General features: G+C 36.5%; 3 protein-coding genes and 1 long non-coding RNA gene across 4 annotated transcripts in view; 2 read left to right on the forward strand and 2 right to left on the reverse strand.

Moving 5' to 3' along the window:
* The first annotated feature begins 2231 nt into the window (after window positions 1-2231).
* LOC123314008 lies at window positions 2232-3425 on the forward strand. The gene has a single exon (XM_044899120.1). The coding sequence runs from the start codon at window positions 2232-2234 to the stop codon at window positions 3423-3425; it is 1194 nt and encodes a 397-aa protein (XP_044755055.1).
* A 3783-nt stretch (window positions 3426-7208) lies between these two features.
* Window positions 7209-58705, reverse strand: LOC123313870 (cAMP-specific 3',5'-cyclic phosphodiesterase-like). The gene is made up of 5 exons (XM_044898951.1): window positions 58520-58705; window positions 47683-48059; window positions 47378-47596; window positions 8616-8798; window positions 7209-8520 (listed from the first exon to the last, which is right to left on the reverse strand). The coding sequence occupies exons 1-5, from the start codon at window positions 58593-58595 to the stop codon at window positions 8452-8454; spliced, it is 924 nt and encodes a 307-aa protein (XP_044754886.1). The 5' UTR covers window positions 58596-58705; the 3' UTR covers window positions 7209-8451.
* Window positions 58706-69872: 11167 nt separating this feature from the next.
* Window positions 69873-70101, reverse strand: LOC123314456. The gene is made up of 2 exons (XR_006537819.1): window positions 70006-70101; window positions 69873-69943 (listed from the first exon to the last, which is right to left on the reverse strand). It is a non-coding gene; the product is annotated as an uncharacterized LOC123314456 (long non-coding RNA).
* Window positions 70102-70178: 77 nt separating this feature from the next.
* The window catches only part of LOC123314455, a 5651-nt gene continuing 3740 nt past the window's right edge, over window positions 70179-72089 (forward strand). The window contains exons 1-6 of the mRNA XM_044899760.1: window positions 70179-70302; window positions 70552-70712; window positions 70773-71009; window positions 71125-71273; window positions 71333-71732; window positions 71884-72025. Of these exons, the coding sequence (XP_044755695.1) occupies window positions 70236-70302; window positions 70552-70712; window positions 70773-71009; window positions 71125-71273; window positions 71333-71732; window positions 71884-72025 (1156 nt within the window). The 5' untranslated portion in view covers window positions 70179-70235. The remainder of the gene's footprint in view (window positions 70303-70551; window positions 70713-70772; window positions 71010-71124; window positions 71274-71332; window positions 71733-71883; window positions 72026-72089) is intronic.

A 72089-nucleotide genomic window follows, 5' to 3' on the forward strand; every position in this document is an offset into this window, starting at 1 on the left:
GATTCGGGTCGAATTGATCCAATAGTTCCTTAGGAATTGAAATGATATTTTGTCGAATCGACTACTGAAATCTCCATTCCTATCAGAACAACAATCAAGGATTTATACAGCTTTCATCGATTTAAGTAAGGCATTCGGCACGTCGAATCGGAGAGCGCTATGGAAAATCATGGCACGTCTTGGAGTACCCGAAAAATTCTTAGCAGTGTGTAAAAGCCTTCATACCAACAACATCGCTAGAATACAGCATAATGGTTCTACAACCGACCATTTCTCAACCAACTCTTGAATAAAACAAGACTGCGTATTAGCGCCTTTACTGTTCAATATTTTCGCCATAGCTGTGTCGATGATTGCTGACATGAGTACGCCTGTAAGAGGTGTTGGGATAAGATTCAGATTTGATGGAGGCCTGTTTAACCTGAAGCGCCTCAGAGCAAAAACCAGTACCAAGTTTATCACTGAACTTCAACATGCAGACGACTGTTCACTTATCGCTAGCAGCTCGGAGGATCTACAGATAATGTTGGACACCTATAAACATATATACGAAGCTTTAGGCCTTAGACTCAATATCGACAAAACCAAAATCCTGGTAAGTCCGCCAGAAAGCCTTCCAACAGATATCAGCCTGGAGAATGAAACTCTAAAACAAGTCGAGCAGTTCAAATACTTGGGAAGCTTCATAAATACTAGGGCTAACCTTGACACGGAAATACACAACCGTATCAATTCGGCATCACGGGCATTCTGGAAGCTTAAGGTCAGAGTGTTTCAAAATCACGACCTCAATCTGAAGACCAAGACAGCTGTTTACAAAGCAGTGGTCCTCCCAACGCTCCTTTACGGAAGCGAAAGCTGGACGCCCTACAGGCGACATATTAAACAGCTTGAACAAACGCAACAACGTCATCTAAGACAGATAATGCACATCAGATGGTTTCCACAAAGTTTCAAATGCAGAAGTCTTGCAACGCGCGAGTTGTACAACAATTGAGACTCAAGTAACGAGGGCCCGACTCAGATGGAGCGGCCACATTCTGAGGATGCAAGACACAAGACTCCCCAAAATAGCTCCATATGGCGAATTCACTGAGGGAGCCCGGAAACCATTAGGCCAGTACAAGCGGTTTAAGGATACACTACATCAATCCCTAAAATCAGTTAATGCCAATCATAGCTGGGAACAACTAGCGTTACACAGGTAAGGTGGAGGTCTTTGGTACACAGTTATAATGGAGACTCGAGAAGGATACAGCGGCGGCCAGATCTGGTTGGTGACTATCCATGCCCGGAGTGTGGTAGGATATGCAGGTCACAGTTGGGTCTCTACAGTCACAGGAGAGCACACAGTCGCAATTAGCCCTGCAAAATTATAAGTCTGCACTTTTTTTTCCTTTCTTTTTCTTTTCTTTTTGTTTTTTCCCGTTTTTCGTCTTTTTGTAGATTCATTCCCGGCAACGGGATACAGCAATGAATGAATGAATGTCCGAGAACTTCTCAAGCTAGTTTTGATGAATCTGAATACCAAAAATAATTTATCAACATGTTTTGACAAAATTGAATCACAATTGAGAGCATTAGAAAGTCTGGGCGTAAAATCAGATACCTACGCTGCGATGCTATACCCTTTGGTTGAATCATGCCTAGGAGAAGATTTAATACGAGCATGGCATAGAAGTCAGTTCTATTCATCAGAGTGCAGTTTGAAGAAGCGTCTTGATGCTCTCATGCATTTTCTCGGAGAAGAAGTGATGAATGAAGACAGAATTCATCTCGCGGTGTCCAGTTTCAAAGACAGACGAAAGCCTGAAGATAGGATCATACGTACTAGTTATAATGTACCCACTGCTTCTGAATTGTACAACAAAGGAGTTTCACGATGTGTGTTTTGCAAAAATTCACATTCAACTGATCAATGTAAGGAAGTGTTGAAACTCAGTTTTGCAGAAAGGAAACAGAAATTGTCAGAAAATGCTTGTTGCCACCTATGCACCAAATTTGGTCATATAGCTCGAAGATGCCGCTCTCGAGAAAAATGCTACAGATGTCAAGGTAGACATTGTGTTATAATGCATCTGAATTAATTTGATTATTGTGTTATAATGTGTCCCAAAAACTATGTCGAGTCATCATCGAGTTCTAATGATAGGAATTTGAAACAGCCAAACTTAAAAATTAATGAACACAGTCTGTCCAACCACACTTTTCCCGAAATTTTTTTGCAAACCATGGTAGTAGAACTGAGGGGGGACAAAGAATGTCGCCGAGTAAGACTCTTGATCGATACTGGATCCCACAAGTCATATATTACAAGAAAAATTGCCGAAGAGATGGGGTACCCTCCAGTTCGAGAAGAACAGCTAGTACATTCACTCTTTGGAGGAACCCAAACTGAATCTGTGAGTCATAGATGCTTCAGAATTTCTCTACATAGTCTTACTGAAGACTGCTGTTGCAACTTCGAAGTTTTGGATCAACCTTTGATTTGCAACCACGTAAGCTCAGTGAAGAAGGGACCTTGGCTGGATGAACTGAAACAAATGGGAGTAGAAATTACTGATACTACAGATGGGCCAATTGATGTTTTGGTTGGTGCCGACATAGCCGGAAAACTTTTTTCCGGACGTAAACAAGATTTGGATTGTGGACTTGTAGCGGTTCATACATTACTAGGTTGGACACTCATGGGAAAACTGAAATCAGAATACTCCTCTAAGACATCCCTTCTTGTAACTTCGATGTTTTCGAAAAATGTGGCCATATGTGACTTATGGAACCTAGATGTCCTTGATATTCAAGCTCCTGAAAGATCTGAATCACAACGGGAACAAAAAACACTTGTTATGGAACATTTTCTAACTACAGTTAAACGAAGAGATGACAGGCGATATGAAGTGTGTATGCCTTGGATTGAAGGTCATCCCCATTTATCATCCAATTTCGATTTATCCTATAAAAGACTCCTCGACACTGTGAAAAAGTTGAAAAAGGACAATTTCTACAACGTCTACGATAGCGTCTTCGACAATTGGTTAGCTGAGGGAGTTATAGAATGTTCGTCAGAAAATGAACCTCTTGAAAAATCATCTCAGTCTGGTCATTTTTTACCTCATCATCCAGTATATAAGCCCAGTAGTACCACAACACCTGTACGTCCAGTTTTTGATGCTTCGTCAGGAGCAAAGAATCAACCATCTTTGAATCAGTGCCTTGAGAAAGGAATCAAACTCATTGAATTAATTCCATCTATGATTCTACGTTTCCGCTTGGATAAGATAAGAATCACAGCTGATATAAGAAAGGCATTTCTTCAGATTGGATTACAACAAAACGATAGAAACTTTTTAAAGTTTCTTTGGTATGATAAAAACGGAAAAATAAAAATTTATAAACATGCCCGTGTCGTATTTGGAGTAACTTGAAGTCCTTTTCTATTGGGAGCAGTCCTCGAATTTCATCTGCAGGAAACTCTAAGAGAATCAATTCATGAAGAAAACTCCTATAGTCCCGAAGTTATTTCGAAATTATTGAAGTCATTTTACGTTGACAATATCCTTATAAGTGTACAAAACGAAGAAGCTCTCAACCAATTTATTGAACAGTCAACTAAAATTCTGGCTGATGGAAAGTTCGAGTTGAGAGGGTGGGAGCATTCTTTGCCAGAAAATGTCGAAGTCGAAGCAAAAAGTAACATCCTTGGACTCATCTGGAATCGTAAATTGGACACCTTAGAACTTTTTCTAGAATGGTTTGATAAAATGGATGTAGGACTGATAACTAAAAGAACTATATTATCTGCAGCACACAAACTGTTTGATCCAATTGGTTTCTCATGTTCAGTGACACTGATCCCAAAAATTTTGCTCCAAAGGACTTGGTCTACGAAATTGGGATGGGATTTGGAAGTTGATGAAGTAGTTCAAGAATTATTCCTGAAGTGGTTACAAGAACTACCATATTTGACATCCGTTAAGATTCCTCAGTGGATATCTTTAGATTCCACTATATTGACCACTCAATCTGTACATGTTTTCTGTGATGCAAGTGCAGATGCCTATGCAGCTTGTATTTTTCTCAGAACAGAAACTGGTGATGGTTTTGAGATTAATCGAAGGAAAATCTAGAGTAGCACCTATTAAAAAATTAACCATACCACGTCTCGAACTTTTGGCTGCAACAATTGGAGTGAGAATATTTCGAAATTTCCAGACAAACTATGAAATCAACCTTCAAGCATTTTTTTGGTCAGACTCCTCAACTGTTTTATCTTGGATCAAAAGGAAAGAAAATGGGAAACCTTTCATCTGGAACCATGTTGAAGAAATAAAACGTTTTTCTAAACCTATAGACTGGTATAATGTTCCTGTTGATATGAATTCAGATCTTCCATCACGAGGATGTTCTGCTAAATCACTAGCTGATAGAAGATGGTGGGAGGGTTCAAAATGGTTATGTGATCCAATTTCCCAATCCTAGTGAGAATTTTGATAGTAATGAAGACGAAAATAAACTGCGAAAGAAGAAAAACTGTTGTTTCCTCGTTGTCTGTGTCTGAAGATTTTGTATGGTACTACAAGTACTTTTCGAAATTCAGCAAAATCGTCAAGATGGTCGCATGGATCCAACGATTTGTCAATAATAGCAGAAAGAAAAACACTGAAGATTCAAAATTTCTGACTGTCGATGAACTGGAAGTATCAAGAAAACTAGTAATTCGTTTAATACAAGAAGGAAGTTTTGAGTCTGTAGAAGATCCCAAATTATCATCATTATGTCCCTTTACTGATAACCAAGGACTGATCAGATTGCGAACAAAAATTTCAGATAGAACTGATGCAGAGGATTTTCGTATGCCATTTGTATTCCCCACAAACCATGAAGTTGTGAAACGTTTGATTTTCGAAGAACATATAAAGAATAATCATGTTGGAGTACAAGGATTGATGAGTATTCTTAGAGCGAATTATTGGATTTTTAAAAGTAGACGCACTATTAGATCCGTTATCAGTAGTTGCATCTCTTGTAAGCGATTTAGATGCAAACTTCTCAAATGTACTGCCATAAGTTTACCAGAAAACAGAGTCCGTGATGCTGCTGCATTCGAGATTGTGGGTATAGATTTAGCAGGACCTTTGTACCTTAAATCAAATAAGAAAGTGTGGATTGTTTTATATACTTGTGCTGTCTATCGCGCTGTTCATCTTGAATTAACATCGTCCTTGTCAAGTAATGCGTTTCTACAGACATTGAGAAGATTCATCGCTCGTCAAGGTAGACCTTCAACAATCTATACAGATTGCGGAACGAATTTCATTGGATGTGCAAACGCCTTGCAAGAAATAAACTGGTTGGATGTAGCTGAAAACTGTACGAAATTACAGCAAATAAAATGGAAGCTGAATCCTCCAACAGCTGCGTGGTGGGGAGGTTGGTGGGAGCGGCTTATAAGATTATTGAAAGATTTGTTATGAACAAGTCTTGATTTCGAAGAACTGCAGATTGCTGATGAAGCAGTTTTGAACGCTCGCCCATTGACATACATGTCCGAAGATCCAAACGATTGTATTGTTCTCGCGCCAGCAATGTTCTTACAAGACATCAAAGTTGGAGTAATTGATCTTGATTTAGTTGAAGCCAAAGATCTTAGCAGACGATTCAAGTATCGTTTGAAACTAAAAAATGATTTGAACAGAGAATTCAAGTCAGAATATTTAGGCCGACTTACTCTCTTCTCAAAGAAAACCTCAACTGAAAACAATCGGAATTGGAGACATTGTTCTGGTCTCGGATTTAAAAAAAAAGAAATTGGAATGGCCCATAGGTCGAGTTGTTGAAACTATTTCTGGACGTGATGGAAGAGTGAGGTTGGTCAAGTTGAAAACTGCCACAGGTGAATTACTGAGACCAGTACAACGTATTTCATTACTGGAAATGAAAAGGTCATTAGATTCACCAAGACTAGCAGTGCCAGAAAAGAAAAGCGATAATCATACCAAAGGTGAAGAGGAACAGTTATCAAAAAGATCGTTAACTAGAGATCCGGTAGTTAGAACGAGATCAGGAAAACCTGTAAAAGTTCCTGAAAGATTTGGACATTGATTGTGTCATTACTTCGATGTATGAATGACACAAGGTGGGAGTGTGTTGGAATTAAGAGTTGTCAGGATGTGTGATGTTGTTTGAGTAGAACATGTCATAGTTGTCACATACATATATTGAAATAAAAGTTGTTGATATAAGAAGTAGATTTGGCCCTCAATTCAAAAAGGTACATCCCATATCTGATAGCTAGGGAACTACAGACTGAGGAAACATCAGTTCCAACACCAACATATAGTGATTTTGTCATACACCTTGGATGTAAAAATGAATTGTGTTATTTTTAAGAAAACCACAATTTTATTATTATTTTTTGTGCTCTTTGTTATAGCATTTTATAGAGTGCGTATGACTGACATAATTAATTTCAAAATTGCAATTTTCTGTCATTGAATATTTCATTTCGATTCATTGTATTCAATTCTCACTTAGTAGAAGAGATGGCATTGTTTTTGATTTCATTACAAGTCAGTAATTGGAACTTTGTTTATGCTAGTTGGTAGATAATATTTGAAATATTGTATCCATTACAGGTAATGACATCAGAAAAGCCTATTTCTTCAATAAAGAATAAAGAATTGATTAAATTCTTATAATTTTACTTCATGCGAGTATCTATTTATTATGTGAAGTGTTTGATGTACAATAAAGATTTTATTTTACCATCTTCAACTCAATCATTTGGTAACAGTTCACTTTCAAGTAATAGCCAAAAATCTCAACACTCAGATTTTTGAATAATGGTTTTTTTTCCTTCGTGAGGATGATTTTGTTCTAATTCATGATCCGGTTGTTGTTTCAAGTTTTGTACTGTTGAGTTAATCTTAACTTTAACACATAGTGGATGCTGTATTGGACATTGGTCTGTATGCATCTCTGTATTTCCTAATAAATAAAAAATGAATATAATGCCTTACCTAGCCAAGAAACACATGTGTTTTCTGCCTGATCAAATTATACTATCTTTTCGTTCATAGTTTTTTGAAATATGTTGAAACTAATTAAATTTGTTGTGAATATTCATTATTATTCATATTATCATTGGAGAGTATCCAAATAAACTAATAAAAAGGAAATAAATAGGTAAGTGCAATGAAACTCCACGATTAGGAGGAAAACCATCTTATAAACCAATTGGATCACAATGAAGGCATTTTCAGAAATAAACATAATGTAACAATATAATATGGAAGAATCATTCAATAAATCAACTAACACTACTAATTGCAAAATTCTTCATACTGAATCGACAAACAAGAACCATTCCATTTCAACCAATGTTTCGAAAAATCTTTTCTAATATAAAAAAGTTGAAGTCAAAGACATACAAAATGGAGAGAGCTTTTCTTTGTGTAGTTATAGACATGACATGACACGTATTTGTAGTAATAACTATGCATATACATGGGCTCCGAGTATTACATTTATAGACAGAAATGATGATTATATTTACAAGGATATTGAATTCGAACATAAATGAAAAATGAGAGTATGTAAATATAAAGGGATTAATTTATAAAGGGCAAAAATAAGGGAACCAAATGAGGCCACAATTGTTTGAATCATTTTCCAAATATAGTATCGCCATTTGTGAGAAATATTATATCGAAAGGGTCTACAAAGTAATGCAGTTATTCAATTTTGACACAAATATCAAATTGGTTAGTTCTCTTTACAAGCATTATCATCTTTTATGAACTTTAGCACAAAAATATTTCAGATCGCATAAAGTATCAAGAGTTCCTTTGATCTATCGGAAATAAACGTAATTTTGAAAAGAAACTGACGGCCGTTTTCAAAAGCATGATAGAGGAAGCCATTTTGACACCTATCCACATATCAAAGAAACGAAATCAGAAGGTTTTTTTAACTTCTATGGTAATTGAAAATATGGCTGGATAGGTTAATTGAAAACGGCCGTAGATCAGAATTTGTATTATCTCGTAATATGGGATCACAACACCAACATACGCATTACAATAGTTTGTAGACCCTTACATAAAACTGTTTTAGAATTTTTCCATATAAATATAGCCGTACATTATATGATAAGCTCAAATTTTTTTTTAATCGTATGAATATGAGTATGAGTATGAAGAATGAGGATGACGAAAGATAGAGCTCCACCTCAAAAGATGCATTGTTTTTTGGTGATTGTAGTAAATCGTTTAAACAACGGTTCAGAGATTCAGTCAAGCGGTGCTTTTTTGATTAGTAAATATTTAGGTTAGTTCCGCGCCTGCGCGGCTAGGGTAGAACGTCAGTGGGGACGACCAGCGTCTCCTACTTGACACGCCACCACTGCTGCACCTTCTCGGTGAGCTTTTTGCAGAGGCCAGCGAATCTCCGTCACATTGGAGCTTCCGAGCTAGCAGAAGCTTCACCTTCGCCTTCTCCCTCACCTTCTTCCAATGTAACCTGTCAAAAATAAGCAATAAATTTGAATTTCATTATAGGCTGTGCCGTATTCATTCACGCAAGTTCGATTGAGGATATCAGTAAATTTTGTTTACCTGAAATCTTATTCCAGGCCTTTGCCCGTCACCGATATCGTCAGCAGGTGGACTAGGTGGTATGGCGGCCTGATAATAATCCCTGTTCTCCTCCAACGTATCTAATATGTCTTGGGCATCTGGATGGACCAGATCAGCCCAAGTTTCCCACAATGGGTGAACAATATAATCTATAAAACCGACCTGAAATAAATGGCTAGATGTTAGAAATCTAGTTTCAATTGAAATGTGAAAATTGTCATGTTATGTTAAGGTTAATTATTTACAAATAATATTGAATTAGAATAATTTTTTGCTTTATGTTTGCATAAAGAAGATTCACCTCTGAAATGTTTGCATCATCAATATTCTGTGGTTGCATGTTAGCGTCGGTTCGACGAATTGTGTCGTTTGATTGGTGTAAATAAAAGGTTAGTTGCTATGGATAGTAGTATTAGTAGTAAACTTCATTGAAACAATGTTTGAAAGGGCTAACGACCTAGGTCTTCCTGCCATTTGCTATGGATAGGTAGTAAAATTAATTTCGAATATAGTTAGTCTGGTCAGAATTGTAATCATGATTGAGTTACAGACAGAATAAAATTATACCAAATATACAGTTGTATTTTGTATTCAGTTCGAAATCCTCATTTTTTCACTGCAAAGCAATAACAGGTTATGGTGCCCAGAAAGGAAGTAGAGTAATTTATCTTTAAAAGGAAGTTGTTGGGTCAAGACGTTGCGGCAAGGTGATGAAACAAAAGAATCGTTCCACCCAGATTCATAGAAGAACAGTCTTGTTCGGGAAGAGGAAATTTTGAGGATCGTCGTCCAGCTACTCGAATCTTCAGGCGTTCACGCAAGTGTTTAATTTTAATAACTAAACATTAGAGTATCAAAATGGATAATATAAAATCTCTAATGGAAATGCTTCTATAAAATTCTCAAGGTACTGTTAACTGTAATTCTTGGCATATTAAGTTGAATCTGATTTTACGTACTAAGAAATTGTTTAATGTAGCCCCTGGGGTTACACAGATGCCTGCAAGTTATGATTCAAGTATGACTGCTCGGTTAGAGAAAGACTTGGAGGCACAAGCTTTAATTGGTTTGAATGTCAGTAGTTAATTTCTAATAAAATTGTGAATTGTTGACAGCATGTAAAATATTTGAGATGGAGGTTTTTAGCTATTCATATAAAGCAAGTATGTCTGCTGTAAGTAATTGTATGGATATTGTGCAGATTGCAAAAATCGATTGAAATTCATTCTGGGAGGATTCTGCATTTCCTGAAACTTTTCAGGGTTTTCACTCCCAATCTTTGAGAGAAAATCAATTGAAAAAATTAAATGAACGATTTGCTCCTGCGTAAATTCTTGCACTTCCTTGTCAGGAGCAAATCAACTAGAAAAAATTTGTTGCCTGACAATGAACTGAAAATAAAGAACTGAAATTATAATTTTATATTGTGGCGATATGTAGATGATATTTTTGTGATTTGGCAATATGGTAGAGATGAACTAAATAATTTTTTTGATCATATCAACAACAAAGAACCTACAATGAAATTCACAATGCAATTAGAGCAGGACAACAAAATTTCATTCTTGGATGTTTCAATAAAAAAGTTTTCGAATTATTTTGAAACGAGCGTATACCGAAAAAAGACACATACTAATGGATATTTGAATTTTTATTCCAATCACCAAGTAATTGTCGAAAGAGGTATTATTAAAACACTTTATGATAGAGCTAATTTAATTTCATCTACACCTGAAATTAGAAATAATGAAATTGACTTCATTAAACATTTTTTTAGGGATAATCAATATCCGATAATTTTATTGAAAAAACAATATTAAATTCAAAAAGAAAAATGACTAACCAAAATCATAATAATGAGCAGAACAACCAACAAACCGTCAAGTACAACCAAATTTATTGAACGTAATTCCTTATATTAACGGCCTTTCAAAAAAAAAATAGAAGAATCGGTTCCAAATTCAAAATAAGAACTGTTCTCGAAACGCGAAATGATTTAAGATCTGTATTAACAAAAACTAAACCTATGAACGAAAAACAAAAATCAAAAAATTGTATTTACAATATTCCCTTTATTTTCATTTCATTTCATATTTCTTGGTAATCACATCATCCCGGCTAGCAGCCCCTGTAAACCAGAATGACGGTAATCTAGTCTCAGCACACTGAGGCTATGTACCCAATCTCAGTTAAGATCTTGGTCGTTGTATTCTTGGGATCCCGAGGAACTGCAGGAGGCTTGGTGGAACCAATCCCCAAAAATAGTCTTCAACAAGTCACGTGATGTTCAATAATCACAAAGTAGCAACAAAATCAATTAACTATTCACAACACTTACATCAAATTAATTTCAATTAATATCTTAGTCGTTGAGTTAGATTACTGTTTTCAAATATTTCTACTTTTTGAAGCTCCAAAATGGGACCCGTGGAAAAGTACGCATCAAGCCGTCACAACCATTTTGGAACTCCCTTCCCTGTATTTGTGAAAGATTAAAGAGTCTACGTGTATTTTATCGGATCAAAATAATAATTTGGCAAATTGCTCGGTAGAAATAGATCATATTTGGATCAATTTACTGAAAAAGGAACTGTCATCCGGTAATTTTGAAATTAAATGAATCAACGTTTCTATGCAGTCTCTGTTTCTATGTATTAACAATTAATGTCAAACAAGAGATACAATTGAGAAGATTTTTGAAAATTGATTTTCGTCTGATGAAGGAGTCTGATATAGACTGCGAAACGTTACAATACAAAATTATAATTTCAAAGTTCTTTATTTTCAGTTCATTGTCAGGCAACAATTTTTTCTAGTTGATTTGCTCCTGACCAATTAGTGCAAGAATTGGCCCAGGAGCAAATCGTTTATTTCATTTTCTTAATTGATTTTTTTTTAGAGAATGGGAGTGAAAACCCTGAAAAGTTTCAGGAAATGCAGATTGCAGAAAGCTTAGAAATGGAAGGTGAAGAGATCAAAAAAAAATGGATAATGACAAGAATATCAGGAATATTACCATCGAAGTTAAATTATCTTCGCACAGCATGGGACAATATCAGTAAAGGGGAAAAAGATACAGATGTTCTTATCGAGAGAATTCTTCTAGAAGAAGATAGAAACAGTCAGAGTGAGCAAGTCAAAGAAAATGTAAGTCATAATGCAATTATGTCAGTTCAAGAAACAAAGTCGAACAGACAAGAAAGATCAACTCAGGAGTGCTCCAAATGTGGTAAGAAAGGACATATAAAAATTCTGCAACGGTAAACCTTCTAAAAAAGGTCATTTTGCCAAGGAATGCCCGAACGGTAATAGAAATGACAAAGGTGAGAAGACTGTAGCAAATCGTAGAGCCATGGTCAGCATTGGTCTGTCAACTATCGGTTCAGATGGTATTTGCCTGGATAAAGACAAGAACGCATGGTATCAGAGTTCTAGAGACACGCAGCACATGACTTTTCATAGGGAATGGATGAACCACTTCATTAGATTCGAACAGCCAATAACCATTGTAATTGGTGCTCTACAAAACTTCTAGGAATTGGGAATCCGTCATGAAAAATCAGTGGCTTATTGTCTATAGCAGAATACTAGAATCGAAGGAGAGATGAGGACATTTGTAGAGTCAGCTAGATCTGCTATCCATGCCAGAGGGTTAAATGAGAATTTTTGGGCTGAAGCAATCAATTATGCTCTGTAATAGGCAAGAATCCTGCAGATCTGTGGTATGGACGAAGAATAGGTATCAACAAGTTGCACAGTTTTGGATGCGAATGTTATGTACTCATGCCTGCACATAAAAGTACCAAAGCGGAGAAGAAATCAAGAAAAGAAATTTTTAATGGGTATAATGTCGACGCGTCAATCTATAGCATTTTTATACCAGATTATAGAGATACTATAAATTCTGACAATGTAATATATGATGAAAAGCATGGAACTGGTCCGTCAATAGAAACTGAACTGAACCCTGCAAATACACCGAATGAAACATTATCGGAAGAATATGAGTTGAATAGTGAGAACAGTAATGAGGAAAATTTTTAAGATTCAATTGAAAGGAAAACCAACGGAGAGGAAAGTGTTGAGCGGCTGTCACTAAGAAATCTTCCTGATCGCAATCGATTGAAGAAACCAGTGAAGTATGCTGACTATGAACCTGATGGATCTATTTCTGAAAATAGAGAACATGAACACGCCATGATAGGAGGAGAAATCTTAAAAATCGATATAAAAGAAGCACTGAAAGACACAAGATGGAAAGAAGATTTACAAAAAGAATATTCTCTGATGAATATGAAAACTTGGAGACTTGTGAATCCACCAAAAGATGCAAGAATTATGACATGTCGTTGAGTATTGAGAGAACAACTAGACGGAAGATTGAAGCAAGACTTGTAATACGTGGTTATGAACAAATTGCAGGAGTAGACTACAATACTTCTTTTAGTCCTGTAGCACGTCATGCATCGATAAGACTATCTTAAAGGAATGAAGATAAAAACTCTTGATATAAAAACTGCATTCCTGCAAGGAAAGTTAGACGAAAAAATATATATGTTCCAACCTGAAGCATTTGATGATGAAACTAATCGTGTATTCAGATTACAGAAGAGCTTATATGAATTAAAGCAAGCACCAAAGAATTGGAACGTGTGTCAATTTTTTTTAAATCAATTGGATATGAAAATACTGATGATGATCCATGCATTTATTATAATGAAAACCGAAGCATTATTATAGCCTTGTTTGTTGATGATGGTTTCAATATAGGATTGGAGTTGATGTACATAATGCAAGTACTAAAAACATTAACGAAGAATTTGAAATTACATTTGAGCACAGCCCTCAAAATGCATTTAATTATTTAGGAATGAGAATTTTAGTGAAGAAAGATGGAATTGTAACTAGTCAATCGAAATATACTGAAGGAATTCTTAAGCGTTTTGGTTTTGAAAATTCCAGCGCAACATCAACACCTATGGAAAGGGGAATACTGACAGGAAATGGAAATTATGTCAATGACATAAACGACATTGTCGAAAAATGAACCCTACCGAGAAGCACTGGGAAGTTTGCTATACTTAGCAAACATTTTACGACCTGACATTAGTTTAGCTGTGAACTATTTGAGTAGGTTCTGTGAGAAACCAATGACTAGTCATTGGAAGGTGGTAAAACGAATTTTTTTATATTTGAATGGAGGAGATGAACTCATTGCCTATACAAATTCAGATTATGGAGGCGATAATATCACTGGACATTCAACCTTTGGGGTTTTGATTATAAGAGGAGGACCAATTGTCTGGTATACACAAAAGCAACGTTTAGTTGAAACGTCTACAGCTGAAGCGGAATATCGTGCAGCTGTGTCATCTATCGATAAAATTTGTTGGATACGACGATTGGGACACGAACTTCGAATTCTGAATGTGGGCCAGCCTACACCATTATATATCGACAATCAATCAGAAATACATATGTTGAAGAAGACTTATGAGGGAAAAATAACCAAAGGCAGGAAGCATACTGATATCTCTCGAAAGTTTATACAGGAGCTTATTAATAGAACAATACAGTTAGAGCACGTAAGAAGTTCTGAACAACTTGTAGATATAATAACAGAACCTCTTATCAGAAAAACCTTTGAGAAGCTTAGGGAAAAATAATTAAGCAGGAGTGTTGAGGTTAATTATTTTTAATTGAATTAGAATGATTTTTTGATTCATGTTTGTATAAAGAAGATCCACATCTGAAATGTTCTCATCATCAATATTCTGTGGTTGCATGATAGCGTCGGTTCGACGAATTGTGTCGTTTGATTGGTGTAAATAAAGAGTTAGTTACCAAATATTATAGAGTAGAAAGATAGGAAACGAAGCGACTAAAGATATGTGAGCGCCATCTGTGTTTCAAATGTGTTTTTAAGGCCCTAAGACTGGTTAAAATATTAATTCGAGGGACAGATGAAATTTTGTGATATGTCAGATGGCCATTTTGATCAAAGAGGTTTTGAATGTTTTGATTTTCATATCGCCTTTTCTATATCAAGCTCGTTCTAGTTGCTGATTCTTGAAATTTTTGTCCGATTTCTTGTCGAAAACCTCAAAATATCGTTTGAAAATTCATGTATGGTGAAGAACTGTGGGTCAAATAAAACAAATTTCACTAAGGAAAATGTAAATGTAGGTATTAATATTGGTAACATGTGACTCATTCATTCATTTGACATTTATTTTACGATGTGGATAAAATTTTCAGGGTGTAAAGGCCTGCAAATACTACTAACTACACCATGTGCAATGAACATTCTACTGCAAGTCGATTGAGAACTGTTCATCCACGACAATTGTTGTATGCAAGAAGCATACCTTGCAAGATGGGCCAATTTAGGAGAAATTATGACTTTTATACGTCCATTCAAAGATTCTCAATTGCTACTCCTTCAATATATTCAGAAATGGAAAGATTTTATTGATTTTGTTTCGGGTATCGAGGAACTGTCAAATTGTTATTTGGAAAGTCAAAGTTCTATGAAACCTGCAGTGAGTGTTTCGTTTATTCATTAATCAATTCGTATACTGTGTCATAAAGAGACCATATCATAAAGAAATTCTACTGACGGGCTAATATGCAGGTCTTGTATACCTCAGTGAGGTTTTTTTTTAGTTGGGGTTCTGAAAATTCTGTAAATAATATGTAAGTAACTGAAATATGAATGCTATGATGATATATATTGAATACATATTTGTTTATATTAATTTCTGATATGAATTGTAGAAATTCAACTTAGTTTATTAATTCAAAGCACAACATATTGAACAGAAATAACACCTTTGACATATAGCAGATCACCATATACTTTTGTGTCCTAGTCAAAGCTCTATCTGTTGTCCATTTCAAGTTTTCGTGAATTTTTTAAAAATTGCAAATACAAATATAGCACATTCGACAGCGTGTTTCATTGATATCAATAGATTCTGACCAATGTTCAGATGGAAACTAACAACACCGTACTTTTGTTTTATTGCTCAGGATGTTTGTTTTATGGTCTCAACAAAGTCGATATTGAAATTCAAAACAAGGAATAGAATTCGAATTTCGCGCCCCTCTATTATAAAACAGAAAACTGTTACTAAACAGGTGTTCTGTATTGACAGTACGTTTTCAGCGCCATGTCATTGTATTATGTGTTTTCACTGACCAAAATGTAGTCGGTTTTTAGTACTAGAGATATGAGGGCGCTTCCTATCTTTCTACTCTATAATCTTCGTTAGTTGCTATGGATATGTGAAATTAATTAATTGATTTCGAATATAGTTACTCTGGTCAGAATTTTAATCAAGATTGAGTTACAGACAGAACAAACTTATACCAAGAATACATTTGTATTTTGTATTCAGTTCGAAATCCTTATTTTTTCACTGCAAATGAATAACAAATTACGAATATGGAGACATCGATCTAACATTACATTTGGAAACATTTATCGGTAAGGTGGTTGGGGTACCGTTCAAAATCGTCGTCATTAGCAGCAATGAGGCGCTATCGCGCAGGGAGAGCATTGAGAGCAATATACAGTACACTTGAACCTTGGGTGCTGATAGATTTCCTTTGATGAGGGTTGTTATTTATACACTAGCTGACCCGGCGAAATTTGTTCCGTCTTAGAGATACATAAAGTAGTACTAACCATTGGTATTTTTTCAAGCAGGATATATATTAGGTGAAATGAAAGTACAAAATACACAAAAAATTTGATTACATGGAGAAAGTATGTTGTATGAACATTGTTATTCACGAAATGAAGGTTTTCAGCCGCATGCAGACAGGAATTGAATTCTGAAAAAAGTACCACCCAGAGCAGGAGTCGAACCTACGATCCCCGATTACCGGTCACTTACTCTCCCAACTGAGCTACCCGGGCTGACGTGAGGATCCATCTGCATTGTCTGGAAACCACTATCTTCAGAATTCACGTGTTAGTCTTATCACTACCGAACTGTGGCGTTCGAAAGTGTTTGGAAATGTTATAGGTGGAGGGGATCAACATTCGTTTTCAATGATCTTCCGGATTCAACATAATAACATATCCATTTCCGGGTGCGTCGTCGACATATATGTTTGTTCAATGATCGGAGGTTCGCATCCAATCCCCGCTAATATAGCTATATGTGGACGACGCACCGGGAAATGGATATGTTGAATCCCGAAGATCATTGAAAACGAATGTTGATCCCCTCCACCTATAACATTTCTAATCGCTTTCGAACGCCACAGTTCGGAAGTTAAGATACTAACACGTGAATTCTGAAGATAGTGGTTTCCAGACAATGCAGATGGATCCTCACGTCAGCCCGGGTAGCTCAGTTGGGAGAGTACCTGACCGGTAATCTACGTATGTTGTCAACGAAGTAAGACGCGCTCAGAGTTACTCGCAGATAAAATTATACTTAGGGTTAAAATAACTGTTAGAAAGTAAGTTTCAAGTTTCAAATCACGTACGTGAGTTGAAAGATCTAAGCCTGTCCAACCCCAATAATGATATATCCAATGAAAAACGAAATGACGAACATTTCGGAAGTATTTCAGAAAAAATCACAGCATTTGAGATAAACACTCAAAATTCCATTGATAACTTACGAACAGAAATCGCTAAACTACAATATCAATCTGAAATGTGCGAGAAAAAGATGGATGATCAAAAGCAGGTCGAACTCTTGAATGGTCTCGTTATCAGCGGTATCGCAGAAGAACCCGAAACAAACAATTTATGCGAAGTCGCGGCTGATGTTATTAATTCCCATATGCCGAACATTGGAATCACTGCAAATGACATTAATTACTGTTTTCGTCTGGGAAAGAAAGAAAATCGAAAATCAACGGGACCACGGCCTTTATCGATCATGTTTGTGGATAGATGGATGCGTAATAAAGTTTTCAACTCAAAAAAGGGCCTCAAGGGAACTCCTGTGGTTATAAACGAATGGTTAACTTCTGCTAGAATGAAAATCTTCAAGAAAACTTGTGAAGAAGCTGGCTTTAAGTCTACTCGGACAAGAAATGGACAAATCTATGCTATTATTTCTGAACGACCTTAAAATGTAGAGTTTCATGAACTCGCTGATAATATGGACTTGATTTGGGAGTCAACTTTGTATATGATTTAGCTTATTTCCAGATTCAGTATTTCGGAACACTGTTTCACTTTGTTTTTCTTTAAGTTCTTATCTCTCTGTTTCACTTTTCTTTTTTTTTTAAGATTCTTTATTTTCAAGATAGAGTTCGCTCTATAAATAATTTTACAATAAATAAATAAATAAATAGAAAAATTCAGATAGGATAGCTAATTGTTCATTAGGTCTTTCAAATTCACTTCCGTTGTAGGTGATTTAATCACTTTTGATGCTCGTATCATTTTCCTCTGAAATGTAAACGTATCCCACCGAATGTTAACTTCCAGACTTAAATGTGCCCATCTCAATGTTAGAGCTTTAATGGCTCACCTGACTGATTTCAAATGCATCTTATCATCAAATAATTTTGACATTGTGTGCGTCAGTGAAACTTGGTTGACTCCCAGCATATCAAATGATGATCTTGCTGTTATTGGATATAATTTTGTGCGCCAGGATAGAGAAAGTCGTGCGGGCGGAGTTGGTATTTTTGTGAGGAATCATTTGAATTTTACAGTTTTGCCAAGTGGTGCTGATATAGAGCAAATGTGGATTGAACTGAGGTTACCTGGGAAGAAAATCGCTATCTGTTCAACTTATAAACCACCTGACTTCCACTACAAATTTTTTTTGATGCATTCGAAACTGAGTTATCGCAGATTATACCAATGGTGGATAATGTTATTTGTTTAGGAGATTTCAATGTTAATTTGCTAGATATCACCAAAACTGATTCAGTTTTCGTTTTCAATTTGTTTGAGGGTCTTGGTCTAAAACAGTTGTTTGATGAGCCGACTAGAGTGACAGAAACGTCTGCCACTTTATTAGACTATATAGTTGTGGATTCTGTTGACATAAGTTCGTCTATAAAGATAGAGCCTGTTGATTTCGTAGATCCCAGAATTACTTCTTGTAGTGTTAAGGTGAATGTGAGCAAACCAAAACCAAAGTTGGTTACATAACGGGATTTCAAAAATCTGAATTTCTCTCATTTTGACTGTGACTTGCGATCTATTTCATGGCGCAATATCTATTCAATATTTGATATTCAGGGTTTAATATTGAAATATAATAGTGATTGGCGCAGCATTCGAATTCATCCAAGACGCATTGAATGCTTTAGAGGACTCTAAAATCGTAATGGCTCTGATGCTAGATCTATCCAAGGCCTTTGATACCTTAACACATGATTACATACTGGCAAAAATGGACTACTATGGAATAAGAGGAATAGAGAATGAATGGTTCAGATCCTACCTATCTGACCGTAAACAGCGGGTAGTTATTGAGGCTGATGGTACAAAAACTATATCGGAAGAGGTATGCATACAACTTGGTGTACCACAGGGCAGTATTTTGGGTCCTATACTCTTTATCATCTTCATCAATGACCTATCCAACAGAATACAGCAACATATGATAAATTATGCTGATGATTTCAATTTAACCTTGAGTGCAAATACCATCCCCGAAATTTTAGACCTAGTGAAAAACGCTCTAGAACAAACTATGCAATGGTTCCAATCCAACAGGCTATGTATGAATGTAGAAAAAACTTGTGCCATTCTTTTAAAGACTGCTCAATCTTCACAGACACTATCTCACATCCAACTCGATAACAACAAAGTTACTCTACAAAACACCGGACGCTTTCTAGGTCTCGTGATAGATGAAAATTTAAACTGGAGAGAACATATATCAATTCTATGTACGAAACTTACTTCCATCTGCTACTCACTAGGAGTCTTAAGAAATTACTTGGACCTATCATCCATGAAAATGATTTATCAGGCGACATTTGAATCCAGGCTAAGATATGGCATTTTATTCTATGGAAGTGCAAGCACCATGGGTCGTGTTCTGATGATACAGAAAAGAGCTATTCGGACGATTATGCAAATGACCAGCAGAGAATCGTGTAGAGGAATATTCAGACAAAATAACTTGCTGACTGCAATTGCAATTCATATACAGGAGTGCCTTATTTTTGTATTCAAAAATAAACATTACTTCCAAACTAAATCGGTAACAACGTACAACACTAGAACAACAAAGTTGAAATATCCAAAACATAGACTAACACTGACCGAAAAGGGACCAGAATACAGTTGCATTAAATATTACAACAAGGTTACAGATCACATAAGAGAAACAACAGCACTTAAAATTTTCAAAAAACAAATCTTCAAACTGTTGGTACAAATAGAACCCTATACTCTTGATGAATTTCTAATGTATGAGATGGGAGATACCTCAAACTGTTAATTACATACCTTGACACTATTTCATTTCAAGAAGTAATGTATTATTATGTTGCTACTTAATTTGAAATAAAGCTTATTTTTTTTTTTTTTTTCTTTGTGTGAGGGGAAAACCCTTTATGGGCACCCAGAGGGTCCGCACTCTAGGTAGTGTGAGACTCCGAGATCTTGTTTGGCTACTCAATAAAAACCCCTCACACATTCCACGGAGAAGTTCTTCGTCCAGCCCTTGCAGCGTCCCTTAACAAAAGAAATGAGCTGCAAGTGGCATCTAGAGTTCATGGGATCTGATGACATGCAGTGACCCAAGCAACACCGCCTTCTGCATTCTGTGCGCTAGTATCTCGGCCCAAGATCTGCAGGACGGAATAATCTTCAATTCTTCCACGTAGCGTACTAGCGTACTTGAATTGACGTCTCAGAGACGTTATTGTACGTCCGAGTGACGTCGAAGACCAATAAAGACCTAATGAAGACGTCTTCGAGACAACACCGTTCTACCTGGGGAGGGAAAGTGTCAAAAAGTTGAAGCCAAAAAAAACCATAGGCCCAGATAATATTCCTTCTTATATTTATAAGGGGTGCATTGATTATCTGATGAATCCACTGCTTCATATTTTCAATTTGTCAATATCAAAGAATACTTTTTCCGATATTCTGAAAACATCGGTAATAACACCCATTTATAAGTCGGGGGAAATATGTCAAGTCGAGAATTACCGACCCATAAACATCTCGAATGCTTTGTCCAAGATATTTGAAAGGATAATATATCAAGATATAATACAAAATTCACATCTCAAGATTAATCCGATTCAGCATGGTTTTTCTAGGGGGAAATCGACGGTAAGCAATCTTTGTAGTTTTACTGAATTAGCAGCGGAAGCAATTGAAAGTGCACTGAGAAAAATCTTGAGGTTACAATGTGAAATTACCCACATATTAGCTGGACAGGTTACAGTTACACGGTTGGATTATTTTTTTCACAACTAATATCTGGATGTTTCTACAAGGGTGTTGCGAAATTTCATGAAAAATGTAAAACTATCATGTATATTTACAGTGAATATGAAATTTACAGAAAATATGTGTTAATTCTCTGTGATATCACAAGGGTTGTAATATTCACCTGAAAAATTACAACTGCAATGCAATATTACAATAAATTTGCGAATTTCAACATGAAACGGTAATTTCACAACATTATTGTGATCAAAATTTTTTTTTAATCACAATAATTTTGTGAATTATCACATGAAAATGTGATTTCACAACGTCATTTCACAAAGTTATTGTGATTCGAGAATTTTTATTGTGAATTTGAGAAGAAAAAAATGTTGTGTTGTAGAATTACAATGCAGAACCCTTTTAATTTTAAAATTCCTTCACAAATGTGCTTATACAATGTGTTATTACGGCGGTTGTGAAATTACCACGAAAAAATATAATTGTACAACATGATATCGCGGCACAATTTCCTTCAAGGATAGAACACTTTTTATTTACATGTCTACAGCAAGAGAAAAATCTTACGCGAAATTTTTGAAATTTATTATGGTCAAAATATTTCTCTCGAATATGGAAACAGAATAAAAAAAAAGATCAATCGGTTTCCATTAGAGCGTTCCAAAGATGCCGCTTGAAATTTAATAAACAACTGATGATCTTACGAAGGCCAAAATTGTGCTGTTCTTTTTCCGATCCACGAAGAGTCTCATCTGAAGCTGACTTTTCAGAAGCTCATCTAATGGCAGCTCCAGGAGCTTTCCGGTGTAGATCGGTAAAGGAAAGAATTTTTTTGTTGTTATAACTATTCTGTGCATGTCTAGGAGTGTGTGTACAGGATTTTTTTTAATGCTTCCTCCCCTCCTCATTTTGGACTGCTGCCTTATATTGATCTGTGTCCACACACCCCAATACCTGTACCTCTTTCTAATTTTGATCCATCAGTACAACATAGAGTCCATACAGATGACTTTTTGTCTAATTTATTCATCGCATTGAGACAGTCCACAATGACGTTTTTTGTAGAAATTTTTTTCTCGACTTGTTCTTTATATGAATACATTTCTGAAGATATAAATAAAATATATCTTATTCTATTCTTTGTATAATAGGAGAATATAGGTTAGGTTAGGTTAGGTTAGGTTCCTGCATTCCTCCTCAACCATAATCGAATAACAAATTCTGTCACTTGGTCAGAAAATATTTTGAGTACTGCTGACAAAACTCGTAAGTCTGGGTATTCTTGTAAAATATCTATTTTAAAAATGTGTTAAACACATTCATAGCTTGAGCGTAATATTACAATATGATTGCAAATATCAAGTCATTTTCCACCTATGCGGTACGTGACGTCGCTCGGCTGGATCCGAATTCACAGCTTCAATGGAATTTCATAATGCAATTGTAAAATCACAACTTTTATCTGCTTCCAGATTCATTCTGTGGCCAATCAAAACCTTTCCTGCAACTGGCACCTGCTCGTTGCCCAATCCCATATCCTATCGTAGATACTCACTAACTTACCCCATAACCCAATTCATTCTGGAATGATCCACTGTGTCTTCAAGAACTCTGAAGTGCGAAGAGTTATACATGGTTCAGTTTTTTGTTTAATATGATTTAGTTCTTTCAAGTTCCAAGTATTTCTGCCTTCCAAGTTCCTTCAAGGTTTCAAGTGTGTGACAAAAGTAATACATACTGGAATACTGGTAAGTAGATAGTTATAATTTTTTGAAAACGATGTTTATTTTTTCGATTTGTGGTTTTCCTTTGGCAGATACTAATGAAAAAAATTGAACACCGCATGCATACAACTTATTATTCATTTATTCTGTATCGAAATATTGCCCATTGGATTCCTACTTATTTAATTTTTTTTTTCAGGAATAAACCACCGATACGAATTCTTTATGGAAAAACGATATGTGTTTACAACCTATGTATTCAGGGAGGCCCTCAATTTAATCTATGGAGATGTTCCGAAGGATGCATTTCAACATTCATCCGGATTCTGGAAGTAAGTCAAGCACGACAAAAGCAAGTTTTATAGAAAACAAATTCATAAATTTATCTATTCCAGAAGATTGTGTCTTTTTTGTTGGAAAAAGACTAGGTATACTTTGTTTTTGAATTTTAAGTTTATACTCTTATGATATGAACCGCTAAATAAGCGCACACTCATATCAATATTTTCAGAGGCTGATATTTCACAGTTGAATGCTTCACAATTATGTTGATTTTTTTTTATATTTTGAAAAAAATGTTTAATCATATTGTATGATATTTGTGGTTGTTGTTTTTGTTTGATGTAATGTTTCATATTGCTTTTTATATTGAAGATTATATTAATTTCATGTTGTGGTTGTTTTGTAACTGATATAATGTTTCAAATTTTTTGTTTTTCATATTGATGACTATATTTTATGGTGTAGTTGTTATTTTCAATTAATTTAATGTTTTTTTTCCATATTGATGTATATTTTAGGCAGTGATTGTGCCAAATTTAGTTCTGTACAACTACTTTGATGAATAACAAAATAAAGACAATTATCCAGTAATTTTCATGGTTATTTCACGAAGTAATTTTAAAAGGGTGTGGGGTATTTCTACAATGAAATCTGGAATTTTAACAAATACTTGAAATTTACAATTAAATTCTGTGAATCTGCTCTGTTTATTCACAACATTATAGTATTTTACGGTCTAATTGATGCTAAATTTCACGACGTATTTTCGCGAGAACAAGAGGTGATTCCACAATGAATCCTGTAATTTTCCAAAATTTTTTAATTTTACAATTTATTTCTGTAAAAATCCTTTGCGAATTCACAGAAAAAATGTAATTTTACAGTTGATACCATAAAATTCCATTGTGATTTCACAATGAGTATTCACAGGTTTAGTTTCTAGAAAAATCATTAGAAAAAATTTCATGTGAAATCACAACCAACTTGTGATTTATATTTTCTGTGATTTTACAAGGTTTTCGTTTCAAAATATTCCTTGTGAAATTCCAGTGATTATCGTTGGTCACAAATAACCCAAGATTTTCACTGTAATTTCACTATTTCGTTCTCTCAGTGTGGTCATCAGCTCGACACAGTATATACTGATTGCGAGAAAGCGTTTGATAGGGTTAGCCATGCAATTCTTATTAGGAAGCTGGCTGCAGGAGAGTTCTCGAAAAATGCCTGTAGTTTCGTTGACTCATATTTGAGGCAGAGACAGCAGTTCGTCAAGATTGGAGGTGCATATTCTCGATCTATAATGCAGATATCAGGTGTACCTCAAGGAAGCATACTCGGTCCACTGCTTTTTTTGATCTTTATGAATGATCTTCCTGCTCACCTGTATTTCTGTGTGGCTTTATTGTTCGCGGACGATTTCAAGCTTTTCAGGAAGATTCTTGATCTGTCAGATTGCTGCCTTTTGCAAAAAGACCTAGATGAAGTAGAGCGATGGTTTAAGATGAACAAGATGTCTTTGAATATCAAAAAGTGTCATGTTGTTAGCTACACACGGAAAATGAATCCGATACAATTCAATTATACAATCGGTTCACAAATAATTGAGCGCAAATCAAAAACCAAAGATTTAGGTGTCATGTTTCAGCCGAATCTAAAGTTCAATAGCCACTTTGAATTATCAACCGCAAGGGCATATAGAATGTTGGGATTGGTCTTCAGAAATGCGAAAGATTTTAATTGTTCAACTAACACTCTGCTGTACAATGCCCTTGTAAGACCTCATCTCCAATATGCCTCGGTAGTTTGGATGCCGTTCACAGTCACTAACATAGACAAAATTGAGAAAGTTCAGAAAAGGTTTCTGCGCTATTTACACCTGATAAAATATAATGAATATCCATTTAGAATATCGTACCAAAACATGATGAAAGATTTCAATATGATTTCACTAGATAATAGGCGTAAATTCAAGGCTGTGACCTTTATGTTCAAAGTTCTGAATAATGTGAGCTACCAAGATTGTGATTTTGTGAAATTTATTAATTTTAAGGTTCCCAAATTGAATTTGAGAATTTTAAACAAAGAACCTTTTCATGTAATACCTGGACACTTATCTCCTGTAAATTGTATGATGCATATGTGCAATGAAATTGTAACAAAATTTGATGTGGATATTTTCAATACTACCATTAATGAATTGAAAACTATACTATTGTAGGTTAGAATATTTTCTCTGTATTGTCTCTGTTCTGCATTTGTAATTTACATTTAAGGTGTTTATGTGGAATTAAATTGAATTGAATTGAATTGAATAACTTCTGTTTTCTATAGGACCGATTTAAGTACAGTATTACATTGGTAAGATCAGAGGCACGACGACTCAAAGTATTCGTCCCTCACAGGTTGGGAGAAATTTAGGACATCACTAATATCACGGAGTGGAGATACGTATTTTCGAAAGAAAATGTAGCTGATGATACCACAAAAAAAAGGTATCTTGGGACAGTCAGAGATGGATGAACGGTCCTGATTTTCTGCGCAAAAATCTTGAAGATTGGCCAAGACAGGATGAAACTGCGAACTTCAGAATAGACCCAGACACTTTGGAAAAAAAGTTCGATAATGTTCTCATTATTTCGACCAAAACAATTTTGTCGACACCTGATATTCGAAGATTTTCAAAATGGCAAAGATTGTTTCGAACTACGCCTTATGTCTTAGATTTATCGACATTGTGAAGGGACAGTGTACGGAAAAAGGGAATTTTCAGTTGAAGAGATCAACAGAGCTGAAAACCTTCCCTTCAGAAAAGTACAAAAGGAATCATTCATGAAAGAAATAAATGGACTGATACAAGGTAATCCCTTCTCATCGAGAAGCAGACTCCCAACACAATTTTTTTTTTCTTTTCACTTAAAGGCATCGACTGCTATGGTCATAAGCCTTGAGGAGATCATTTCTCTCATCGTCAGAATTTCGTATGAAGACCTGTATCTGAGGCTTTATGCAAAACAAAGAGTGTATAGGGTAACTAGACTAAGCAATGTATAAAAAATATGACTAGAGTGAAACATGACTAGATTGAAATATGACTAGAAGAAAATATGACTAGAATGAAGGTGCATGAATATGACTAGGATAATTGAAATTCATATTTTTCCCATCAAATGTGTCCTCTCTAGGAATTTTATAACTTTTTCTTCATGCTCAGGCTTTTCCATTAAAACAGTTTCAATAGTGTCGCTAATGTTCAGTTCATTTCGTACAGCCCGGTATTTTTCATATTCTAACAATAAGTGATGAACTGTGAGTACTTGGTTACACTCCTGGTATCTAGGCTGACGAAATCCTCGTAGCATGTAGAGTGATGTGAGATTTGTATGTCCTATCCTCAGTCTGGTCAAAGAAACATCTTTTGTACGACTGAGCTTTTCCTCCGTTTTTTTGACAGCCCTTAGTTTGGCATTGCTTTTGTCCCAGTCAGTTTGCCACTCAATCATAAATTTTTCTTTGTAATAAATCTTGAGGTCAGTTTGATTGACTCCACCTGAACAATTGTCTACGTAGTTCATGGTTACTGCTGCTCTTGCAGCTTGGTCGGCCATTTCATTATAGGTAGGAGTTCTAGGGAACTCCGGAATGAGAGGGGGGTCCAGACGAATACTACAGATTTTGATTGCTCCTTTAGCCATGTGAGGGAGGCCTGGATCTGAGAAATGAGACAAGGAAACCTATTATTTTGGATCCACGACCAGTGGCGGCTGGTCCGTGAGGGCTACAGCCCCCATAGAAGAAATCACAAGAAATCAATCCTTTTATATTATTTACCTTCCCATACGTTCTTTTATGAAAATATTACATTCCACGGTTATTTATATAATTAATTAATGTAGAACTTTCATGCGACTCCTGCAGTTTTGCTTATTTCAATCATAATCTAGCAGTTCGTCCCTGCATGGGCGATGAATCGTATAGCCAAGAATTCTTGCATTCGGACAGTCATTCGGCTCTAGCCGTGTCGTAGAGTGTCGGTCAGACACGAAGTTTTAACGAGTAAAAGGGCTACGATAAATGTCTCCCCTATCTTCAGTCTAGCCGCTAGAGCATTGACAACCTAGCGTGTGTTCGTATTTGTTTACGTTTTGAAATAATGGCGGACAATAGTGTTCAAAATATTTTAAAAACTGATTTCGCGAGGCTTTCGCTGGCGGAAAAAAGCCGTATTAAACTGCTGGGTAGACCGACTCTCGATTTAAATTTAACCCAGGCAGATAAAACTCCAAAATCTTCTTACACAAGACGATTCTCAAGACCAGTGTATAACGTGTATAACAAGAGATAACGTATGGGCAAGGGCAGGATTTAGAGATTTGAAGCACCTCAATGAAAAAATTGAGAAGCATGAGCTATCTGCCCAGCATGTAAATTGTTCGACAGAATTAGCTTTTCTGGTTACGACTAATATCGCTGCTCAATTAGATTCAGCTTACCAGAATAATATTACTAAGCATAACGAGCAAGTAGATAAGAACTGGTATGTTTTAAAAAGAATTATATATTGTATCAAATTTTGCGGAAATCTGGTTTTGAAATTTCATATTTTTATTATTATTCTAAAAGCAGCTCCCTAGTGAACTAGATCACTAGCCGCCACTGTTCACAACACAAAATTACGAAGCTAATAGTCCAAAAATATCACGGAGATGTTTACCATCATGGTAATTCACACTAAGAAGAAGCCGGGAAGAAAGGTGCGGAGCTATTTTCACATTCATGAACCCTCGAGCTGTACATTTAGAAATAGCTCATGACTTGACAACTAATTCCTCCATCAGTGTTTTTCGACAATTCGGCTGTCGGAGGGGTTTTCCAGATGAAATTTATTGTGACAATGGTTCTTGTTTTTAGAGTGCTGAGAAGGAAATTACCGAAGAATTCACGAAAATCAAGAAAAAAAAATTTTGGATTTCACTGCGATGAGAAAAATCAAGTTTTCCTTCAATCCCCCTCTTGCACCCCATACGGTTGGGAGCTGGGAGAGATTGAAACAAAGTATCAAGAAAATAATGAAAGAAATTTTAAAATGCAAAAAGTAAAAAAGGAAATCTTGTGGTAGTGTCGATCAGAGTAGTGTTTTGACGGATCATCAGAGTATTGCGGAGGAGTTTTCGAATCACTTCATTTCCGTGTTCAGTCCAGCTCATTCTGTCAATAATGCCGTGCCGATGAACAATAATTATAGTTCACACCCCATAAACTTGAACAGTATCCAATCTGAGGTTGTTATGAAGAAGATCAACGAGTTACTCAATAAACCCCCCGGACCAGATATGCTGCCAACATGCCTGCTGAAGAATTGTGTGCATGGCCTCGTTAAGCCACTACACAAGTTATTCAATATGTCTTTGAGAGAGGGTTGCTTTCCACAAATATGGAAAACTGCATTAATTGTTCCAATACATAAATCAGGCAATAAACAACTATTAGAGAACAACAGACCTATATCTAAACTGTGCATTATTGCCAAAGTTTTTGAATCGATTATTTTCGATTTTTTATACAATAAGATTAAAGGCCTTTTAAACGTTGAGCAGCATGGGTTCATGAAGGGGCGATCTGTTGAAACCAATTTATTTTTGTATACCCAATTTCTGCTTGAGCACATGGACGGGGGTTCTCAGGTTGATGCCGTTTACGCCGATTTCAGCAAGGCTTTTGACAAAATTGATCATGCTACCTTGATGCGAAAGCTTGCTGTATTTGGTGTGCACGGTGCTCTGCTTGATTGGTTTGCTTCTTATCTGGTGGGCCGACGTCAGTCAGTTTTGATCAGTGGATGTTTCACCTATTATGCGGATCTCACTTCTAGTGTGCCGCTGGGGTCACATTTGGATCCCCTGCTTTTCAACATCTATATTGATGATATCGCAGGCTGCTTCAGATTTGCCAAGTTCTTGATGATGAATATTGTCGCGAAAACTTTCTGTTTCTCAATCTCAGTAAATGTCACCACATAACTTTTTCAAGAAATAAAAACATTTTCAGTACTCAATTTAACATAAACAGTTTTGTTCTGACCAAGGTGTCGCTGGTGAAAGATTTGGGAATCATTTATGACTCAAAACTATTTTTGACAACCACATCGATTATGTCTCGAGAAAGGCTAACAATATGTTGGGTTTCGTCATCAGACTTTGTAGGCATTTTCGTAATCATCAATCCCTCAGAGCGCTATACATGGCTAATGTCCAGAGTGTGTTGAGCTACGGATCGGTAATTTGGAACCCTAATTACAATATCTATATTGATCGACTAGAAAAAATTCAGAAAAAGTTCATTAATCATGTCAACAAAAAATGTTACAAACATATTACTGATGTTCAGGGACGAGTAATGAGGGAATTAGGGTTAACTACTTTAGCTGACCAGAGAATGTTGAGGGACTCAAGGTTTATCTACAAGACGGTCAATTCTTTCGATTCCACTGAAATAGTGAATATGCTCAGTTTCAATGTACCTAACTATTGCACTAGAAATAAGTTTTTATTTCATATATATAAGAGTTCTTCTAATTACCATATCAATTCACCTTTGATAAGATGCTGCAAAACTTATAATTCTCTGTCTAGCCTCGCTGCCGTTGACGTTTTTTCTGATTTTTTATCGGCCTTCTCTGGCACTTTGAAACGATTACTGAGAAATAACTGAATTCATCTTGTTTTTGTATTTTTTATTCATGGTTCAGATGGGTGCACTGTTTTCATTGTTATTGTTTTTTTTTTGAGTAACATTGTAATTGGATAATTAGTAAATACATAATTTTGGGTTCGTCCCGTCTTGTATTACTTCAAATAAATAAATAAATAAATAAATAAATAAATAAATAAAATAAATAAAATGCAGATACCTCCAGAACATGTACTCCGGACATTACTTTTAGAATGTGAAAGTATTCTCAACTCCAGACCACTGACTCTTTGATAGTGACAATAAAGAATAAGAATAATAATCTTTATTTAGTAATAGATAATAGTTACAAATTCTGAATATCATCAAGTAACAAACGAAAAGTATTGCTCCTTAACATAAGAAATCAACAGGTATATCTGTTACAAGTCTTCAGTGCACCAGGTAATTTATTGTAGCATATGAAGCCACCAACCAGAGTGGAACCCATTGTTAAATCAGTACCATATGTCCCGACAAAAAGGCTATTTTGGTTTCTGGTGTTATACTGATGAACCTCAGAAACATACCGAGTCCTCCTGTACAGATAATCAGGCATCATACCATGTTCAATTTTGTAAATAAGATCAAATGTTTGGAATTTAATTCTCTGCCTTACTGTCATCAAATTCAATGCCTCCAACATTGATCTGATTGATGTTCTTCTATTGCATCTGAGAACCATTCTCATTCCTCTATTTAAAACTATCTGCAGTCTTCTGATGGCATTAGACTTCAAATTGAACAAGAGAGATGCACAGTAGTCAAGGTGTGGCAGAACAATGGACCTAAATAACATGCATCTAGTCTTCATATCTATTTTACTGCTCATCCTAGAAATGAACTGAATCTTCTGTGCAAGTTTCTTTACTAAATGATCCGCATGAGGCCCAAAATCGAGACTGCCACCGAGTATAATGCCTAGTTATTTGATTGAGTCAACTTTCTTCAATATATTGTCTTCGATTCGGATTACTAATCTCTCTCCATTAATGATTCGCAATATGTTCTGCTTTCCAAAAATCATGTAACTTGATTTATTGAAATTGACCTTCAGTTGATTGTCGTTTAGCCAGTCACTCAGAAACTCCAAATCTTCGTTAAGTAAAGAACATAAAATATTGATGTCTTTGCCGATTATATAGAGCATGGTATCATCAGCGAATAATTTTATTTTAAAATTTTTCAGATGTTTTTTTATGTCATTTAGATATATTAAAAACAATATTGGTCCCAACGTTGTGCCTTGTGGCACGCCATGTACAGTTCCCTTGTTTTTATGTAAAGCATCTCACTAATATTACGTTTGCAAGTAAACTTTTCTCTGTCGAGAACTGTGATATTATTAAAATCAAATTGATGTTTCCTTTAATGCATGGTTAGTAAGGGCTGTCTTGTCTATGTTGCGTGCACTTTTTAGATCTGTTTGATGTTGTTTTATTCTTTCCTTCACATACTGTTTGGTCTGTCCTATGTAACATTTTTCACAGTCCAGGCAGGGGATCTTATATACTACCCCTGTTTGCAATTCTGAGGGGGTCGGATCTTCGAGACGAGTGAAAAACTTTTTTGTTGTATTCAAGTTATAAAACGCACACAGACAATTATAATCATTGAAAATCTTTTTTATCTTATAAGAGAGGTCTGGTGTAAATGGAAATTTAAAATATCTCTTACTACTCATCTCAAGGTCCAACCCAACATCAAGATTATTCACAGCACTAGTTAAATGTTCAACAACTCTTTTTATGATCTTATTAATGAAGTATATTGGATAATTATTGTCTATTAGGATTTTTTTAACCACTCTTAAATTTTCGGCATGGAAACTGGAGTCTCTAAGGGTTAAGGATTTTTTTACTAAATTATAGGCTACATTTGTTTTTTGGGGTACACTGTGGTTACTATGATAGTTCAGTAAGCGATTGGAGTTTGCTGGCTTATAGTACCACTTAGACAACAGTCTATTATTTTCATTGATGATAGTAACGTCAAAACGTCAAACAATATTGGTCCCAACGTTGTGCCTTGTGGCACGCCATGTACAGTTCCCTTGTTCGAAGATAACCCATTTTTGAATTTGACCCTTTGTGACCTGTCAGTTAAATACGACGTGAACCATGCCAAAACAGTACCCCTCATTCCAATTTTTTTCAACTTTTTTAGTAATAATTTTCTATTGATTGTCTCAAAAGCTCTCTTGAAATCAATAAATGCTGCCAATACGATATTGTTTTTATCTATTGCTTTCAACCACTCATCACAAATATCCACAATGGCAGTCTCGCAGGAATGTTTAGGTCTAAAACCCGACTGATCCTCTATGAGAACATTATTTTCATTAAGATATTTTATCAATTGATCTTTAACTACTAGTTCTAAAACTTTTCGTAAACAGGTAGTGTATGAATGCCTCTAAATTCTTCACAATTTTTTGCATTTGAAACTTTTTCAATTGGTATGACTGTAGATAACTTCCAAGATTCGGGAAAAATACCGCTCTCAAGTGACGCGTTAACAATATCCAGGAAACGATTGCCTGCCACATCAAATGCATCTTTAAAAATATCAGTTGTTATGTCATCAGGACCAATCGTTTTTTTAATGTCTTTTATATAATTTTTTAGTTGTTTCATTGTTACCTTCGTAAATGTCGAAAATTTGGCACATTCATCAATTTCAGACATACAGTAAAAGAGATCTTTTTTTTTTAACCGTACTTAGCACAGTGTCATCAACACTACTGACAAAAAATTCATTGAATTCCTCGGATATTTCAGAGGCCTCCGTCAAAATTTGATCTTTGAACTTCACATTATCTGTCGAATTAACCGCTTTATTGGAAAATAGAAATTTCAAATTTTTCCAAATATTTTCATTTGAACTATTCTTTATTATATCATAATAGTATTTTTTTTCCGATGTTCTTAGTTTCGCTGTTACTTCGTTTCTCAATTTTTTATAAATTTCCCTTTGTTCGCCACAACGTGTGAAAACTGCCCTCTTATATTAATCATCACGTTTTTTCATAAGCTGTCTAATCTCTTCATTCAACCAGTGCAATACTCCCTTGTTCTTAACGACAATCTCAGCATTGAGGCACATACTATAAAATATTTTATGAATAAAATCAACGAAACTGTCTGCCAAAATATTCACATCAGTGGGGGTATTATCCCAACTACATTTTCTAAGGTCGTTCTGGAATTCATCGGGTATATATTTATTATATAAACGTTTAGTTATGGAAGTACTAACAAGAAAAGAATTCAAAGGTCCCAAATTAATAGATATTATTGAGTGATCCGACAACTTAGGAGTCTTGTGAACAGTGTGGTCCAGACATCTATCATTAGTTATGACATAATCAATAAGGGTGGAGCTGTCTTCAGTGATCCTTGTATAATCATTAACAATTTGTTTGAAACCTGACTGATCAATCATAGACTTACATTTTTCCGCGTAGAAAGAATTTTTCTTGAAGTCCAAATTAAAATCACCGACACAAACAAATCCCCCCTGATACGTTGAAAACTCCTCAGAAAACTCACTTACAAAATCCAAGAAAATCGGTACGCGAATCCCAGGAGGGTGATATTAAGTTGTTAACAGCAATCGTTCCTTACGCACTTTTATTTCTACGGCAATAAGCCATAGGTATGATTCGGAAATTGTCGTTACAACGGTGTAAACAATTCCATATCGTAAATAAATCATCACTCCTCCAGTTCTTTTGTTATCTGATGCACAGTTAAGAGTCATATACCCGGGAATACTTATTTCGTTTGACTGTATATCGTTTGTGATATGGGTCTCACACAAAGAGATAATGTCAGGTTTCCACTGTTGAATGAAATGAACGATTTTATTCTTATTATTAAGGAATCCCTGACAATTAAAATACACCATGTTTTTGTGATTGGATTGCTATATTTCACCAAAATTGATTTTTTTTGACAAGCTGTCAACAATTCTTACGTAACAAGGACAATTCCGATCATATGCTGTGTGATCGGTTTGCAGTTTTATGCCTAATTTTTCAACCTTCTTTGTACAGTTAATACATTTTTTTTCGGTATTTTTGCAATCTTTCGAGACATGATCTTCTGAGCAATTGGAACAAGATCTTTCATTTTTACAGTCCTTCTGGAAATGATTAAAACCCGCACATTTAAAGCAACGGATTATATTATAATAGTCGCTTATGAAACAACTTCTCCATCCTATATTAACTTTATTCCTATACTTAATGAACTTATAAACAGAAGAGTCCACTTCCATAATTATATTCGCAGTGTTCTTTCGTGATTTAGGTTCAAACTAACGAATAATTTTCATTTTATCATCAATATTTTCATCAATTTGATTCAAATCATTCTGAAAGACTAAGCATTCTACCAGTTCTTCGTCATCGTAATCCATGTATTTACTTTCGGCTCCTTTGATGATGATTCTCGGATTTTTCATGGAAGCATCCACAATTTTGTATTTATCGCCTAATCTCTCATTTAATTTTGTAGTAATAAGATCCTTTGTTTCATTGTCCTTGCAATTAATGGCTATACCTCCACTTTTTATACTTTTGACTCCATCTATACCGATTTTAAGTTTAGCAGGATCGATCTTGTCCGTAACCTCTGACATAGTTAAATTGCTTTTCTGATTATTGATGGGTTCAACAAGTAGTACTTCTGAATATGATCTTCGGGACTCAGCAAATTCATTTCCTATTTTAGTTTTCTCTAGAAGTTTTATTATATTTTCCTTATCTTCAATAAACTTATTTTTCGCTAATAATAATTCCTGTAGTAAAGATATGGTATCGGAACCATCACATTTTAAACAATGAAATTTCAATTTACGGTTTTCTCTCTTCATAGCAAGAACCTTAATTTCAGACTTCGACAATCCGGAACATGATTCACAAATTTTCTTCTTGCATCTATTACATTCAATTGGATTCCTTTCCAATGAAACGGTACTACAAATCCCGCACTCCATGGCCACCTTTACACTATCACCATATCATCTGTCCGATAACTTTCCGAATGAACGAGCAAATTAATATAGTTTTTTTCACGATAATAATTGTTCTTAATTTGGTTCGATATTTTCATCCATGACATAAATAAATAAAAAGAAATATCGGGAATGTGGACCTTTATTTCTGCCAAAGCTACAAAATAGTTGCCGACGTTTCGAGGACCTGTATATCCTCTTTTTCAAGGCTGTAAAATTAATTGAGTTTCAGGTACATAATCATCAAGGAAATAATGTAGGCATTACCAATATTCTGCTATGTTAAATGCAGTCAAAGAATACTACACAAAGGAACATCTAGCCAAATTAAAGCAATATAATATCAAAAATCGCACGTGCACATTAAAGCTGTTAAATTATAAAACCATAACCTCACAAACTTACAAAAATACTGCGCAGTGGACAAAACCACTGAGCCGTCAGTAGACTACACAGAACTAAACAAAAGAAAAAAGAGAAGAACACTCATGGGCTTAATTATTCTTCTGAAATACTATATTAAAAATTATATTCAACAAAATTACATCTCACTACTTCACCTATTATCATCCTGTCATGTTATATCTAGTAAAAAGTCATACACTAAACTAAGGTTCTTAACATCTTCCCTAAAGTTTACAGAGTTGTTCATTTTTATGTAAAGCATCTCACTAATATTACGTTTGCAAGTAAACTTTTCTCTGTCGAGAACTGTGATATTATTAAAATCAAATTGATGTTTCTCCTTTAATGCATGGTTAGTAAGGGCTGTCTTGTCTATGTTGCGTGCACTTTTTAGATCTGTTTGATGTTGTTTCATTCTTTCCTTCACATACTGTTTGGTCTGTCCTATGTAACATTTTTCACAGTCCAGGCAGGGGATCTTATATACTACCTCTGTTTGCAATTCTGAGGGGGTCGGATCTTTGAGACGAGTGAAAAACTTTATTGTTGTATTCAAGTTATAAAACGCACACAGACAATTATATTCATTGAAAATCTTTTTTATCTTATAAGAGAGGTCTGGTGTAAATGGAAATTTAAAATATCTCTTACTACTCATCTCAAGGTCCAACCCAACATCAAGATTATTCACAGCACTAGTTAAATGTTCAACAACTCTTTTTATGATCTTATTAATGAAGTATATTGGATAATTATTGTCTATTAGGATTTTTTTAACCACTCTTAAATTTTCGGCATGGAAACTGGAGTCTTTAAGGGTTAAGGATTTTTTTACTGAATTATAGGCTACATTTGTTTTTTGGGGTACACTGTGGTTACTATGATAGTTCAGTAAGCGATTGGAGTTTGCTGGCTTATAGTACCACTTAGACAACAGTCTATTATTTTCCGTCTGTATGTTTCGCGTCCCCAATATTATGATGAAAGTATTGTAGCGGGTTGCTAGGACAGGTGTAGCAGGTAAGTATATACTAGGAGTTCACCTAACGTTTCGCCAACTTTATTTTGGCTTCATCAGAGGCTGAAAATACGGAAAATACAAATTTGCAGAAGTTTAACATGTAAAACATTAAAATTTAAGTCATTAAAGCATACAATATCAAAATACACGACAACACAATTACACAATTGTATCAAAATAACATCTTCACAGGCACAACGGTATTACAAGGTTTTATTGGGAAACACTTACAGACAAAGGTGAAAAATAAGAGACTGTAAGTGTTTCCCAATAAAACCTTGTAATACCGTTGTGTTGTCGTGTATTTTAATATTGTATGCTTTAATGACTTAAATTTTAATGTTGTACATGTTAAACTTCTGCAAATTTGTAATTTCCGTATTTTCAGCCTCTGATGAAGCCAAAATAAAGTTGGCGAAACGTTAGGTGAACTCCTAGTATATACTTACCTGCTACACCTGTCCTAGCAACCCGCTACAATACTTTCATCATAATATTGGGGACGCGAAACATACAGACGGAAAATAATAGACTGTTGTCTAAGTGGTACTATAAGCCAGCAAACTCCAATCGCTTACTGAACTATCATAGTAACCACAGTGTACCCCAAAAAACAAATGTAGCCTATAATTTAGTAAAAAAATCCTTAACCCTTAAAGACTCCAGTTTCCATGCCGAAAATTTAAGAGTGGTTAAAAAAATCCTAATAGTTGAATGAAATGAACGATTTTATTCTTATTATTAAGGAATCCCTGACAATTAAAATACACCATGTTTTTGTGATTGGATTGCTATATTTCACCAAAATTGATTTTTTTTGACAAGCTGTCAACAATTCCGTATTTTCAGCCTCTGATGAAGCCAAAATAAAGTTGGCGAAACGTTAGGTGAACTCCTAGTATATACTTACTTGCTACACCTGTCCTAGCAACCCGCTACAATACTGTAACGTTTTCTTCGCTTGATTAAAACGTCCAACTTATTAAAATTATTTATTTACACTCAATACACATATAACTCACAAACTAACTATTACACTACTATTTATTTTCACTCTTGTTTATTTGCACTAGTCGCTTGCACTGTTACTGTACTTGTACTTCCTACCTGCTCCTCCGCTGGGCTTATATAGGCGCCGGAAACATTCAGGTACCTTCGCGAACCTTTCGCGATTCTTCCAGAAGGAAGCGACCGCCCTGGTTCTCGAAAGGTCCGACCGCAAGGGCCGGACTGGTTACACTGTCCCCTCCTTAAGCCTGTTCTGTCCCAGAACAGATTTAGTGAATTTCTCCGAGGACCGTGGCGAAACTTGCAGTCATCACCATTCCTACAGTAGCCATTCTGATGGAAGTAGCACTCCACAGTTTTTCCAGGCTCCCTGGCCTGCTTTGGGTTGAAACTGCACACCAGGATCCGTATACCAGTCCCCTGAAATACCACCTCCAGCATGCTTCGCACAACTCGCCAATTCAGCTGGTCCAATCCACAACCGAGCTTGGGAACAGCTAATTTCCTAACTCCAAAGCGTTGAAGGTCTTCTTTCAAGCTATGCAGTGCCGTCCATAGATTCTGATAGGTTGGCTTCTGATAGGAATGTCGCTTGGTGACTAGGTAGTAAATGAACCGACCTTCAGCCTTCAATTTCAAAACTTTTCCGATTCTGGGCTGCTGTCGCAATAGTTGTTCCTGACGTCCAAATTTATTTCTGAATACTCTGGCTATTCCTTTGCTCATACGAAGGTCCTCCGCTACGCAATGAGCGAGAGAGTATTCCTCAGACACGGTAAAGAGATCTTGATGTACTTCCTGTGTAGCGCCGAACCGTGTAACGCGTGTCTCACCATAACGATCCATAAACTTCTGGTAATCGCTGCTACCTTGCATCGGGACTTCCACAAGACGTACCTCTTCTTTGTCCTGCGCGTACGGGGCTAATCGGTTGAAATGGACAACCTTTGGTTTTCCTCTGGGGAGCTTCCTTATCCGGTAAACTACATCATTTATCCTCTTGATTACTTCATACGGTCCCTCCCACTGCCTCTGCAGCTTTGGTGAAAAACCTTTCCTCCTTTGTGGATTATGAAGCCACACCAGATCTCCAGCGGTGAATCCACCTTCAATAGCCTTGATGTCGTAGCGCATTTTCATTCGGTCACTTGCTTGCTGCATTTGATTGCGCACCTTGCCATGAATGTAATCCAGCTTGTTCCTTAATTTACTAACGTAGTCCTCCCCAGCTACGTCTTCTCCAGGCTTACATCCAAACTCTAAGTCGCAAGGCAGTCTTATTTCTCGGCCGAACATTAAACTGGATGGAGTTTCCTTGGTAGATTCTTGAACCGAAGATCTATATGCCATGGTGAATAGATGTAAATATTCATCCCAATCCCGCTGGTGATCAGAAACTACTTTGGCCAGATGTTTTCCCATGGTCCGATTCATTCGTTCGACCATGCCGTCTGATTGTGGATGAAGAGGTGTAGTCCTTGTTTTATGAATCCCCAATTTGCTGCATACTTCTTGGAATAACTTCGACTCAAAATTTCGGCCTTGATCACAATGTAGCTCCAGAGGTATTCCAAATCTGCAGAAGAATTCTCTGACCAATTTATCAGCCACCGTACTTGCCTCTTGATTAGGAATACCGTAGGCTTCCACCCATTTCGTGAAATAGTCCATCGCTACCAAAATGTACTTGTTTCCATGGTCTGTTTCGGGAAAGGGGCCAGCGATGTCGATAGCTACTCGTTCCATGGGAGATCCGATGTTATATTGCTTCATTGGTGCTTTTCCTCTACCATAAGGTCCGTTAGCAGCAGCGCAAACCTTGCATCTTCTACACCAATCTTTAACGTCCCTCTTACAATTTGGCCAATAAAATCGCTGCCTGACTTTTTCCAACGTCTTGGTTATCCCGAAATGTCCACCTGAAGTTCCATTATGTAGTCTGGTCAGAATGTCTGTCACACGGCTCTTTGGCACAACCAACTGAAGTCTCTGCTCAGTTCCATCTTCATTTTCCCAGCAACGTTTCAGAAGACCTCCATCAATCTTCAATGTTTCCCATTGTGCCCAATACGACTTTACATTCTGGCTCAGTCTGGATACCTCTTCCCAAGTAGGTCGTCTATCGCTTTTCTTCCAACTCAGGATTACTTTCAAGTCGTTATCTTCCTCTTGTGCTCTTTGAATTTCTTCAGGTAGCCAGTCGTCCTCGATTACGGTGGTCCGCCTTAAATCGATCTTTTCTTCCAGGCGCGAACAATGGCTGCAATTCTCAGGACAAGGTCTTCTTGATAACGCGTCTGCATTGCGATGGCTAGTCCCCGCTCTGTGTTCAGTGTCAAAGTCATACTCTTGCAGCCTCTCAATCCATCTAGCCACTTGTCCTTCCGGGTTCTTAAAACTCAGGAGCCATTTCAAAGCAGCATGGTCCGTTCTTAGTAAGAATTTCCTTCCGTACAAATATTTGTAGAAATGTTCTACGGACTTGATGACTGCTAAAAGTTCTCTCCTGGTCACGCAATAATTCCGTTCTGGTTTGGACAACACCTTGCTGAAGTACCCGATGACTCTTTCCTGTCCATCCTGGACTTGCGATAGAACGCCGCCAATGGCTGTATTACTGGCGTCGGTGTCGAGCACAAATTTACCTTCAGCCCTTGCGTAACTCAGAACTGGAGCTGTGACCAGAGCCTTTTTCAATCGTTCGAAGGCTTCAGTGCAATCATCGGACCATATGTACTCCTGTCCGTCTTCCGTCAATTTCGTCAGCGGCTTGGCAACGTTGGCAAAACCAGATACAAATCTTCTATAATAAGTGCAAAGGCCTAAGAAACTCCGCAACTCACTTTTGTCTTTCGGTATAGGCCATTCCTGCACTGCGTTGATCTTATCCGGGTCAACTTTCACACCTCCCCGTGAAACTACGTCTCCTAAATATTTCACTTCTGTTCGAAACAGATTACATTTTTTAGGACTTAGCTTTAGGTTGGCATCACGAAGTCGCTGGAAAACCTCGGATAGGTTGCGTAAGTGATCTTGGAATGATTTTCCCACTACTATCACATCATCCAGATACACCAGACAAGTTTTCCAGGAGAGCCCTCTCAATATTGTCTCCATCAGACGTTCAAATGTGGCAGGAGCATTGCATAGACCGAAAGGCATAACTTTAAACTGCCACAGACCCGTTCCAATGCTGAAGGCAGTCTTTTCTTTGTCTTTTGGATCCAAGCCAACCTGCCAATACCCACTCTTCAGATCCAAGGTGGAAAACCAACGTGATCCCGAGAGTGTGTCCAGGGTATCGTCAATTCTCGGTAAGGGATAGCTGTCCTTTTTCGTGGCCTGATTGAGCTGCCTGTAGTCTACGCAGAATCTAGTGGTTCCATCCTTCTTCTTCACTAATACAACGGGCGATGTCCAGGGGCTATCGGAGGGTTCAATTACACCTTCTCTCGCCATGTCTTCAATAATTCTTTCAGCTTCTTCTCTTTTTGCCAGAGGGAGACGTCTAGGATGCTGTCGGATAGGTTGTGCATCACCCGTATTGATTTTATGCTGCACAACATCGGTCTTCCCTGCTCTTCCGTCAGTGGCAAAAACGTCGGAGAAGGTTTGAACCAATTTTCTCACTTCGAGTAGTTGGTATCGGTCGAGCTCCTGACACTTTGAAGTGAGGAGGGACACCAGTTCTTCAGAATTCCTTTGTGACTTTGAGATTTCTGCAGTACTTATTCCACCCGAAATATGGTACACTGGTACACCACGTCCAATCAAGGTATCCTTCTTCAGGGTGACTGGAAACATGTTGACATTGAGCAGTCGGATGGGAATGCTGTCTCTTATCCTTACCAAGGTCTTCCCAAGTAATAGTCCTTTAGCTAATGTTGTATCGTCACAGGGCTCAATTACTCTCACGCAGCCACTCCTCGTTACGTCGTCACATCTACCAGTCACTATGCCTTCAGTTCGCCCTGGCAACGTGATGTCCTCGGTCAGTCGAATCCGATATATCTTGTCCTCCACATCATTGAATGGAATCTCTTCACTTCCTAGCCGAAGTACATCACTCTTCATATCCAATTGGCATCCAAGCTTCTTAACAAGGTCCAATCCCAGAATAACTTCTTCCGTGATTCCAGCTACCAGAACTTCGTGGCTAATTGTTGTGTTTCCCAATTCAATAGTGGAGACGATCGATCCATAAGTCGGTATTTCTTGTCCAGACGCAGTTCGGAGTTTGATCCTAACTGGGCGAGTCTTGAGTCCTTCAGCAATTTCTGGACGCACAATGGTTTTGGTCGAGCCAGTGTCTACCAGTATTTTCACATTTCGATCATTTATCTTTCCAGGGATAATTATGCTTGATAAATCCTTAGACATTATTCCTCGGATAATCACTTCGGGGGCATTTTTGGCTTGGGTCGATTTATGCCCCTTATCACCGACCCCTTTTAGTTTCCCTGCTGTGACTCTTTTTCCAATTCTGGACAGTTTCGCTTGAAATGCCCACTTTTGTTGCAGTTCCAGCACACAGCATCCTTTTTCCTAACTTGTGATATTCTGCGGATTTCTTCTCTGACAATGTCCTCAATAGATCGGTCTGTTTCTTGGACTTGTCTGACACGAAGGAGTCCCCTATGCGACGCTTGCTTCGCTGCTTCGATTTCCAAAGCCTGGGCTAAGGCATCATCTACGGTTTTAGGGCGTGCTAGTCTCAGGGCTTGTTGTATTTCACCATCCTTTATCCCATCCACGAATGTCTGGATTGATAGCTGTTCCAGGAAGCTATCTGGAGCAGATGGATAAGCCAGCCTGACTAATCTCGCCACATCAGCTTCAAACTCCTGGAGATTTTCCCCTGTTTTCTGCACTCGGTTCTTTATTTGTGCATGGTATACTTGTTGCAGATGAGCATCGCCATATCTCATCTGAAGTTTCGATGTAAGAACTTCGTAACAGGCTTGTTGACTCTCCGGGATCGTCTGTAGAATGTTGAGTGCCTCTCCTCGTAGAGCTATAATTAATGCAGTGGCTTTTTCGTTGTCGTTCCAATTGTTCGCCAGCGCAGCAGCTTCAAACTGTTTTTGATATGTCGACCAGGGTATTTTTCCATCAAAAGTTGGAGGCTTGATCTTCATTTTACTACCTTCGCCGTCATTTTCCGCTTTCGCTGTGCTGTAGGGTGTTGAAGCCAGAATATCTGTTCTGTTTGACATTCTTTTCAAGGAATCTATCAATTTGGCATGATGTTCAATTAATCCTGCCATCTCTTCAAATTTTCCATTAACTTCATCATAAACCTTGTCAAACTTTTTATCAACTTCGCCAAATTTTTCGTTCACTATATCAAACTTTTCGTCTACTTTATCAAATTTTTCATTTATGGTTTCCAGTTTCTCATCCAATTTATCTGTTAGTCGACTCACCACATCATTACAATTTTCCTTAATCTGGTCCATTTTTTCATTCAATTTACAAGAGTTCTCGTCCATTTTCTCATTCAATTTTCGAGAATTTTCTTCCAACTTACAAGAATTCTCGTCCATTTTCTCATTTAATTTTCTCAAAAAGTCCATTACCGCTTGAGTCTCCATCGCGTTCTGCAGTCTTGTGGTCACTGGCATGAACTCCAAATATCCAAAATTATTTATTTAATTCGAGCGATGTTGAACCGCACACTTGACACCAATGTAACGTTTTCTTCGCTTGATTAAAACGTCCAACTTATTAAAATTATTTATTTACACTCAATACACATATAACTCACAAACTAACTATTACACTACTATTTATTTTCACTCTTGTTTATTTGCACTAGTCGCTTGCACTGTTACTGTACTTGTACTTCCTACCTGCTCCTCCGCTGGGCTTATATAGGCGCCGGAAACATTCAGGTACCTTCGCGAACCTTTCGCGATTCTTCCAGAAGGAAGCGACCGCCCTGGTTCTCGAAAGGTCCGACCGCAAGGGCCGGACTGGTTACAATACTTTCATCGTCTATTATTTTCATTGATGATAGTAAAGTCAAGGAATGAAGGACAACTCAAGTATCACCCAGAGTGATTATAAATTGTTATTTAGACATAACAGTGCCACACCAAAACTATATTGTCAGAGAAAGGTACATGAGCCCAATGTATGTCTTAGACCTATAGTAAGTAGTATTAATTCACCAGGATACAACATTGGTAAGTTCTTACACCTTATTCTCTCACAAGTCTTGTCGACTTCGACCTTTAATATCAGAAATTCTCATGAATTGGTTGAAGTGATACAGAATATCGTGGTACCTGAAGGTTATATTCTTGTATCATTCGATGTTGTATCCTTATTCACAAATGTACCAAAAGAGTTGATTATTAGAGTAATTAGAAAGCGGTGGAGGTATATATCCAATTTCACATATTTAGATAAAGATGTGTTTATAACATTGGTTGAAATAGTCTTTGATAGTGGTTATTTTGCATTCAATGGTACCTACTTCAGGCAAATATATGGCACAATAATGGGTGACCCAGCCAGCCCATCATTTGTAAATCTTGTAATGAATGATTTATTTGAGTTTGTAGTTGACCAAATTCCATTTGCTGTTCCCCTGCTTAGACTATATGTAGACGATACCATCGCTTTAATACCTAAGAATAGTTGCAATTTCCTACTACAATTACCCAATTCATACCACTCTTCAATTAAGTTCACCATGGAAATGGAGAACCAAATGTGTCTGTCATTCCTTGACGTTACTATCATCAATGAAAATAATAGACTGTTGTCTAAGTGGTACTATAAGCCAGCAAACTCCAATCGCTTACTGAACTATCATAGTAACCACAGTGTACCCCAAAAAACAAATGTAGCCTATAATTTAGTAAAAAAATCCTTAACCCTTAGCGACTCCAGTTTCCATGGCGAAAATTTAAGAGTGGTTAAAAAAATCCTAATAGACAATAATTATCCAATATACTTCATTAATAAGATCATAAAAAGAGTTGTTGAACATTTAACTAGTGCGGTGAATAATCCTGATGTTGGGTTGGACCTTGAGATGAGTAGTAAGAGATATTTTAAATTTCCATTTATACCAGACCTCTCTTATAAGATAAAAAAGATTTTCAATGAATATAATTGTCTGTGTGCGTTTTATAACTTGAATACAACAAAAAAGTTTTTCACTCGTCTCAAAGATCCGACCCCCTAAGAATTGCAAACAGAGGTAGTATATAAGATCCCCTGCCTGGACTGTGAAAAATGTTACATAGGACAGACCAAACAGTATGTGAAGGAAAGAATAAAACAACATCAAACAGATCTAAAAAGTGCACGCAACATAGACAAGACAGCCCTTACTAACCATGCATTAAAGGAGAAACATCAATTTGATTTTAAGAATATCACAGTTCTCGACAGAGAAAAGTTTACTTGCAAACGTAATATTAGTGAGATGCTTTACATAAAAATGAACAACTCTGTAAACTTTAGGGAAGATGTTAAGAACCTTAGTTTAGTGTATGACTTTTTACTAGATATAACATGACAGGATGATAATAGGTGAAGTAGTGAAATGTAATTTTGTTGAATATAATTTTTAATATAGTATTTCAGAAGAATAATTAAGCCCATGAGTGTTCTTCTCTTTTTTCTTTTGTTTAGTTCTGTGTAGTCTACTGACGGCTCAGTGGTTTTGTCCACTGCGCAGTATTTTTGTAAGTTTGTGAGGTTATGGTTTTATAATTTAACAGCTTTAATGTGCACGTGCTATTTTTGATATTATATTGCTTTAATTTGGCTAGATGTTCCTTTGTGTAGTATTCTTTGACTGCATTTAACATAGCAGAATATTGGTAATGCCTAGATTATTTCCTTGATGATTATGTACCTGAAACTCAATTGATTTTACAGCCTTGAAAAAGAGGATATACAGGTCCTCGAAACGTCGGCAACTATTTTGTAGCTTTGGCAGAAATAAAGGTCCACATTCCCGATATTCCTTTTTATTTATTGTTCTTAATATTTACCACAAATATAGTTCAGATTTTCGTATTCACTACATCAAAAGCATCAAACTGGTATATCTTCCAATTTTCGACATCAAGTTATAACAACAAAATTCAAGGATTTATCGGAGCAACCAATAAACAAACCTAATCAGTTAATGTGCTCGTCACAGAAGAAGACAATGAGGTTCAGTTACCGGAAAATTCGAGTAGACAAGAGTAACCGATGTGACCGGTGCTGTGGACAGTCAGATTAGAGTGAGCGTAGCGTTGAGAAAAAGATTAGGTTAAGTCGTCAATTGTCGAATGTGAAGAACATTCTTTCTTGAAGATTATAAAAATAAAATATTAAAAACTAGAAAGTCTAATTTTTCAAAGTCAAATCAAAATAAACATCACAGACTCGTGTATCACTCGATTCGGACGATGCAGAAAGTTTGACACCATACCGTTTCTTGATTCCCTTGGAATCAAGACCTCCCATATTATTCACCATCATTCACCAAAACTGTAGAAAAAGACTTGAATTTGATGTCTTCTTGGAGAGCTGCACAAAGGTTAGCCGATATGTTTTGATCCAAATGGTCAAGAGAATATTTACCTACGTTGATCAGAAGCAGTTAATGGTATAGAGAGAATGGAGAAAGAGGCTACAACTGGGAGACGTTGTTATAATGGTGGATCCAGATGGGCCTAGGAATTCATGGCAGAAGGCTGTTGTTATCAACGTCTACCCAGCAAGGGATGGAAAAATACGACCAGTGGATGTTTTAGAAACTCCAACAACACCATTTATCGAAGACATGTTGCAAAACTTATTGTTTGAGATATTAAGAAGTAATGGCCCATTTCCCAGATTAATTACTAGGCATGAGAATTATTGTATTTTTCATAGAATCAAAAGATGTTGTTCATTTCAACTATAAAGTATTCATGAATGGATGTTTCCAAGGTTTCCAAAAAAAAATATATTGAAAAAATATGTATTGACACTGACGACAGATTTTCATTTTCACCATATTTTAAGAAGAAATCGACCTTCGACAGGATATAAACCTATTAATTGAAAATAAAGACTAAAACAGAGTGAGAAAACACATCGGAAACACATTATTCAAACGCGACGAGACCCGATGAAACGTGATGCGTGTTGAGTCGAATCAAATGTATTGTTTTCTATAGACCAGAATCATACTATGAATACCCGATGCGACGCCACGCGCGTACAATTCACCCGCACCAGACGCGTCAACTCGCGTCGCGTTTTATTAATGTATTTCCACCTTTATTTCATGTTGCGTCCACATGTAGCGTTTGTGTAGGTACGCGTCAAAACGCGAGTTTCCCTATTAAATTTTCGGTTTCCAGAGTGTTTGTTTTTTTTCTAGTTTGAATTACTTCATCCAGAAAATATTTCAGCAATTTCTTTCCAACATGTATTTTTAGTAGGTATGTATAAATTGGAATACTTGTTCGGGAGATTTCATATCCCACAACAGAATTCTCTATTTCACATATTCACATCCCATTCAAAATTTGAAAAAAAGTGTGTGAAACAAGTTGGAAACATTTCCTAAATACGAAAAATAGTGCTTTTTCCAACTTGTTGCACAAATACATATTTGAAATATCAATGGAAATTACAATTCCGAAGGAATTGTCGCTCCAATAATGTGAGGTACTTATGAACTTAATATTTCATTCTTCCGATGCGCCCGGATAGGCGCTCGAACTAGAGTGTTGTAAACTGTACAGAACTACTTCTTTTTGTATTGAAATATTTATATCCCTTCATCGATGAAAATTTCCATATCAATATTATCGCGTTCCATATCGAAAACTCCACTTCCGTTCTCACGCAGCCATCAACGCTTGAATACTGGACGCTACCATTGAAGCGAATTATTCATAACGAGTAAAGAATTCTTCGCTTCTAACTCAGATTTTATTTTCATTCATGGTGGCAAGAATCCATACTCACGCTTTTAGGTATATTTTCCCTTGACGGGGATGCATTAGAAAAATATGTGGTTTATTTCCAGAGAATTTAACATCCATTGACGGGTTTCAGCGCTTTCATTTTGAGCTTATTGGTAAAACAAATATGTTAATTATATTTCAGACTTATGACCAATCCTGTATATTTTATAATATAAACCTACCTGCGATTTTTCAATCGTTGCCGAGTGCCTATCGCACATGGGACTTATATCCATTTTGGCTTCCCTTTCTTTATCGCCCTGTTGAAAAAATTCTTCCATAAGTCGTTCGACCCACTGTTTATACAACGAGAATGGTTTCGTAGGATTACTCAGATCAGCACAATGGACTAGATTTTCTAATACTTGAATACGGTCAGTGTAGTTGTCCAGCAACAAAACCTGAATAAAAATGAATAATGATATTTCTTACAGAGAAATTTGTGACATCATTCGATATGTGAACACTTGGGAGAATATTTCCTTACCCCGGACCCAGCGACTTTTTTGGTCTCGACCATCGTTTTTAAATCAGCAAGCAGACTCATGTGCTTGGACATATCTGTGCTCAGCACCATGTCTATAACCATTTTACGCAGGGTCTGTCTCTGCTTCTTTGTCATGTTACAGAATATATCACATCCATCGTTCTGCAATAATTTGAAAGCCACTGCCAAATGGTGGTTCTCCAACACGGATTCGTCGTTATACATCAACGCCAACTCGCTGCTGGAATTGATCAAGAATTGGTTCGTCAAGCCGGGATGGTCAACATCGTGAATGCAGGCCGCGAACAGGGCTGCGGTTATTTCGAGGGGTGTGAAGACCGACTCCAAAGCTGGAGTATTCAATAAAACATGAGTTCCTGAAAGAAAATTAGGTCAAAAAGAATTAAGCTATTGATTAAGGACAAAGCATATCTGCTTTTCATTGAAACGCTATAGATTGGTTGGTAAAACTTTGACACTATAAGCCTCGATGAACGAAAATAATACCGAAATTAAAATGTGAATTGGATGCGACAAAATGGAATCATGGAAAAAACACTCGACACACATTATTTTATACGGATGTGTTGCTCCACCTGTATATTGTCACATGGTGCTTGTTCATCATTCCGATAGTGGGAGTTGAGCTGCACCCATGGAGTTAAAATTACTGCATAATGTATTTTCAAAGAAAATCAAATTTCGTGTTGCAAGAGTCAACAGTTCAATCACTTTCGAACATATGCAATGTTCGATTTTTAAATTTTCAGTCAAATTCCATTGAAGCCAAAGCTAGAAGTTATTAGATACGGCGGATTTTTATTTCGTTTCTCGAAATTTATAGGAAATTTGAAAAAATTCACATTGAGCATTAATTCATCCAATTAAAACTGTATTACATGAATAAAATGTCGAGAATAAGTATTTGACAGAAATCCTGATCATTATAATAAGGTTAAATATTTTACCTAAAAAATAACATATTAATATTCATTATTGTTAAGTGATGTCATTGTTCTCGATTTGGAGTAATAAACATAGAAATCAAATTATATAGGGTCTTTCACGAGGAACCTCACCCATATTTATACGGGAAACTACTGAACGTATTTTCATGAAATTCAGCACTTATAAGTATTTCACGATGCTGATGGAATCTAAAATATTTTCAAGGCATGAGCACCTCCGGTTTTTCCGGAAATGACGTCAACTTCCGTTTTTCAAATTAGAACACCATTTTTTTATTGCAGAAATAGATTCCTTAGAAAATTTCAATTTATTTTGATGTAACATTTTTCAGTTTTGGTTGGAAAATTCTCTCTGAGCGGGAAAATTCGAAAAAAAAAATCGAAAATAGAGCTCCGCTGAAACAAGAAAAACTTCGAAGTTTTTGTGTGGAAAATTTTCATTTTTGGGATTTTCCAAGATGTAAGATTGATGTATCCACTTTGAAAATCGAAATCGCGATTCATGATACAGGGGGTGAAAAAATCGCTTTCAAAGTTAGGGATGACAAAATCGTGAAAAATCAATTTTTTCAAAGAAAACCTCATTTTTTTATGGCAGATATTGAATCTACGTTGAAAAATAATGTTAGTGTATGCATCACACCCTTGCCCTAAAGTGGATATTTTCTGAGTTATTCACAAAAAACTGTTTTTCGTCTTGAATTTTCAGCTATTTCTTTTCCCTTCACGCCAAAAAGATGAAATTTTCAGGAACTGTTATTTGAACCATGCTGTAGATTTTTCACATCTTCTTGAAACCGACTTCAAGTTACTATTAGGAGAACCATGGCAAACTCTCGCAGTTATAACTAGAGAAGATGCTCAAAGTTTTGACCGTTAATTTCTAGACATTTATTTATAAATTTATATGTCTCAGGAATGCTTCGTGCGTTGCCCTTCTTATTTCATCGGGAGGAAGAGATCTGCAAAAGTGTTTAAAAACCAAATTGAGTTTCAAAACTATCAATCTAAAAATCTAAACAAACCTGAACGCATTTCTGATTCGTTCTATGCAGTCCTCTTTATCAGTCAGGGGAGTTGAGTAGACAATATTTTTTATCCTACCCCAAACATAATAGTCTAACGGAGTTAAATCGGGAGAACGTGGTGGCCAAAGATGTGGACCATTGTTCGCCAACCATCGATCTTCAAATAGCCTGTAGAGGATATTTGACACATTGAGTGAATTGTGTGGAGGCGCGCCATCTTGTTGATACCATAAGTCATTATGGTTCTGTACTAGCGGCTCAATTATTTGAGTCAATATGTCAGAATATCTATCTCCTAAGGGAGAACATTCTTTAAATAATGCAAACATGTGTAGTGTTCTATCTTACCAGTTCCATCATAAATGTGAACATCGAGAATTGCATTATTTTTGATGGCGCAAAAAACATTGAAACTCCAGGTCTCTTGAAAGTTCCATTGTCTGAAGTGGTGGTTGTTCTCTTCATCCCAATAATGACTGTTATGCCTATTGAAAGAACCATTCTTTGTGAATTCAGATTCATCTGTCCAAATTATACAGTCCAAAAAGTTTTCATTCTCTTGAAATCGAATGATCATGGCTTCGCAAAACTCTGTTCTCCTGACGAAATCAGTTTCCTTCAAATGCTGTACGCCTATTGAATTTATATGGGTCCATTTTATGTTTTTTTTATATTCTCCAAACACTCGATTGAGATAATCCCAGATCAATCTCTGCATCTTTGAGAGAATTTTGAGGATTCACACGAAAATATGCAAGAACTGTAATTTCGTTGTTCTCATCTTCTACTACACTTTTTTCTCTGTGTATAGTTTTCTTAACGAAAGATCCGACATTTCTCAAGTTTGTCATGGTTTTGTTAATGGTATCTCTCGTTGGTCTGGGTCGGTCAGGAAACCTCTCAATTAACAGTCGAATCGTTCTATCTACAACTTTATTACATTCTCCATGAAGTAGAATGAGATTTAAATAATCTTCAGTGGTAAAATTAGGCATAGTGATCGATTTTAGAACTTAATACGAATTATCACCAAATTAATAGTAAACACAAAATGCTACTGAATAAAGAGGAATTTGGCAGATGTAATTAATGATATCTATCATTAAAAAAAAAAGAATGTAAAACATGGTAAGTTTTTGCATATGGTTCATAAGGAATTATTTATTTATCACTGGAGAGAAAACCGATGGCCGATTAATTGAAATAAAAAGGTTTCCGATACAAATTCGAATCAAAATTCGCCATCTATTTAGGAACAACCTGTAACTTTTTTCTCTTGCATATTAGGGTAGTAAAATCTAAAACATGGTTTAAGTAGCGCTTTCAGACGACTATACTAGCGTCTGATTTTGATTTAATCGCTTTGACTGAGACGTGGCTGAATGCGGGTGTGTTTAGTGAGGAACTTTTTGATGATCGATATGTGGTGGTTCGAAAAGACAGAGATACGTGTCAAACTAGGGGTGGAGGTGTTCTTCTTGCACTTAAAAGTGATATAAGATTCGAGGTTATCAAGGCGGATACTGAAGCTGAATGTATACTGGTTAAATCAATATCAAGAAATTATAAATGTTACATATCTGTTGTCTATTTTCCGCCTAACTCAGAGTATGATATACACGATAATTATTTTAGTATGTTTGATAGAATGCTATTGGATGACGATGATTTATTAATTTTCGGTGACTTTAATGTACTACAATAACTTTCTGAACTTGTTCGACTTGAAACAACATAACGATGTAGTGAATTTCATGGGTCGCAGATTGGATTTGATTTTGTCGAACATGTCAGTGTCTACTGTGATTAAATCCCAATGTACTGTTGTAAACGAGGATAGATATCATCCAGCACTCGAATTTTCCGTCGATTATTCACATTATAGGTCAAATAGTGGATATGACAATGAATTTAGTTATAACTATTCAAGAGGTGATTACATACTCCTCTATAATCTTATGTCACAGTGTGATTGGTCAGATGTAGTTCGATGTGATGATGTTAACAAGAGTATAAACCTTTTTTATGATATAATGTACAATATATTGGACCAAGCTATTCCCAAATTCAAAAGAAGTAATTCAGTCAGTGCAAGACGTAAATTTCCAATATGGTTTTTGCTGATTTGAAACAAAACATAATGAAAAAAAAATAGACTTCATAAAAGGAAACATATAGGTGTTGAATTTACGGAGTTGAGGAAGAATATTAAGCAACAAACGAAGCTTGAATATGTTGAATATAAAAAACAATTAGAAATGAATTTCAAGAATGATCCTTCCACTTTTTGGTCATTTATGAAAAAGAAAAAATCTCAGAATAAGGTATCATCAATGATGACATTCAGACAAGAGTATCTCAATAACGCGGAAAGCATATCGAATGCCTTTGCTCAGTTCTTTGAATCAATTTACACTTTGGATTCTGATTGCTACGACACAGTGTCCGATTGGGGAACTTTCAGTTTCTCCTTAATAACAGAGGACGCTCTGAGAGAAAGTGTCAAAAAGTTGAAGCCAAAAAAAACCTTAGGCCCAGATAATATTCCTTCTTATATTTATAAGGGGTGCATTGATTATCTGATAGATCCACTGCTTCATATTTTCAGTTTGTCAATATCAAAGAATACTTTTCCCGATATTCTAAAAACATCGGTAATAACACCCATTTATAAGTCGGGGGAAATATGTCAAGTCGAGAATTACCGACCCATAAACATCGCGAATGCTTTGTCCAAGATATTTGAAAGGATAATATATCAAGATATAATACAAAATTCACATCTCAAGATTAATCCGATTCAGCATGGTTTTTCTAGGGGAAAATCGACGGTAAGCAATCTTTGTAGTTTTACTGAATTAGCAGCGGAAGCAATTGAAAGTGGTCATCAGCTCGACACAGTATATACTGATTGCGAGAAAGCGTTGGATAGGGTTGCCATGCAATTCTTATTAGGAAGCTGGCTGCAGGACAGTTCTCGAAAAATGCCTGTAGTTTCGTTGACTCATATTTGAGGCAGAGACAGCAGTTCGTCAAGATTGGAGGTGCATATTCTCGATCTATTGCAGATATCAGATGTACCTCAAGGAAGCATACTCGGTCCACTGCTTTTTTCGATCTTTATGAATGATCTTCCTGCTCACCTGTATTTCTGTGTGGCTTTATTGTTCGCGGACGATTTCAAGCTTTTCAGGAAGATTGCTGCCTTTTGCAGAAAGACCTAGATGAAGTAGAGCGATGGTTTAAGATGAACAAGATGTCTTTGAATATCAAAAAGTGTCATGTTGTTAGCTACACACGGAAAATGAATCCGATACAATTCAATTATACAATCGGTTCACAAATAATTGATCGCAAATCGAAAACCAAAGATTTAGGTGTCATGTTTCAGCCGAATCTAAAGTTCAATAGCCACTTTGAATTATCAACCGCAAGGGCATATAGAATGTTGGGATTGGTCTTCAGAAATGCGAAAGATTTTAATTGTTCAACTATCCCTCTGCTGTACAATGCCCTCGTAAGACCTCATCTTGAATATGCCTCGGTAGTTTGGATGCCGTTCTTAGTCACTAACATAGACAAAATTGAGAAAGTTCAGAAAAGGTTTCTGCGCTATTTACACCTGATAAAATATAATGAATATCCATTTAGAATATCGTACCAAAACATGATGAAGGATTTCAGTATGATTTCACTAGATAATAGGCGTAAATTCAAGGCTGTGACCTTTATGTTCAAAGTTCTGAATAATGTGAGCTACCAAGATTGTGATTTTGTGAAATTTATTAATTTTAAGGTTCCCAAATTGAATTTGAGAATTTTAAACAAGGAACCTTTTCATGTAATACCTGGACACTTATCTCCTGTAAATTGTATGATGCATGTGTGCAATGAAATTGTAACAAAATTTGATGTGGATATTTTCAATACTACCATTAATGAATTGGAAACTATACTATTGTAGGTTAGAATATTTTCTCTGTATTGTCTCTGTTCTGCATTTGTAATTTACCTTTAAGGTGTTTATGTGGAATTAAATTGAATTGAATTGAATTGAAAAAAAAAAAGTAACAGTTCCTGAAAATTTCATCTTTTTGGCGTGAAGGGAAAAGAAATAGCTGAAAATTCAAGACGAAAAACAGTTTTTTGTGAATAACTCAGAAAATATCCACTTTAGGGCAAGGGTGTGATGCATACACTCACATTATTTTTTAACGTAGATTCAATATCTGCCATAAAAAAATGGGGTTCTAATTTGAAAAATTTGATTTTTCACGATTTTGTCATCATTTCATGAAAATACGTTCAGTAGTTTCCCGTATAAATATGGGTGAGCTTCCTCGTGAAAGACCCTGTATATTATTACAGAAGAATGCTAATCCAGTAGTAAGAAATGCGGCAAAAAATTGGCAGTGGTCGTTAATACGAATGCGCATCATTAGTTTATTTTCTAGCAGAACGTTGCCGAGCTTCTGTGTATTCTGTCGATCGAATCTTATGAAGAGGGAACAATTCATGTAACGAAGGTATGTCGGACAACAACGCGTTTTCTTTCAGTCATTTGATTTTTCAATGTTGCACGACCTGCTCGGAGGTAAGGAGTTTTAAGTCGCATTTTCTGAAATGTACTTGTGTATTTGTTTATTATATTAAAAATAATAAATGCAAACAAAAAACTCAAAACTTGAATAAATTATCGAGTTCCACTGATAGCGAATTCCATTAATGGTATATAGTAGTATTGCACTAGATCAGGATATTTCAAAATTGTTGCACGGGTTTATAATATGCACTCAATGTTTAGGTACCTGCTCATCTAATGGAATCTGCGATAATATCGAATTGCATTGGTGATATTAAGTTTAGATCTTCTGGAATTTTTGTTGTGAGTTCCAAATATTTAGTAAGCACCAGTTGTTACCATGGAATTCGCTATAAAACTCCAATCTTCTGCCAATTCACGGTTTGGTCAAACATTCAATGAACACTCAATAATACCTCTACCGACAAATTCAGATTTGCACTCGACACACCTTACCTTCGGAGGTAAGGTAATATATCAGGATCTCGGGATCCTGATATATTTTCATTCAAACCTGCAACATCATTGTACTGATTTTCTAACAAGGCATATATAAACACAATTAGTCATCCATGCATGTGTTCAATACCGAAAAGAAGTCCTGTATGAATCGAAAAATAAGTTTTTTTAACGAATGAAATATGTTTATTTTTCATTTATACCAAATAAACAATTCGACTGAGGTAGGAAAGTCTATGCAACGTTCGAGTTGAAATGAATTAATGTCGCGCATTCGCTTTAACGACAACTGTCAATTTTTCGCCGCATTTCTTACTACTTGGATTAGCATTCTAGAGTGAGTATATATATTATGATTTCTATGGTAATAAAGGAATTTCGTATCAATTGAATTCGTGAAATCAATTCATTTTCCACACCTTCGCACCTAAATTAATATGTTAAGCTACAAGGTGATACACTTTTAATATCCGTCATAAAAACCACTTTCATGAATAGCTGCAAAGTGTCAATTGCGTACAACAGATGAAGTGATACCGTTCTATACCTAACCTTGTGACGTCATCACAATAATCCATATATATTATGGAATGATGTTTAGTTGATACCAGAAAAACATTCGCCAAGGTAGTGGAGGTTGTACACGCAGAGTTTTTCATCGTCTATGGCAGTTGATATTCATTCAATATTATTGTTAATTGTTCTGCACAGTGTTTCAATTGAAACCCAGCTTTATTCACGAAATGACGAAATTACGCAGAAATCACCCATAGCTTCGCTCGCGTCGTAGTACAGCTTTAACTTACTTATAGTCCACGAGGTGGTGTCACATTTTTATTAGTGATTTATCTCCAACTCGAAAGTGATTAATTAGAGAGTTACACTATTACTGTACTCGAAATCGAAAGTCAGTCCGCGCGACCGTGGTGGGCGTGGGCGTGGGAGGCGGTGAAACTCGCCGGAAAAATCTAAAAAAAAAAGTGATTGATCTTCACGTAAAACATTGTGCTAATGTAAATTATTCATGATTATGAGTGAAAATGGGCGTTTATCACTTTCCCGATGGTGGAAACATGGTGGTCGGAAAAATCTGAAGTGGCCGATTTTCACTTGGAATTTTGAAGAATGATTATTGATCAAAATTATTGATCAAATTGAACCTAAAAATGGACGTCAGTCACGTTTACTGTAGTGGATTATGCGTCAGTCAGGCTTCCAAAGTCAAGGGCTTCCTTTGGCGCGCTGCACATTATGCAGTTCGACTGACGCATATTCCAATGGCATCGTGCCGGCTGACGATTATTTATCGAGTGTACATATTAATTACTTGTTTATAGAGGGTGTTTCATCATAAACTGGACAAACATATATAGTGGGTAAATGACACCGGGAGAATCACTTTTGCCTTATGACATATACCCCGTTTTCGACACATAAGCGAGAAAATGGGTGTTCAACGTCGTATTTGAGCATTATTCTAATGAGTGTGCTAAGTTTTGTATAATCCTCAAAGTAACGGTTTCTGGTCACATCGGAGTATTTTTGAGTGCTCAAATCAGACAAGATGAAGAACTCCGGAAAAAAAATTCAAAATGGCGGAAAACCTTCAATGTTCGTTAGAAAGGGGGATGGCGTATACCAATACTGATAAGGCAGATGCATTGGCGGACTCGATCGAACGAGAATCGAGAATAAATTAAAGGATAGACGACGATAATGAAGATCTGGAAGTTCTGGTTGAAGAAAATGATGGAGAAATGGATGAATTACCAGCGGCTGCTAAAATAGACAAACCAACATCGCCAAATGAAATCAGGGAAATTAGAAGTTTGAAGAAGGGAAAAGCTCCCGGAAGCGATAAAATAACGAATGTTATGTTGAAGAAATTACAAAGAAAAGGTATAGCCGCTCTAACAAATATCGCGAATGGAATTATGAGGACAGAATACTACCCAGAAAAATGAAAAACAGCGGAAGTCATAGTGTTCAATAAACCATTCAAAGAGAAGAAGTTCCCACAAAACTATAGACCGATAAGTCTACTGTCGGCGTTAGGAAAAGAAGTAGAAAGAATTATAGCCACGAGGCTAAATGAGGAAACCGAAAATCTGAAACTAATACCACCAGAACAGTTCGGATTCAGAAGAGAGCATTCAACAGAGCAACAATTATTAAGGCTTACAGAATACATTACAGAAAGATTCCAAAATAAACAAGCTACAGGTCTTCTTTTACTAGACGTCGCCAGAGCATTCGACAGAGTATGGCATTAAGGATTAATATACAAGATGAGATGTGCTGGATAATCGATCAAAATATGCAAGTTGATCCGGAATTATCTCAAAAATAGAAGATTTTACGTGAAAGTGGAAGGAGAATGCACCACAACAAGAGATATAGAGGCTGGAGTACCCCAAGGGTCAGTACTTGGGCCACTTCTTTCCAAATATACATTCACGATATTCCGAAGAATCCAAGAACCATGCTGACGTTTTCATGCTGACTACACAGGCATAGCAACTCGACACCGCAACCCAGAAGTAATAGAACGAGTTCTACAAGAAACGATTGACGAAACAAATGACTGGTGCATAAAGTGGAAAATCAAGCTCAATGGACAAAAGAGCCAAGTAATATTACTATAGAAGAGAAGACTGCGATCCACAACGAATCTAGAAGTTGACGGCGAAGAAAACGACTGAAAAAATGAAGCCAATATTTAGGAATAACGCTTGACAAAGGACTTACTTGGAAAAGTCATATCAAACAAGCAATCGAAAAAAGGAGAGACAAAATTGAATATAATCAAAGCCGTTGCTAGGCTTCAACTGACTTATGGTTCAGTTGCCTAGGGTTCCGCGGCAAAGAGCCACATCAAAAGAATTCAGGCAACTGAAAACAAGCTGCTACGATGTGCAATAGATGCACCTTGGTTTGTCAGGAATAGACGGATTTATAGGGACCTAATATGGGAAACCATAACGGAATTCATGAACAGAAAAGCAGAGAAATTATTCGAAGCCTAGTGCACTACGACCCAGAGGAAGACAAAAGGAGAATGCGAATTCACCGAAGGAGACCAAGAGATCAATTAAGAAGAGATCCCCACACTTGTTTTCCCTCAGGAGAGGTTTGCTCGTCTGTCTTGCAAATTTTCCCCCTGCAACACAAAAAAAAGATGATCCATCACTAGTTCAAAAGTGACGCCACCTCCCGTACTATTATTCTTTTATATATTCATAAAAAGAATTCAGCTAATAACCGTCTTCAATCATCTCATTATTCCAGATGAGGAATCAGGCGAACCATTGTGTGTAGAAAGTTTTCGGTGGGTCCAAGTGTCTACTTCTTATGAATAAACGTCTTAACTTTGTTTTAAACTGGGTGAAAATTTCGAAGGGACTTAAGGACTTTGGGATAACGGCATAGTATTCCAGAAGTTAGCAGCTACTATTCATTTTTCTTTACAATCTTCAAAATTCGGTACTCTATCCTGTCTTCCGATAGTGTTGAAGGGGTTCACTGATAATCATTAGCCGTAACCCTTAACCGCTTGTTTCACCAATGTTTATGTTTAATATTTATTAGTCTTCGAGTTTATTATGTTATAATTATAAAAGAAGGTTTGATAACCAACAACAACATTTCTCCGATCTTAGTGATTTTGTCCCAACCAATAAGAATAATTTCTTGATTTCCTTATCCTTATCTAATCGAAAACCAATGTGTGGAAAGTGCAACAACTGGAGAGTCATATCCAATAATGCTCCAATTACGGGACAAAACTGGATTGAACTTACCTTGCGTTACATCCGCAGCGTGCAGAGAATTATGGAATGGATTGTCTTTGACATAGTGGTCTTCAAGGGTCATCATAAATGTGATGAACGTCTTCGAAGGTATTTTGAGCGTATTTAAAAGGTCACGGGAAGTGAAAGTTGTCCATGCCACACACGTTAGGGGCCTTCCGTTGCTTAAATAACCTAAAAATGAAAGTTGATTTGAGTGATTAATATAATATAACACAAGAACATCCAAATTCATCAATTTATTATTTACCTATCGGCTGATATTTTGCAGTGAAATATGACTTGAAAGTGTACCAAGAGTGTATTCATTTGGAGTTTTGAAAAATATCAGATTATTAGGTCCAACGTCTTTTCAGATACAATGATAAGTTTATTTATTTTTACAGTGTGAAATTTTTATATTTCTGAAACCATAATGTCAGTACCTCGGTCAGTACGTATCTATGAAGCAGCTCCTCTTCATAGCTTGATTCATAAATATTGATACTACAAACAAGCAAGTTTTTTGTAACACAACATTTTTATTCATTATTTCTTTATAGTGTGAAGAGGCAGTTTTAGCTCCGCCACAAAAGGAAATTTCTTCACCGATATTTTCTTTATAGGACCTAACAATCGCAATATTTTCGAAGAAAACCGTTATATTATCATAAGGGGGATTTACCGATTGATATTATGTCATCGTTTCCCATCGATCAGTCCCATATTTGTAGCGAAAACCGTATGTCTTTTGTTTTCACAATTCATATATTTTATAAGTCTTTCCGTTCAAACGTACTTTTTCTGTCATTTTGACTCGAAAAACGGTCTTTCAACTTGTTCCGTTTTTCCTTCTCTTCAATTATTTCTGTGTCTTTCCCAACCAGTTGATTGACCGAACAATTTGAGTATATCCAATGGGTAAATGAGTAACCCATGGTGGGGACAGTTTTTCCGAGGAGAGGGGTACTTCTTCGAGGCCCGGTGCCGGTCAAGATCAGTAGGAATTGAGATCGATAGGTGAGTGAGTGACGACAGTGAGAATCTGTTTTCCGAACTAACGAGATTATAAACTCCAAGGCAAGTAATTGGTGACATTTATTTCTGCTTTATTGCACCTTTGTAGAGTAATATCCTGTCTAGACTTTTTGCTTGGCTGAAAATCTGAATTAATCGTAACTTAATCTAGCTATTCCCTCGATATAGATTTCTTTCCGTTACCGTAGGGTGGTATTTGGGTTCCAGGAGGACGTTGGGCTCCCTTACTTCACCGATACTTCATTTTTTCATCATTTCGTCCCTATTTCTAACAGTTTAAATTATAGGTTATAGGTTGGATCCATCGACCATAGAGATGGATTTCTGTGACCGTCATACACCGTCACCGCCGGACTCTGTGGTTGCTATTTGACAGTCAGCCATCTTGAAGTTACTGAGAAAGCGAGAGAGAAAGAGACCGAAGGTAACCGACTGGTGTACGTCCGTACCGATTTCTACCGAGAGGTGGAGTTACTGTAGGCTTTTGAATTTTGACTTGACTTAATTCAGTTTATTTTCCGATACCTTTTATATTTCTCTGAAGTTCATTAAATTTTGACTCGCCTTGATTCCGTGTATTTTCCGAAACCATTTACATTTTTCTGAATTTTATTTCCTTTTTATTGGAGTGACCGTGCTGAATTAACTTGTAATTATTTTACAAACCGTCCTACGCCGACTAGGCCCACCCGTTGACATTCATGATTTTATTGTAACTGTATATTTTTTGTATATTGTTTAATCCAATAGAAATAAATAGTTGAACATCTATTTTGTTGCCAATTATTTTGCCAGTGAGTGTATATTTTTTAAATCAGTTTCATCTAGGAGTTTAGTTAGAAGAGGAAAGTACTCTTTTTATCGCCTAAAGACCGTTGAAAAGCAGACACTAAGAAGGCGATACCTCCCTAGTCTTCATCAATACCCTTCTCCACTGATACTCGAGTCTACCCGGGCTCTCTAATTCTTGAGAGATTCTGTGAAAGATGAGGGGTTTTAGAGATTGCCCCACTGGCACCCGAGCAAAGGTAAGAAGCGGCCAGAGTACGAAAAAGTCTATCACATCTGGCGCCCGAGCAGGGACTTCTGCTGTTCTGTGAGTAGTTGATGTTACCGTAACCGTCCGTACCGTTTCTTTTCATTTCTTATCGAATCATAAAACTCTACACTGGCAAATTGCTAGCCGTTCTTTGTTTCTTGTATATGCCCATAATGTGCATATTGTAAATAACTCTTCTGATTGCTTGGTGCCGTGAAATTGACTGAAAAGCGACGAACTGACATAGGAGTTAAAGGCTGCGCCGTAGGACACACCGTTCAGGAAAAGAGAGCTCACCTGAGAAGGGCCATCCATTCCGAATTATCGTTCATACCAAAAGATGACATTGACCAGGCACCGGAAATTGGTTTTTGTGGTGCCAAATTGTGCAGCTTAATGAGAGAGATATGTGAGTTTGATATTGATAATGGAGACAATGAGTTGCAGCGCATTAGAAGCTGGCTACTGAACGTTCAAGGCCGACTGAGAAGTCTATCCCCGGAAGCTACCAGTCTGCTTCATAGGAAGACCGAGCTGGAGCACTTTCTGAGGGTGGCTATGAGATTGCTGGAGAATACTCAGTGGTTGGGTGGTGTTCCAGGAAATCCGCCAGCGCACCGTCGCTGATTGACCAGGAACTACCGGACATCTAATCTAGGCTTGGTCCAGACTTGATTTCATGTTCAACAACCGTTGGAGAGGCAGACTTGTTGAACTTGGGAGAAGATGGTGACATATCATGACCGACACCCCATGGTGACAGGTCGCAGCAAGACCGCCAAGACTATTCCATCGTTTCTACCGTTCCTGTATGGAAATGGAGCCTGATATTCGATGGGTCAACCAGCGTGACCTCATTCCTGGAGGAAGCTGAGTATCTTGCGGAGGCTAGAAGGGTGAGCCACAAACAGTTGTTCGAGTCAAAATACGAACTGTTACGTAAGGATGTTATAGACTAGTACATTCCCCGGAGAGGTACATTCAGCGACTGGACAGATTTCAAGGACCAACTCCGAGAGGCCTTTCTTCCTCCTGATTACGAGGACATTCTACTAGAGGAAATCAAGAAACGCACTCAAAGAACCGAAGAACGACTCTTGTTGTATGTAACTCGAATGCAAAATCTGTTTCAGAAACTGACCGTGAAGCGACCGACCGAGGAAGAGCAGGTGAATATCATCAGACGACGTTTACTGCCAGAATTACAAACCGCCCTGGACTCCCAACCAACTTCAACGATAGATGAACTGCTCCGAAAAGGAAACGTTTTCGAATTGGTCAAATGGCAAACTGCTAACTATGCTTCGCCACAAATACAAAAAGGTCTCATCAACAAACCGCATCTTACCTTCCAAAATCCCTCACCGAACGTCCAACCGATCGGAATGCACCCCAGCACACTGTCCGAACCGTCCGAAAAACTGAAACTTGTTCAAAACTCTACAGCACGTCAGAGACAAGATGAACCGAAGAATACCGTCCTAATGCCAACCGAACCCTAGTGCTGGAGATGTGGTGGTAAGGGCCATCTCCGAACACAGTGTACATCGCAACCGATACTTTTCTTCTCTCGATGTTGTAAGAATGTAATGTCCAGAGATTGTCAGTGTCCGTTACCGAGGAACTTCTCAAAACCGGATATCTGTCAGTTACACACAACCCCTTTCCCGGTTTTGCGGAAGGACACCGGATCAACCAGGTCCTTCATCAGCAGTGAAGCGGCTGCATGAAGGCGGCTGTAATGAAACTGAATTACTAAAGGACCAGCTCATGACACAGGAAAAGCAGAATCAGTTACCGTCATTGTTATCGTTACCGTCACTGCCGAATCCAGCGTTTCCCGACTAGAGGATTGTATCAGGAAAATTATATCGCCATTTTTGCGATTCCGATGATTTTATAGAGCCTGAACTGGGAAATCCCTGGAAGTTATGTATGCTGAAAGATGACCGAAGAGAAGTACCTCTCGAGAACCACGACTGACCGGACCGACCAACTGCTGGACACTTGGGAATAGCAGAAACAAAATTTCGTATAGCCCGCAGCTACTATTGGCCAGGAATGTTCCGAGAAATTGCCCAATATGTCTGAAAATGTAGCAAGTGTCACCGATACAAGGTTCCCCAGCAGAAGCCGACAAGGAATCATTCCTATGTGGTGGAAGAACCTTGTGAAAATGGATGGAATTTGGACCCATGAGAAAAGCTGTCCAAAGTGGTGGTTCAGGCTTCCGATGAAAATGGAGTAAATTCCGCCTCAAAACACGAGTCAACCGCAGATCGCCCAGCATTCTTGAATTTTGATGGGGAAATGCGTTCACCGAACGCCACATTTCCTACCGAGATTGCTAACAAGGATCGAAAGGATCACACCTAACCGGATACCGAACCGTAAGTTGCTTACCATGTTAATGATCTGAACCGTTCTGCTGAGACTTTTGAATTTGTCCGAACCGGATTTGCACTAGCCTTTGCCCAGCAATGTTATGTTGATTGTTATTATGGTTGACCTCGTTCTGGTGCCTTCCATGCAAAGGTTTGCCAATCAGTTTCTGCATTTTACTTTCTGCAGTATGTTCGACGTTTTCCAAGTGATCCTGTTGTAGCTTTAACGGCGTAGAACTATCAGGAGCACAAACTTCTCGATGGAGTTCTCACGAAATATTGTCAGGAAATTGTCCATCAACAATTCCTCTACCCCCAATATGTCGTGGCAGCTCTGTCCGTTCTATTGAGCTTTTGGGGTGATCTTTATTGTGTTTAATCAGCATCGTTCTTATTTTTTCTCTGTGAAGCTGCTAAATCGGTGGTCGTCCAAGAGATGATACCGAATGAATAGATCAGAGCCGAGCAAGCGTAGGTGTTAATCGCTTTTATCAGATTCTTGCTGTTAAGACCAGTTCCCATTATCCTTCTCAATCTTCGGGTGAACTCCTCCGTTATTTCCTTCTTCATCTGGATCTGATTGATTTTTCTTGCCTGTTTTATGCCTAGATACTTGTACAGTCCCTGGCCATATTATTAGACGCATTGATTCGATGCAAAATCTCAATGTTGAATTATTAAATTGAATGTATATGTTACATATACTTCATCTGTAAATGGTTTTCACATATAATCAGGTCGATTCTGTTCGCATCTTGTTATAACATTGCTAAATCTACAACATCGTTATAATTATAAAATATAGCAATATGACTGAGCGAACGAATATTCTGTTTCACCGTTTTACGCAAGATTAGTTATGACTTTTGGCCATAGCAATATTGTTGAAAAATAATCGAATGTTTGAGCTGACAACACTGTTTTGAAGGGTAAGATTCTCATTTCATAGAAAAGAGCACGTAATTCTATAATTGTTCTATTGAAAAGAAGAATAAGTTATGTTTAATCAAAGAGTATCATCAATTGATACTCTCTGCTTTAATGTTTTTTGCGGTATTTGGATTGTGAGTTTTCGGTTGAACTGTGTTCCATCAGATGGAATTGATTTGATAATCAATCTCCTAGAAATTCTCTATGGATTTTCACCCACTTGTAGGTAAAAAGGAACTGTATTTTTACTAGTGGGTTCCTCAACCAATCCATTCAACTCTTCTTTCCTTATTCAAGCGAAACAGTTCCAGAAACTTTTCATCAGGCAATTCAAATGAATTACTGGTGTCACTAATATGTCGAATATTTTCGCTATAAATGAAAAGTTCAAGTGAAGGTTTCCAAAAAGTTACTAAAACGAAGCATGTTTATAATTACTTGCCTACTTCCTAAATTTCTAACGCTTGAAAGAAATGGAAAAACAAGAGATTCACTGCCATTTTCAACTTTGTTATGAAATAGCAAGTACTTAAATGATGTTGCTGATATAGCAAACTGAAATAACAAGATCTTCTAGGAATTGACAGATCATATTGCTCAAAATCAATGATTAAAATACCACTTTTTCAAACTTTGCTGTGATAGCAATATCTTTTCTATAACCATATTACTATTTCCAAACAGAATCGACCTGAATATATCACATTCAATAAAAAATATTGATTTATTGATGATTAAACATGAAATTCTAATATTTTGCTGAGCCACCCTGTGTAGCTATGAGAGCTTCATACTATCAATGCAAAATTGTTCGGTTTGCTGCATGCGAGTATAATGATTTCATATGTGGATTATCGACATAACGTCGAACCTGCAGAATGCAAGACATAGTACTGATTCACACTTGAGTACTAATACTACAACATCAAAAATAAATGCCAAATAGAACAATTTAATGAGAGTCGTAGATAAAACTGACATTCTGTGCAAATGAAATTCAAATATTCTGCTTTTTCCTCGGGTAATACCAGTAAATATAAAAAAAAATCCTCAGTACGTCTAAAAAACTGGCCAGGGACTGTATGTGTCTCTTTCCTTTAATGCTTGAACTTCTGCGCCATCCTTGAGATTGAACGAACCATCTTCTATTTTCCCTCTCGTTATGTTCAGCAGTCGACATTTTTCCAATCCAAACTTCATTTTGATGTCTTCCGAGAATTCTTCCACCATTTTCAGCATCTGTTGCATTTGTTTTTTAGTAGATGCGAAGAGTTTCCAATCGTCCATGTAAAGGAGATGATTCAGTTTCATCATAGTTCTACTGCCGCTCTTGATGGAAAATCCGTAGTTCGTAGAATTAAATCTATGAGACAAGGGATTCAGGGCCCTGCAGAACCACAGAGGACTCAGCGAATCTCCTTGGAAAATTCTGCGTCTTATCGAAATAGATCCTGTTGTAATGGAGCAATCTGCTGCTTTCATTTGAGACTAGTACGCCAGGTTGACATGGCGGTTTTCAGGAACTTGACAATATTGGCATCCACCTTGTGAATCTTCAAGATCGTCAAGAGCCCTTATTATTATTATTATTATCAGACGAATGTGGACAAAGACATAGTAGGCATAAGTTGTCAAATGGCAAATAGAGAGAAAAGAGAAATAGATCCAACGAATGTAAGTAGAGCGTTGAATGGGGAAAAGAGAGAATTCTGGAAGAAAGCTATGGTGGATGAATTTGAAAATCTTATTAACAAGAACACTTGGAGTATCGTGAAGAACCAAGGAAGTAGGAAGATCATCCGAACAAAATGGGTATTCAGGACAAAATATAATGAGAATGAAGAAATTGAAAGGTATCGTGCCAGACTGGTAGCTCAGATGCCAGGCAAAGATTTTGATCAAACCTATTCTCCAGTGGTACAGAAAAAGACGATGAGAACGTTGTTTGCAATAGCAGCAAATAGAGATTGGACAATTCACCATATCGATATTACAGCAGCTTATCTCTTAGCCGACCTGAATGAAGAAGTTTATATGGAGATGCCGAAAGGCAATGAAGTAGTTTTCTATAGCCTGAATTGAAAATTTGTCGATTTACCTTCAAAGGAAGAAATCAAACATGATAAATTAGTTTGCAAGCTGAAAAAGAGTTTATATGGGCTTCATCAGTCAGGACTGATGTGGAACGTGGAATGTGGATTTTTTCATCAGAAACCAAAATTTTGTAAGGTCTATCGCTGATACGTCTGTTCATTATCAACATAAAAATAACAATATAATTATTACTACGTACGTCGATGATATATTATTATTTGGGAATCATTCAACACTATTCGTGTCCTAACTTCTCGAAATATTCAGTAATAGCTAGTGGCCAAGAGGACTGGGGAAATAAAATCCTTTATGTGTTGCCGACGTTTCAACCTTTATTTCTGGTCTTTATCAAGGCTATTCATATGAAGTACCCCTTATATTCTCCCTTATATTCTCCAGATATTTAAATGTTAATGTGGGCATTTGTCATCAAATAAAATTATTAAAGAATCCCTCATTAGAGGGATGAAGAGCTCTAATGAGTCCTCTTGGCCACTAGCTATTACTGAATATTATTTGGGACCAGTGCAGAAGTAGAATGTGTGAAGAAGAAATTCAATGAACGGTTTGCAGTAAAAGATCTTGGTGAAGTCAAGCATGTTTTATTCATGAGAGTATCTAAACGAGGGGATAATATCAGACTGGACCAAACAATGTACGTTTTTGAAATACTGAAGGAAATGAACATGTTAGAATGTAGAAAGGTATCTACTCCTTCACCAATTGGAGAAAAGAATAAATCGTGTGAAAATGACGAAGATATGTTAGATGATTATGAAAAGGCCATGTTTCAAAGAATCATTGGAAGCATCTTATATCTGTCCATCTCAAATAGGCCAGATCTAGCATTCGCAGCGACATTTATGAGTCAATTAAATCACAAATCAAATGTCCAACATTGGAAAGGAATGAAACATATTCTTAGATATTTAAAGGGAACAATGCATTATGGATTAGAGTATTGTAAGACTGGAAAGAAAATTGAAGTTTTTTGTGATGCAGACTGTGTGCGAACGAAGTGGACAGGAAATCATATAGTGGATATGTTTTCATATTAGCAGGAGGAGCTGTGAGCTGGACCAGTCGAAAGCAGCATTAAGTAGCATTAAGCACCGTAGAGTCAGAATTTGTTGCACTAAATGAAGCCAGCCAAAGAGTTTGTGTTTTTGCAGAAGTTGGTTGAGGAAATTTCTCAAACTGAATATTTTGAAGATGTCACATGAATATTGATAATCAAGGAGCAATAAAACTGGCAACTTCGGAGAAATCCAAACATATAGATCTGAGGATGTTCTACGTAAGAGACCTGATAGAAAATAAAATATTTCATCTGAAGTCTACTGAATCTAAGTCAAACGTCGCTGATCTATTGACGAAGACTATACCTTTGATTTTGATGAAAAACCATTTGAAAAATATGGGGATCAACGATCCAGGGGGAGTGTTAGAATGTGGTATTTAGATCGCTATTTATTTGAGTTTGAAGTTGAAGTGACATTCATTGTCAATAAAAATTTATAACTTGAAAAGACGTGGAAGTTATTTTATCTGCATTTTTTATCTCCCCTCTTCCTCAAAAGGTGAACATACGGAATATTACTGGAAAACCAAATTATTTGTTACTCCAAAAAATATCAATTCAATCACAAAACATAATTGCAAAACAATTATCATTTTACATCTCCCCCCCTTCAGGGTCGGGAGTAAGGAGCTAATTTATTGATATGTACATACTCTGACTTATTTCTACGACCTAAATCTACTGTATATATTACATTAGACATAATGTAATATATCTAATTTACCTCTATTTCCTAATTCTTCATACACCTCATCACCGATATTAAGTTCTACACTTTTCCTGTTCTTATCAATCCGCTACTCATTCCTATTATGACTTCTTTTAGAATTTTGATACGCTAATTCTCTATCTAGGTATAGCTAAATCAGATTTAGTACATAGAGGCAATAGAATTATATGTGATTGAACACGCCTCAGTGAATATCTTGGAGAGAAATTTGTTACACTATGAGTAGTCAATGAAATACCTTTAGTTGCCAAAAAACAAGAATCAGCAGAAATTGAGTCGGTATCGTGGCAATATATTTATTATTCAATTCTTACAAATTGCTACAGTTTCGAGGAACGATTGTCCTCTTCTTCAGGCTAAAAAAAAAAACAATGAACATACAGAATTCATCGAGTGCGAAAGGGAGGAGCCAACCAACCTACATATAATGAAATTAAGAAAAATAACGACATCAGCGGTATAACGAGAACAGATAGGGCATGACTCTACTCTAACCTAAAAAACGGTGCAGAAGTCATATGTACTATGACGGCCACAGAAAATCCTATCAACAATAGTCACAGAATAAACTACAACTAAAGATCCTCAACCAGTTGACTCCAACTTTTTCATACGATATTAGAAATTCAGCAGAACTTATAGAAAAACTGAAAGACATATCAGTACCACAAGACTATTGTCTTGTCTCGTTTGATGCGGAAAGTCTGTTTACGAACATAAAACAGCCTCTTGTTGAGCAACTTATCTTGGATAACTGGGATAATATACAGCCTTTTACTCAGTTGGACCTCAATAACTTTTTGGAACTGGTGAAGTCAGTTTCCGTAGTGGCTGTGTGATGTTCTTGGACCAATTCTACGAACAGGTTTCAGGATGCTCAATGGGATCGCCCAGCTCACCCAAATATGCAGATATGGTGATGGATTATGTTCTGTGTGAGGTGGTAAGAATATCTGGTATAGACCTTTTAATCTTGTGCTCGTATGTGGACGATGTTTTTGCCGTGATAATGAAGAGTTCAATCAACCGTGTTCTTGATGTTTTCAATGCTATTGACCCACATTTGAAGTTCACTTGTGAACTCGAGGATGAAGACTCATTCTCCTTACCATTTCTGGACGTACTACTCATAAGAGATCCCAATGATGGTCAAATTAGGACTAACTTATATAAAAAGCCCACAAGTACAAACCGGACTATAAATTTTCATTCTCTACATCCTTTGCACCAAATGTGATAAAAGAGAGAGTTAGGAGGGTTGCAAGATTAAGTGATCCCGTTTTTAGAAGAGACAATTTGAGAGTGTTGACAGCAGATCAGAATCAGTTAAGAATAATTTCCCCAGAAGATTAGTCAACAAATGCATCAATGACAATATAAATCAACCTAATGAAACTAGAGACAACTTTCATTATGTGAAGATACCACTAATTCCTGGTCTATCTAGCAGATTGATGTCAATTTTAAACCTAGATAATTTTAAGTTTGTCACATATTCCAAGAATACTTTGGGAAATATTTGTTTTTCGAAACTTAAGTCTAAGACGCCGAAAGCACTAGAATCAAATTTGGTATATAAAATAAATTGTAACAATTGTGATGGCTGCTACATAGGCACCACAAAACAACACCTAAAGATTGTCCAATCATAAAAGTTCAATAAGGAACCTATCCAACAATAAAACTGCCTTGGTAGAACACCATCTTGCCACAGGTCATAATTTTGATTTTGAGAGAACGTTTGCATTTTAGATAGAGAAAGAGACTATAGAAAGAGGATGATATCTGAGATGGTTTGTATAAAAAAGTTTGATAATTCTGTTAATTTTAGAAGTGACATAGACAATTTAAGTAATACATATTGCCATCCCATCAATAAAATTAAAATTTAGAATGGATAGTTGTTGACGAACATAACAGTGGTGTCTACACTGAGAAAAAATATTTCAATTGAAGTCTGTTATTTAGAGGCTTCGCATTGTGACCATTAAATTGTTTTTTCTGTTCGATTAGATGTTTCATTGAACCTAAAATTTTGAATAGTTCGGTCAAGACATCCATTTTTTTTCCATCAGTTAATTATTGCAAAAAACTTTACGCAGTAGTGCCTAATCATCTGTTTCGTTGTGGTAATTAGAACCTGAAAAATATACTTGGTCATTTACTCAGAACGAATAGGTTCATTCCTACAATACGTATTACTTTTCGTACTATGAAACCAATGGTTACAATAATGAAACGAAAAATTTCCTCCAAATAAACGGTTTCATTAGACCATCCCCCCTGTTCGCACGCAACGGTCCACTTGATACTCCCGCCAGTCCCGCCAGAATAATCTAGATTTTAATCAGATACGCACGCGGTACGCAAAGAGGTTTATCTTTGGTACGTGTAAATATAAAAGCAAGTGTATAGACAAACTGTGAGTGGTAATGAGTGAAAAATTCAAAAGTATTTTGAAATCTTGGGGATTGGAATACCTCATCCAATTATTTGAAGGTAAGTTCACTGTATATCTATTTTAACAGGTGCATGGGTATCATATGGGTATGGTTTTTGGCGGTTTTTGTCCAAAATATTTTCCGGTGTTGTATCAAATCTCACGATAAGGGATATATTTCATTAATTAGCTATATACTTGGTTTTTTATTTGTAGAAGTTCAAGATTCTTTATTTCTTTTATATGATTGGATTTTCTTCTGATTAGTGAGTGGTAATCGAAGTTCTTCAAAAGTGATTTTTTTACAGATGAAGGTATTGATGATACTGCCTTCGATTTGCTCGATGAGCAAACTATGAAGGAACTTATTCCGAAAAAAGGAAGTTTCCTCATTTTTCGTTCAAAATATGAACAATATAAGAACAAAAAAGTTATCGAAGACGCTTTAAAATCAGATATTATAATTGATGTGAGTATATAATGATCTTCAGCATTCTGGAATATTTTCTAAATCCTAATATTTCTTCAGTCATTAGAAACAGCCTCAAACTCAACATCCACTGCTCGTACAGTCACAATATCTGACTTGGGTACTCCGTACTATTCAAGTGATGTATCCAATGACTCCAGATGTTTCATTCCAGAATTAGATGCTATTTTAAATAGTGAGGAGCAATCTAATGAAAACGCCTGTCCTAATTTAACACCTATAATGAGAGAATCGAAAACCAAGCGACCGAGCTCCTCATTATTCATCAATTACATGGTATATATTGTTTAATTACTCTACTTAAACAAACATGATTATTGAAACCTTGGATTTTATAAAGCTGTCAGAAATTTCATATTTCAAAACCATTTTTTCTCTTTTTCCTTTCTAGTCTTTGGAAGATTTATTGCGCAGTTCTACTGAAGGTAGAATATTATTGGCGAAAAAACAGAAACTGACCAATGACTCTAGACAGAAATTAGTGAATTTGATAATAGACGAGTTAATTAACGAATGTCTTCGATCGAAGCAAAGAGTGGAGTTAGTATTAAAAAATAATATTCTCGTGTTCTGTGCTAACGTTTCAATTTTGTTTACAGATTGAAAACCGAGAAGCTGATTGAAATTGCAGAGTCTATACAAGAACTGTTTGTGGGAGAAGATAAAAACACATATTATATACCATACAGTTCCAAAAGGGACAGTCTAAGGAAACAACCAGCCCGAGGAAAATTGTGGTATAGGTACCTCAACATAAAAGCTCAACTGAGGTTGATAAACAAAGAAAAAATATCAACTCCAGAAGTGGAGTCTGAATCATTCACAGTTGAAGAACAACAGTGCTTGGTATTCCTGAAAACGCATTCTGAACCTTACCATGACTTGTTGATAAATTGGGAAGCCACATTTGACATAAGAAAATCCATTTATTCTGAGTGTGAAATTCAAACCCTGTTCAACGATATTAAATGTTCAGATAAGGATTATTTTCTAAATTTGGTGAGCATTTTATTTTATTACCAATAAAATTTTACTTTCATATTTTGATTACAGAAATTCTCTTATTTTCATCTTGAAATTGATTCGATTATTTTATTTTCAATTACATATTACATTCATATTGAGATTAATCAAGTTGTCTTATTTTTAGCTCGAAACTGATTTCAATAGGGATAACCCAGGAAGAGTGGATATCATTTATTCTCAGTGGCCTAAGGTTTTTCCAGCAATTTTAAGGGAGTTAGAAATTAGAAGAATAGCGGTAGCTAAGGAATTCAACTCCCATGAACTAGGTTTGTTTAACTTTTTCCTATACAGATATTGATTTTTTTTTTACCTAAAATTGACTTGTATTTT

Source organism: Coccinella septempunctata, chromosome 5 (genome assembly GCF_907165205.1).
Source record: "Coccinella septempunctata chromosome 5, icCocSept1.1, whole genome shotgun sequence".
In the NCBI taxonomy this organism is placed as follows: Eukaryota; Metazoa; Arthropoda; class Insecta; order Coleoptera; family Coccinellidae; genus Coccinella; species Coccinella septempunctata.

What these genes read in the sequence shown, in the direction of transcription:
- LOC123314008 (XM_044899120.1), top strand. Translation starts at nt 2,232, where the DNA reads ATGGTAGTAGAACTGAGGGGGGACAAAGAATGTCGCCGAGTAAGACTC.
- LOC123313870 (XM_044898951.1), bottom strand. Translation starts at nt 58,595, where the DNA reads ATGATGACCCTTGAAGACCACTATGTCAAAGACAATCCATTCCATAAT. An exon ending in CGCTGCGGATGTAACGCAAG is followed by an intron (nt 48,060 to 58,519) that starts GTAAGTTCAATC and finishes ATTTTCTTTCAG; the next exon opens with GAACTCATGTTTTATTGAAT. An exon ending in AAAAAGTCGCTGGGTCCGGG is followed by an intron (nt 47,597 to 47,682) that starts GTAAGGAAATAT and finishes ATTTTTATTCAG; the next exon opens with GTTTTGTTGCTGGACAACTA.